Source organism: Cajanus cajan, chromosome 1, assembly GCF_000230855.2.
Source record: "Cajanus cajan strain Asha chromosome 1, NIPB_CcT2T_4, whole genome shotgun sequence".
Taxonomy (NCBI): Eukaryota; Viridiplantae; Streptophyta; class Magnoliopsida; order Fabales; family Fabaceae; genus Cajanus; species Cajanus cajan.
Window position 1 is genome coordinate 79929633 of NC_138517.1, and position 72089 is coordinate 80001721.

At 30.7% G+C, this 72089-nt stretch overlaps 5 protein-coding genes and 2 non-coding genes across 9 annotated transcripts in view; 3 read left to right on the forward strand and 4 right to left on the reverse strand.

The window, feature by feature from the left end:
• Positions 1 to 5552, reverse strand: part of LOC109788938 (uncharacterized) — a 12465-nt gene extending 6913 nt beyond the window's left edge. The window contains exons 1-3 of the mRNA XM_020347802.3: positions 5230 to 5552; positions 1339 to 1530; positions 1 to 126 (exon numbers count right to left, since the gene is read on the reverse strand). The exon at positions 1 to 126 is cut by the window's left edge and continues 40 nt beyond it. Coding sequence (XP_020203391.2) covers positions 1 to 126; positions 1339 to 1530; positions 5230 to 5496 — 585 coding nt within the window. The 5' untranslated portion in view covers positions 5497 to 5552. The remainder of the gene's footprint in view (positions 127 to 1338; positions 1531 to 5229) is intronic.
• A 9816-nt stretch (positions 5553 to 15368) lies between these two features.
• CPSF30 (cleavage and polyadenylation specificity factor 30) lies at positions 15369 to 33208 on the reverse strand. 3 transcript variants are annotated; one of them, XM_020347800.3, is made up of 7 exons: positions 32613 to 33202; positions 31582 to 31968; positions 26424 to 26586; positions 25177 to 25287; positions 19545 to 19613; positions 18552 to 18638; positions 15369 to 16626 (listed from the first exon to the last, which is right to left on the reverse strand). In XM_020347800.3, the coding sequence occupies exons 1-7, from the start codon at positions 32996 to 32998 to the stop codon at positions 15745 to 15747; spliced, it is 2085 nt and encodes a 694-aa protein (XP_020203389.1). In that variant the 5' UTR covers positions 32999 to 33202; the 3' UTR covers positions 15369 to 15744. The 3 variants fall into 3 exon arrangements, 2 of the variants coding, with proteins under 2 accessions (XP_020203389.1, XP_082920040.1); XR_014429761.1 differs by lacking the exon at positions 15369 to 16626 and adding an exon at positions 19007 to 19162 and having other exon boundaries at positions 18562 to 18638; positions 32613 to 33205; XM_083063914.1 differs by lacking the exons at positions 15369 to 16626; positions 18552 to 18638; positions 19545 to 19613; positions 25177 to 25287 and adding an exon at positions 26158 to 26311 and having other exon boundaries at positions 32613 to 33208.
• Positions 33209 to 36349: 3141 nt separating this feature from the next.
• ACD11 (Glycolipid transfer protein (GLTP) family protein) lies at positions 36350 to 39448 on the reverse strand. Its single transcript, XM_020347807.3, has 4 exons — positions 39098 to 39448; positions 38838 to 39010; positions 37241 to 37386; positions 36350 to 36618 (listed from the first exon to the last, which is right to left on the reverse strand). Exons 1-4 carry the CDS (start codon positions 39290 to 39292, stop codon positions 36512 to 36514), a joined length of 621 nt encoding a protein of 206 aa, XP_020203396.1. The 5' UTR covers positions 39293 to 39448; the 3' UTR covers positions 36350 to 36511.
• Positions 39449 to 40380: 932 nt separating this feature from the next.
• Positions 40381 to 40451, forward strand: TRNAG-GCC (transfer RNA glycine (anticodon GCC)). Its single transcript has one exon. It is a non-coding gene; the product is annotated as a tRNA-Gly (tRNA).
• An 11-nt stretch (positions 40452 to 40462) lies between these two features.
• LOC114915132 (small nucleolar RNA snoR114) lies at positions 40463 to 40542 on the forward strand. The gene has a single exon (XR_003803029.1). It is a non-coding gene; the product is annotated as a small nucleolar RNA snoR114 (small nucleolar RNA).
• A 7855-nt stretch (positions 40543 to 48397) lies between these two features.
• Positions 48398 to 50511, reverse strand: LOC109788937 (patatin-like protein 6). The gene is made up of 2 exons (XM_020347801.3): positions 49392 to 50511; positions 48398 to 49155 (listed from the first exon to the last, which is right to left on the reverse strand). The coding sequence occupies exons 1-2, from the start codon at positions 50343 to 50345 to the stop codon at positions 48793 to 48795; spliced, it is 1317 nt and encodes a 438-aa protein (XP_020203390.1). The 5' UTR covers positions 50346 to 50511; the 3' UTR covers positions 48398 to 48792.
• Positions 50512 to 71024: 20513 nt separating this feature from the next.
• Positions 71025 to 71636, forward strand: LOC109788934 (uncharacterized). The gene has a single exon (XM_020347799.1). The coding sequence runs from the start codon at positions 71025 to 71027 to the stop codon at positions 71634 to 71636; it is 612 nt and encodes a 203-aa protein (XP_020203388.1).
• The last annotated feature ends 453 nt before the right edge of the window (positions 71637 to 72089 follow it).

Below are 72089 nucleotides of genomic sequence, written 5' to 3' on the forward strand. Positions count from 1 at the left end.
AGCAAAGTTTTCTATAAGTTCATCCACTGTGGAAGAGGGTGCTGGAAGGTTTAAATTTGCAAGGGTTCTGTTTGCTGTTAAGCTATCTCTTCTTCCTAATAGAACTGACCATGATGGACCTCCACCCTGTAAATAGATAAATTAAACCACTTCAAAAGGATAGCTTATAAAACGCACAAAAAATGGTGGTTATTATAGCTAACAGAATTTTTAAGTTATTTTCCTGGATAAAAACTACAATTGTTGTTTTGGGGATACCATATTGTTGAGTGTACCTGTGGTTTATCGTTTTCTTCAACATTGCACAAATATTTGGCGTATGGGCGCCGTAATTAATTATTTAGCATGTCACCAAAGATATGTCTCTAACATAAAAGTCAAATTGTGGAACTTTTCATTTTGGGTTTATTATCATTTTCAAAGAATACAAGCTATGGAATAAGCATTTTACACGAAACAGGTTGCACATGCAACTACATTTACCCAATATATATACTTCAATAATTGAACATTTTAAATCTTAATGCTGCGATAAATGAGTCATTTTTGCCGACATACCGGAGTTGAACATGAGATAGATGAATTGTCTTCTTTTTATAAGCAATAGATTAGTTTGTTTATAAATGAAACAATACTCAAATATTGAGATAGTTGGGAGGAAAGCTTGTGTAAATACTCAAATGTTGGAGATACTCGCAGCCAACAAATCAGTCAAATGAGTTAAAAACGTAAAAGTTAAAACTAGTAATTTTTATTCAAAAGTGGTAAATTGCATTTAAGAAAAAAAGAACATTACTTAAGGTTTTTTTTTATTTTTAATCTTTTTCGTTTTATATAGTCGGCAGATTTCCACACCGGTTTGCGTTTCTTTATGATCTGATTAATGGTGAGTCATTTACACTGAGATCATCAGGGTACTTATTAAAAATTAAGTCCTTTGTAACCCTGCACACTAATTAGATCAAATCTGAATTACGTCAATTACTTATTATTAGGGTCCAAATATAAAGAATAACATATTCTTACAATTTCGGTGTCTTGGTTTTTTCTTTTGAAATTGGAGAAGTAAGTTAGTCAAATTATACACAACTTGCGCGAACACATGATTACTAATCACAGTAAGAGAAAAACTTCGTGGCTAAGAATTTTTTTATCCATGATTCTATTTTTTTCTCTTTTGAATCCTGATTCCATAGACATTTGAATTTGAATTTTATTTTTTACCACCTGCATGATCCAAAATCTAAAATAAACTGCGGTTTTTCTTTTTGGTCGATCTAATTAGTATTACTAATGACAGTATGAGGAGAGTGAAAATTGGTTGGGGGTAGAACTTACCAGAGCAGAACCTACTTCAGCAGCAATAGCAAGAATATCAGCACATGAAACAGTGGCTGGACAAATATTTTCCAGTGCTGTCTTGATGTTATTGACAACGTCCAAGCCCCTTAGTGAGTTGTTATTTGGAGTTGCATCTTGCTCGCTTTCTATTGTAGCAGTGTTGTTCAGTAAAACTGATGCATCACAACCCTGTATATATATGTGTCACAAATATAACAACTTCGTTAAGACTTTATTTGTATCATTTATATAGTTATATCATAACCTTAAATATCGACTATGTATGGCTTTTAATTGTAATTAACATTACAAGTTTCTCCACCATATATATACAAACATATCTATACGCTGCCGAAGCACCGTCCATTAATTAGACAATGATAGATGTAAATGTTTGTTTGTTTTCTAGGTTATTATACGATAACAATAAAGAAAAAAAAAATTATAGATGATTTCTCTTTTACTTTAAAAAATTTTGAACTAAAAAGTGTCACATGTTTACTAAATTTTCGAAGAATTCGTAGTCCTCATCAATATATTGGGTTGCAATTCAATCGGAGGATTGAAGTGTGTCTAAACCACATGCAACTTGTGTTCACGTGTTATTGATGGATTGGATGTCTTGTGGGCACTTTTTTTAAGAGTTTATGATACTGCTCGATCAGTTGTATTAATAATGCACTGCTATAGTATACGGAGTTTGATGACTGACACGGTCTTGGCTCAACTCAGGGTCCATGCAAGTGCAAGGAGTAACACCGATCACTATCAGCGGCTTTAATGACTGTTGAAAATGACGTTGTTTTTTATAGGCCTGAGCATCGGTCGGCCACGGTCGGTTTCGGACCAAAATTCTTAAAATCATCCGAAACCGATTAACAAAAATCAGGAGCCATTTCCGACCGACGAAGAACTCGGGTTTTAGCGGGTTCAATCCGTGCGGGTTACGGATTCATCGGATGGATTCATCGGTTTGAGAAGCTTCCTCTAGCGTCTCGTGCCGCCATCCTTCGTCACTCTTTGCCGGTCTCTGTTACTGCTTCATTTGGGGGAAATCACGGAGTTTCAGATCTCCACATCACCACCTTCATCAACCAGAACAGGGAGCTTCTCAGTGGCGGTAGCCATGGCAGGAATAAGTTGAAGAAAAGATGATGTTTACGGAGTGAAGAAGAAGAAGAAAGAAGACACTGTAAAGAAGAAGAAAGAAGCAGAAGAAAGAAGACGGAGTGAAGAAGAAGAGGAAAGAAGACGGAGTGAAGAAGAAGAAGAAAGAAGACGAAGTAAAAGAGACGGAGAAAATAAACGGTGAAGACGAACGGTCGGATTCGGGTGCATCGGATGAGAAAATTCTAACACCGAATCCGACCGTTAAAACCCGTTTGAACCCGAAATTTGCTTCAGAAAAAATCCGAAATACCTGAGAATTAATCCGCTTCACCCAATCTGTTCGTCGATTTGGCCGGTTTCGGATCGGCCGGAAGTTTTTGCCCAGGCCTAGTTTTTTAGTCTCTTGCATGCGAGGGTGTTTTTTGGAATTACCTAACGGCTCTATCAAATCTAAATAACTATGGTTTTTTTATTTTTGTTGGCAACTCTTTAACATATCATGTATTAATTAAGTTGGTTTCATTTTTATTAATATAATGAAAATGATTTTATTAATATATTAAAATTATAAAAAAAAATATTTGTGTCAATTTCTCATTAGAAAACAAGTTTGATCTCTTATATACTCGTTTTCATAAAGTTTAGCAATATTATGAAAAATACACGTATAGTATTAATTATGGGGACTTGTTAATATACATTCACTTTTTTATAAGGATTATTGTTAGCATATTAACTACATTATATATTTTTAGCAATTTTCTAAAATTATTTTTTCAAAAAAAAAAAACACACGTATTCATTAGTAAATCCATTTTTCTAAAATACTTTGGTTTAGTCCTAATTAATGTTAATTATAATTTTTTATTAAGCACAATTTAAATGCAATATTGGATAATGAGTGCAATTGTGTGGCATGATTTTTCTGTCAGTCAAGTTTTATATGTATCTTTGATTTCTCTCTTTGATTGTTTATAAAGTAAAATATGTACTAACGACTGAGAGTGCAAAAATGATATTTTGCAATGTCGTTCTATGTCGATTTGTTACATGGTTAAAACGATGATATTTTTTTAAAATTTAAAGTAATAATTGTTTTACATCGATTATAAAATAACAAAAGTTAAAAAAAATTAAAAAAAAAAACTTCATTAATTATATCAATTTCAAAATAACTGATATAAAAAACAAAGTTTGTTTTTACATTTGTTCTAATTTATATTGATTTAATATGTCTTTTAAAATCTTTCTATACTTTATTTTTCCATTTGTGATAAACCTTTGTCGACTTTCCAATCTTAGGAAAACTCACTCCAATTAACCATTGCTATCATGATTTTGACACCAACGACACTCTACCGTGATCGACTTCAACATTGATGTCCCTTTGTCGCGAGTCTAATGCTGATGAGACTCCATCGTTGCATGCTTTAATCCTTACCATCATTTTCACTTCATAACTTTTTGAGGTTTTTCATATTGAGCAACTTGGTAATGAACTTGGGAGCAACTTTGACTTGGATCCACATAAATTAATTTCCCTTCACTTGAGAGAGTGGAGGAAGAAGGCTTCGAGGACAGAGACGACGACATAGTAGATCCGGTTGGACGTACTCGTGGTCCCAAAGCCTCACACGATAAGGAGGGGAGGAGAAATGAGGAACACTGTAGTGAAAGAATGACACCTTGTAGTATAATGACTAGAATGTAAAAGAAATTTTACCTTTCTACTTATGGTAGCAAAACAAGTCAATTCTTCCTCACCGTTGCTCCAATAAAAATAAATTGTATCGGATTGGATTCACTTTCTTAGAAAAAAAAACAAGTTGAGCGTTCTAGTCCGTCCCACCTAAGAGGTGGGTTAATGGATCGGTTTGTAAAAAAAAAATAGGAAAAAAAGTTTATATATTTATTTTAAATTTTTTTAACATATTTTTTTTAATATCTAAAAGATTAAACCAAAATAATAAAATAAATATTAAATTATAACATACTTAATTTGATCAATTCTATAACTAATGTAAAATGTTCATTTTAATTGATTAATGTTTACTTCTCTAATAATGACGTGGGTAAGAAAATATCAGAAATGACTGGAATATTTGAGTCTTTCTTATGTGATTATTGTTAGCTAGGTTTACCAAGTTACCATTATTAGACTATAATTTAACTACATGTAAATATATATAGATATATATCTAATATTTCAAATTTCATATATAAAATGTTAAAAAAGTGTTAGAAATCTTACATTAATTGATATAATCAAAATAATATATATAAGGATAACATATATAGTCCTTAATATATGAGTTAGTTTTTTTTTAATTAATTTTAAACTCAAATTCTAAGACGGATAATAAAAATAAATAAATAAATCCCTCTTCTTTAAAATAGGAGAAAAATAAGCAAAAGAAAAAGATTAAAAAAATGATTAGATCAACTACTTTAATTTTGCTTTCTCTTCGGGAGAATAGGTGAGAGACATGTTTTTTGGTATCTTTCCCGAAAACTCTTGCATCCATTTATATCAAATTATACTGGTAACTAATTATCGATTCAACTCTTTCTCTTCACTCTTTTTTTCATATTTTTATCATTCCTAAAAAAAAATTCATCACTTTCTTCTACTTGATGTCTTTCTATTTTCTTTTCGAAACCCAATTAAACGTAATCTTGTGGGGGCAAAATCATTTTTCTAGTAATTAACATGCACATGGTGTGGTATAAAAAAAGTCAGAAGTTAAACATGAGTATTATGGAAGAAGAAGTACCTACTTGAACAAAGCAATCATGAAAATGAAGCCTGATGAGGCTGGCACCGATGCGGGTATCAGTGAGGGAAGCATCGTAGATGACTCCATACACAGTGTCGTATAGCAGTGGACATGTTTCATTGTAGAACGTAGAACTCAGCTCACCATTAGAGACTGGAAACTCTGCATGCATCACAAATACTGCACACCACACTGCCACTACTACTACACGCATCAAACCCATTTTTGTTGTTCTTGAATCCTCACTTAACTTGTTCTCAGATCTCATTTTGATCCTTTATTTATAGAGATGAAATGGGTGGATTTCTTGTAATCACAATTTCGCACATCTTTGAATTAACTTTTAAAAAAATAATTTCTCAGAAAGTAAAATAAACTGACACAGATTAATATCACGTACGTACGTATGGTTTATGATATGATGGCCATGATGACTACTTATGTATAGATTTATTGTATTATATATGGTAGGGCCGGGAATCATTATGTTCTTGAAATATTATTTCTAAAATCTGTTATAGTCACTAGTAGTAGAATTTTAAAAAAAATGTGAAATTATTATTGTAAAAAATTTATAAATTTTTTTTTTAAAAAAATTATAGAAAAATGATATTTTTCTAGTTGTGAGTGTGGTTGGAGCACTCGAACAACAAATATAAGAAAATGTTGATATTTTGATCACACAAGTGTTGCGATGAAAATTGAAGAACAAAACTCGTGTACTAAGCTCAGGAAATTGAATCCCAATTGAAAGCTGCTTTAATATGGTTGGACCACATCATTCAACAACAAAGAAAATTTTACTATTTTTTAACATTTAAGCAAAAGCTACTGCATGCTAAAATTAGATGTATATATTTTATAGGCAAAAACCTTATTTTTGTCCCTTATATTAATTGTTAGTTTCAATTTAGTCTCACTTTTATTTTTTGTCTCAATTTGGCCCCAAATTAATTCATTGGTTTCAATTTAGTCCCAAATTAATTAATTAGTTTCAATGCGGGACTTCCGTCCAAATTATTTAAACGGAGTTAACTTTTGGCCACGTGAATACCACGTAGATGCATACGTGGATGACAATTTTTTTGAAAACACCTCGACCCAGAACGGACCGTTCTGGTTTCACTTTTGGTGTGTTAATTGTGCAACTGAAACGGGCCGTTCCAGATGCAAAAATTAACACACCACCAGTGCAGCAGAACGTCAGAACGGCCCGTTCCAAAACTGAGAATATAATATTCTTGACTTAATTGTGTTTTTGATCGCTCAAGTATTATAATTATGCAATTTTGATCCCTAAGGTTTTAATTGAGTAATTTCAGTCCTTAAAAGATTACAGTTGTGTAATTTTAGTCTCACAATTTTTAATTGAACAATTTTAATCTCTCAAATATCATAATTGTGCAATTTTAGTCTTTCTCATTAAAAATTTAATAATTTTAAAATTTTAATATATATATATATATAATATTTTAAAACTATATAATTGTTTGCTTATTTAAATTAACGTATATTATAATTTTTTTTAATGTATCAAATGATATATATTTATTATTACTAAATAAATAAAATTTATATATTATTAGTATTTTAATATTATTGATAAATTAATATCAATAATATATTTACTATATTTATAAATAAACTCATAATTTGATAAATATAACTTAATATATATTAATATACTTTTACAAAAATATAAATATATAAGATCAGATATATATTTCTAATTAATATACTTATATTTTTGTAAAAGTATATTAATATATAACAAGTTATATTTATCAAATTATTAGTTTATCTATAAATATATTAATAATATTATTGATATAATATTGAAAATTATAATATACGTTAATTTGAATAGATAAATAATTATTTAATTTTAAAACATTATATATATATATATATATATATATATTAAAATTATTAATTTTTAATGGGAGAAACTAAAATCGTACTATTATGATATTCGAGGGACTAAAACTGTTCAATTAAAAATTGAAGGACCAAAATCGCGCAATTGCAATTCTTTAAGGACTAAAATTACCCAATTATAATCGTGGGGATCAAAACTGCACAATTGTAATACTTGAGGGATAAACAATGCAATTAAACCAATATTATTTATTAATTTTATTAAAAAATATAATAATTTTGAAAAATATTTTTTTATGGTAAAAATTTTAAAATTACTTATTTTTAGAAAATACAATTGTCTTATAAATAGAGTAATAAATTTTTCTTTTTCTCTTTCTGTTTGAAGAAATATTTAAGTATCACTTTATAATTTTTTGCAACTTATTTAAAATTATAGGAATAAAATGATAAAAATTAATAAGATAAACATAATAAAATAAAATATAAAAAAATATTAATATATTTATTTTATTAGATATAACAATATAATTAAAATATAATTAATAATATATATTTTATAAAATTATTAATATTTTATATATAAAAAAAGGATTAAATCGGAACGGCCCGTTCTGAAACCAGAACGGGACGTTCTGGTTGCACTTTTGGTGTGTTAATTTCGCACCTGGAACGGGCCGTTCCAGATGCAAAATTAACGCACCAAAAGTGCAACCAGAACGGCCCGTTTCGATTTCAGAACGGGCCGTTCTGGGTCCTGGTGTTTTACAAAAATTGTCATCCATGTGGCATCCATGTGGCATCCATGTGGCATCCACGTATGCATCTACGTGGCATCCACGTGGCCAAAAGTTAACTTCGTTTAAATAATTTGGACGGAAGTCCCTCATTGAAACCAATTAATTAATTTGGGACTAAATTGAAACCAATTAATTAGTTTAGGACCAAATTAAGATCAAAAATAAAAGTGGAACTAAATTGAAACAAACAATTAATATAAGGGACCAAAATAGGATTTTAGCCTATTTTATTTCTCTTTGTAAAGGTATGTTAAAACTTAGATAAATGTACTTGCTAAGATCTTGTATCAATTTTTGGAACGATGAAATCCTATATTCTTAACAAGCATTAGGCTTCGATCATTTAAATCAAATGTAGCACCAACATTCATTTGCAAAATAATGAGCATTGTTTTGCAATTTGACTGACTGAGTTGAAAAATAAAGTTTAATTTTCATCTGCTATCTTTAATTAGGGTCAATTAATTAATTAAAATTTATATTATTGACTTTTTAGAATAATTATCATAAAAGTATAAAAATATATATATATATATATATATATATATATAACAATATATATGATTGAATGATAATGTATTACATATCAATTAAATTATAAGAAAATAATTATTGTACTAATATGATAGGCCAGTGTAGTTAAAAGTCGACGCTATTCTTTAAATATAGCGTCGGCTTTTCCAACACTAATTTAATTTAAATTTAAAATTAAAATTAAATTAGTGTCGGAAAAGCCGACGCTATATTTAAAATAGTGTCGGCTTTTCCGTCACTATTTGCATTGATTATTAATCGACACTTATTTTTCGCTGCTTATTCACTGTTTTTTTGTAGTGAATCGATACAGTTCAGAAAAACATATATAAATCTAAGAACTTAACCATAAGAGATCAGATTTTCCTTAGTTTGTTTCATATTGTAATAGAAGGTATGAAAAACCTAGAGGTATCGTAGGTTTAGATTGGTGTAAGTTTTGGGTAAAATCAAATCTAAAATATAAATAGATAGATATTTAACTGACTTGATTGAGTTTGAATTTGAAAATCTTTTTTTAACTATATCAAAATAAACTATTTTAAAATATCAAGATGGTTTAACCGGTGGAAGTAAAAGAATTTAATCAAATGTGTTATTCCCGTGTTAATTTAGTTTGAGTGGTTGAGATAATAAAAAATTATGTTTTTTTATATTTTTATCTTCATGAATTTATTAAAAGAAATATTTATACTAATGTAAGTTAAAAATATTTTGCTTTTCAATGATTAGTTACTTATTTTGTTTAATTTTTAATTTTTCTATAATTATCACTTTACATATATCTTATTGATTTTTAATTTTTTTTATAATTATCACTTTAATTTTTCTATAAATATAAAATGTATTTATCTAAAATTTTAAAAATAGTTTATTGAATCATGGGATTGGTTCAATTTAATAAAAAAATCTGAAATAAAATTAATCAAACTCTATGTATTAAACATGAACCACCATCTAGCATAAGAGCATTTAACACCTATATATTAAATTTGGAATATTATGTAGTACGAGAGCATTTTTAAGAATTTTTTTTTTTTCGATAAGAGGAATTTTTAGAAATTCTTTTAATTTCATGTTTAATTCATTTTTTATTTATTATAATTATTTATTAATTAAATTTTAATATTTTTAAAATAAATTATCAATAATAAAAATAATCTTGTGTATTATGATATAAATTATTTATCATAGTTATATGTTTAAAATATCTATTTATATAAAAAAAAATTAAATATAATTTATATATTCAAACATAATATTTTTGTATAATTTATTATAAATTTTAGTTAGGTTAAAACATTCTTTTAGTTTATATACTTTTACTTACTTTACCTTTCAGTCCTTATAATTTAAAATAAATTTTTTAATTTCTTTTTGTAATGTTTATTTTATGTTGACGTGATAGATATTTTCAATATTATGAAGAAGAAAAAAAAGGTGTCTCAATAATGAGATTACAAGTGAAGATACAAAAGAGACATGAAGGTCAAAAGATCTAATTTAGAGTAATTTTAGTAAAATAAATATGACATCAGACATACAAAATTAAATTAATATCTCTATTATATCAATATAAAAGAGATAATATTGCATAATGATAGGAGCTATAAAAATAAAATAACTACAAATATAAAGATTAAAAAAATTATCTTAAATTGTGGAGACTAAAAAAATTAAAAAGATAAATATAAAGACTAAAAAAATATTTTTAAACTAGAAATTATAAGATAAAATAAATAAAATTATAAGAATAAAAAAAATTAACCTTTTTAATTATATATAATATATAAACATGTAACATGTGCACCACTTAAAATACCAATTATAATTAGTTTGACTTTAATTTAAAGTGAAATCAACTAATCATGAAATCAACTAATCAAAACCAATTTATTTTGTAATTTGTGAAGTTCACTTATTGATCCAAACACTCAGTCGTACCTGCAATGCAAGTGGTAGATAAAATGAGGAATAGGATAAGAGAGGTAGGTGAGTGCATTGACAACGAAGAACAGCTGAGGTTAAAACTTTTCATTCACCAAAATTTCAAACAAACACAAGACCCCACAGATACAGTTTCCTTTTCCGGAGAGATTGACATGCATGCATGATTATTCTCTCTTTTTTTAATGTGTTCAACACATTCAATACAATGTTAATTTGTTTGTGTTAGGGGTAAAGGAAAATAGGCAATGAGGTAATAGGGAACATAAACATTATTTATGTTTTATTTATTTTTTTATTTATTTTCATCATATAGGATAAGTTGTTTTCTAAGTTATTTTAAACTATTTGTTGAATATTAAACTTTTGATATTTTTGACAAAATGAAAAAAATCACATATCATTTTATTTTTATAAATAAGATAAGAGTCTGTTTGAATACAAATTATAATTATTTTTGAAAATTTCTTTATTATAAATAAAAAATATTTTTAATAAAAAAATTTCTAAAAATACTTCAAAATTTGTACCAAAATAAAATTAGTATATCCTACTTAATAATAACATCCATGCATGCATAGATTTCTTTTTTAAAGTATATATATATATATATATATATATATATATATATATATATATATATATATATATATATATATTTAACATTAGATTTCTAATGACATTAAAAGTTTTGTTTAGATGAAAGGAAGGAAAAAAAATAGAGAAAAGAAAAAACTTTAAAATTTGAACGGAGAGAAAGTGAAAGGAAAGAAAAATTTTGATTTTTTTTAAAGTTAACTTTTTCTTTTTTTTCTTTTCATTTTTTCTTTAATTAAGCACAAAAAAGACATCGTAACCCGTATTTTTTTTTTTCCTCCACTCAACCAAACCTTTGTATTTGACTATTTCTTCTTAATTATAATTATAATGTAGCCATAGACGCTTAAGTATCCACAAAACCTTTGTATTTGACTATTTCAACATACTTTAACAAAATTTTCATAATGCTTAATGTTATTTTATTACAATTTTGTTAAACTTAACTTATGGTTAGTTTTGAGCATCTAATATTAAAAAAATTAATTTTTATATTTTTAGTGTTATAAAATTTTTAATAAATTTTAAAACATTATATTTACTTAATATATGGCAAAAAGAATGATATATGTTAATATTTTTTAGTATGTTAATTTTCTATAATATACTCTTTTCAATTTTAGTCCTTCAATTTTCTATTATGGAATTTTACTCTTACTATTTTGTAAAATTTATAACTTGGTTCTCATTAAATATTAATTTATTGGTTTTTAAAATTAAAATATTGACCATAACTTAAAATTAAATAAATAATGTGATAATTAGTATTTGATATTATTTAGGTTAAGTTATATCTTTATTTCATATAATACTCAATTCACAATTTCAGTCTCTTATTTTAATTATATACAATTTTAGTCTTCAACAAAATTTGTGATTTAAAATCTGATAAAAAAAATAATTAAAAGGAAATTCAAATCCATCATCTTCCCTTTCTGTTTCACCTTCCCTTTCTAAAACATGTTGATATTATTCTACTATAATATTGTATTATTTAATATATCAAAATATACTATATTATTTATTTTAACATAATATATAAGTGAAGCAATAGAAAGATGTGAAGGGACAACTTAGGCACGAGAGGCAAGCGACTAATGCTGTTTAATCAAATGATCAAAAGTCAAATTTTGACTTATACAAAAAAACATAGTTGAAAAAGGATGTATATCCATTCGATGTTTACATTACAAAAATTTTTTGTAATGACACTATTTATCATTAAAAATTATTTTTACCTAAATTATAGATATAATACATGCGGATATATTGTTAAAAAATGTAAATATAGATTATAGTGATATATAATATATATAGTGGCACTTGTTGTATGACGTCACTATAATTATATATAACATTTCTTGTAATATTGTCAAATATTAAGAGGAGATTAGCCAGTGTTTGATAGAAAATACTTTTTAATAATGAACGAAAAAAAAAAAAGATGAATGGAGAGGAGAAAAGTGATGGTCTCATGTAATATATAATAGGCTTAATTGTGTTTTTGATTCCTCAAGTACTGCATTTGTGCAATTTTAATTCTCAAGATTTTAACTGAATAGTTTTAGTCCTTAAAAGATTGTAATTGTGAAATTTTAGCCCCTCGATTTTTAATTGAATTTTAGTCCTTCAAATATCATAGTTATGTGATTTTAGTCTTTTTCATTAAAAAATTAATAATTTTAATATACATATATATATATATAATGTTCTAAAATTAAACAAACGTTTGCTTATTTAAGTTAACGTATATTATAATTTTTGCTAATGTAGCAAATGATATATATTTATTATTACTAAATAAATAAAATTTATATATTATTAGTATTTTAATATTACTGATAAATTAATATCAATAATATTTTTAGTATATTTATAGATAAACTAATAATTTGATAAATATAACTTAGTATATATTAATATATTTTACAAAAATATAAATATATTAGATAAGATGTGTTTATTTTTAATTAATATACTTATATTTTTCTAAAATTATATTAATATATAATAAGTTATATTTATCAAATTATTAATTTATCTATAAATATATTAATAATATTATTGATATTAATTTAGCAGTAATATAAAAATAATATATAAATTTTATTTATTTAGTAGTAATAAATATATATTATTTAATACATTAACAAAAATTATAATATACGTTAATTTGAATAGACAAATAATTGTATAATTTTAAAACATTATATATATATATATTAAAATTATTAATTTTTAATGAGAAAGACTAAAATTGCACAATAATGATATTTGAAATACTAAAATTGGTCAATTAAAAATATAAGGACCAAAATTGGACAATTGTAGTCCTTTAGGATTTAAAATTATCCGATTAAAATTTTGAAGGTCAAAATTACGCAATTACAATACTTTTTATAGTTAATTATTAAGGGAAAAAAATTCTTACTTTAGTAGGTGAAAAAATAAATTGTTCTTATTTGTTAACAAAATAATATTTTTCATCTCTTTATTTTGAGAATTATTTTTATTTTATTTTACTAAATATAAAAATTTATATCCTAGAAATAATAAAGTATTTCTTATATATCATATATTAATTTACGATAATGGTAGCAAAATATTTATTTATTTTTATTGTTATTATTATTACAGTAAATAAGTAAAGTGACATGTGTTAATAAAATAAATAAAAAGTAGTTTTCTATCATTAGACAATACGCAAATTTTCTACTTCGACAACGGTTCAGATGTTACGTTCTGGGTGTGTTTGAAAAATGGAGACGGAGCAGTCAAAAAAGACAAAACCACATACCTAATTTATGTTAGGATAGTTGTAAAGAAAAACAAAAGGTCCACATAGAATGTAAACAAAAACGCAATTTATATTAGAACACACTATTGATTCATTCGTAATTTACATTTATCTCTCTTTTTCTTTATCACATTTAATCAATTATATCAATCATTTATCTATTATTTCTTTTTATTTCTCTCGATCATTTATCTATTATCTCTTCTTATTCCTCAATGTATAGACATTTTTTGCATTTCCGAAACATTCTTTCCTTATTTTTTAATGGTTAGGATAGGTGAAATTAATGGTATAATTATTTTGCATGAAAATCAGTAGATAATATTATTTTTTTAGTACCATAATATTGATAAGAGTATCTACCAATTTCGTTGAAATTTAGTCCCTTTTAAAATCTTGATTGCATTAAGATTATTTCTTCTAACATTCTCTTCTCAAATTAAATATTTAGACTTGAGACCTTGAAATTTAATGACCAATCATAACATCAATTGAACTAACAAATATTGATAAATTATTGGATCATATAGGAACATCAATCTTGTTTTCGCTCTCATTAATAGCTTTATAAGTTGCTTTAATTATAATAATAACAATATTAAGAGTTACACACAAAAAATATTTTTAATTAATTAATAATATAAAAATAGAAATTAAAAAAAATAATTATACATGTCTAAAACAGTTTCACATTGTCATTTAATCTTAAACTACCATATATGATAAGTAATGATCACCTTAAAAGTTATAATAATAAGTTTTTATTAGAAGTATAAAAAAAATATTTTAACTATATATGATTATTAAATTCAAAAATACTCTCATATTATTAAATTATATATTTTGAGTTTGATCTCCAACTATAACACGGAGTCAGAATCGAAGACACTATTTTACCCTCATTAGAACCAACCCGATGATAGGAGTTATACCTTTTCTTTGAACAAAAAAAAATATCAATAAAAATATAATATCATGTTAACTAATATATTATCCATTAAGCTAAAAAATCTTATTATTAATATAATATAAAAGTTTTATTATATTTTGAAATATATATCACGTTAATTTTATTTTATAAAAATAAAATATCAAATCATTTTAAATTAATATAAAATTATATATATATAATTTAAGAATAAATTTTTTTAATATAAACAGTTAAATTTATATAATTCATATTTTATATAAAATTATTGATTTAATACTTAATAAAAGTTACACCGATATCGTTTGAACCCTTCTATATATATATATATATATATATATATAACAAACTAAACATTATAAATCAATCCTCAAAATACATCATATCTAATTCTAAAATTCAAATCCAGCAAATCAAGTTGAAACGGAATAATAGGTTAAAACAATCACGAACACATCTCAAGTCTCAACACCTATCAAGTTTCGTTCTCTTTTTTACCTCCGATTCCTCTCCTTGGATTTGAGAGAAATTTCCACAGAACTCTGCCATATTTAAAGACTATAAAATGTTAGGTACAGATTAAAGACATAAATCTTATCCAGACACAATTGGATCTTATCCAGTGGCCTGGTGCCATAAACTAAGTGCTTTGTAACCTGTAAGGTATAAATCATCCCACCTTTTTAATTGAGAACTCAAGTGTTACGATCCCTTTACAAATACATAAGTGTACGTTCACCAAGCCTACTAAATTATCATATTCATCCTGATACACTAACATTAAATATCCAATGAACCATATGTAAAAATTATATGATCAATGAACAGAATTTTAAATATTTTCTGAAGCAATCCGGTCCCCAGGTCTCTCTAAAGAGCGGGGAGGAGAAAAGAACTCATACAAACAATCTATCGAGAGAAAAAAAAAAAAAAAAAAAAAAAAAAAAAAAAAAAAAAAAAAACATTGGAAAATGGCATCCTGGTTAGTGAATCATCAGTATGTAGTGCTTGGTGAAAGCATAAGCTAGCTAATGATTATAGTTTTGTGATAACATCTTCTGTGCCTCGCCTTTTCTTTTTCCCCTCCCCATGTCTGGATCGCCTAGGTGCCTCATCCTCACTTTCACTGTCATCATTCTTGAAGTTGTTCGCAGCAGGATGATCATCCTGGTTCCCTTTGTATCCTTGCTGATACTGCATTTCATCATCCGGTGCACCACTTTGACTGAGCATGTCTTGACTCTTACCCTGCTCTGATCCTGAACCATACCTATCATTTCGATCAGTGGCTCTTGGATCTCTTTTGGCAACACGGTTTGCATTCTGAGGTAGGGGTGGAGGTGGTGGAAACATTGGAGGCATATTAACTGGCCTACCACCTCTTGGTGGATTTGCACCTGCAACTCCCATTCCCCCCATGAAGGGACCACGTCCAGGATTCATCATCATCCCAAACCCACCGCCTGGAAACATCCCCGGTTGAGAGGGTCGCCCACGGAACATCATGGCTGCTGGGGGACCTCCAAAGTCACCAGAGAATCTAGGACCATACGGAGCAAAACCACGGGGTCCCACCCCAAAAAGATCTGGCATACCAAAACCATCAGGTGCAACAGGTCCATAGGATAGCCCATCACCCATCATTACAGGGTTAAAGCCCTGCATTCCAGGCATGGGTCGGGCTCCGCGCCCAAGAGGCATATGAGGTGGCCACATCATACCTCTGCCCCTACCTCTGCCTTGACCAGCTGGCCCAACACCATGACCAAAGCTCTCCTCTTCTTCGTCACTTTCTTCCTCTTCCTCTTCTTCATTGTCTTCAAATGGGACAATATCTGGATTTTCTCCTCCATTATCTGGATTCACTCCCTTCGCTTTCTCTTCTTCTCGTTTAGACTCAGCTGCAATCGAGATAGCCTGTAAATACAAGAATAAGAGCCGGGATTAATTCAATTCTTAAAACATTATAGTTCAATACTACAGTTAATGTTTCCCACATCCATCCACTAAAATAGCTAACTATTGATAGATAAATAATTGCTTAGCAAACAAAAAATTATTGCAAAGCCCTGGCAGTTTATTTATACTAGTAAAATGTTAAAAAATGAAATATTAAACATAAGATACCAGAACATTGTTAAACAAGAAGTCTAGTGAAATGCTCTAAAGCAGATGGTATTAATATACATTTGATCTTGTAAAAATGTATAAAATGGGTAAAGGACTACCGTAGTGTGTAAGAAGACTTTAACGGTAACCGATACTTTTAAAGTATTTTAAATAAGACCCTATTTTGAAGCAGGTCCCTGCTAATCATTGTATAATGATTAATGAAGTCAAAAATAACCGTCAGCCAGTGAGGACCTATTTTGAGAAACATTAGAAGTATATGGACTCAGTCAAAATCTTTTAAATTATAAGAACCCATTTTAAAATAAGTAAAACTATGAAAACCTACAAAGAAATTTAACCTTTTAATTATTCAGTCAAATTGGTGTTATTTTAGATTTTACTTTCTTTATCTTTTCCCTTTACCTTGTATCCAGGGGTGTTCTAGTGACGCTATGGGTTGGGTTTCATCAAACCCTTTACCCACTCAATCAAAATAATTTGAGTTAGGTTGGGTTGAATTTGTATAAATTTTCTCTCAAATCTGAACTGAACCAACCAGATCAATAACAGGTTGAGTAGGGTTGGATAATTAGGTACAAAAAATTAAAAATTATTTTAACAAAACACTAACATCCAAACAAATACTGAAAGCACACCCCTGATAATAAATGTATAAGTGAAAACAAAGACCCAATTAATCAATTTTTTTAATCATGTTGTCCATGTTAGAAAATTAAAAACAAATATATGTATGATAATATTAAAGTAAGATTCTTTGGGTTAAAACTTTTCATCATATGAAATACACCTGTTATAGACTCCCAAGTATATAAACTAAATTTCAATTGAGCTTATGTTTAGCAAAAACGAGATGGAATTAAAATTTAAAATTTGTTCATTGGGTTGGGTTTTTAGCACTAAAACCCGATACTTGACTCGAAGAACATCTGGTTTAATTGAATTAGATTGGGTTTTACCCAGACACTCAAAAAACCTGGATCAAATTGTTTGGATTGGATTGGATAGGTTTGGATTCGTGAGTACCCATACCCGTGAACACCCTTATTTCCATTTAATCCCTAAAATTTCAACACCAATTATTATAGAAGTGAATATTTGGTCCTCACGAACTGAGAAAGGAAGCTCTCAACTATGATGTTATGCTACCATATGTTGCCATGACACTTCATTAAGGATATATTTCAACTTTTGAGTGAGAAATTAGCTTACGATTAAGTAGGTTCAGGACAATAACTAGCATACAAAATTAGGCTCCAAGTATTCTTTTTATAAATTTCCATATAAAAGGTTCTCCGTAGATTTATATATTACAAGGTTACACACTCTAACTAAGATACCTAAGAGCATTTATTTATCATTATTATGATAGCCTCCTCCCTCTCACTGTTAAGATTGACAGCTTAGAGAACATAGCATCTTTGAACCAGGCATAATTAGTCATCTAAAGAGAATTAAGTGATGATGTTATCATGTGTCTTTTCAGGGACTTTTAACTACATAAGATTGTTGATATAGACCTATAATCATGTTTAAAAACTAAGCAAGAAAGTTCCATTTTATATCAGGTAAAACAAATATCATACCAATCTAGAATCACTAAATTTCTCACTCTAACATAACAGACCATTTTGCTTTTCTACCATTCGTACATCATGATTATCGCCTATTGGTTTCTATTCACAAAAAATGTTGACTCAAGGAGAATATACCATAAGTTCACTATCCGGCTCAAGATAAAGCAACGATGCCAGCTGCTCTCCAATAGAAGGTTCCAGCTCCTGACAATCTCTACTTATCTGCAATTGCATACATAAAACAGAATATTTTGTACTTGTCACAAACAAACTAGGACCACAAGCTTAAGCTGTTGGGTGAAAGCTCACAAAATGAATTGGAGGTACAATTTGATGAATAAACGTGACAAAGAACAAGAAAAACAACCAATACATATATGGTGCTTAAATAAGTGGGCACACATGGCTCAATGTTTTAAAAATATAAACCATTTTCACAATATGCAACATCTACACAAATAAAACATCAAATAGCCTTGAGCAGCCATACATTTCAAGGCTGTCAAAAATGGTTTGTTCTTGGTCTTGTTACATATCAATACCACTTTCTGTAATACGGCACTGTAAGGATTTAACCTAAAGATTAATACCTAATTTCAGTTTCCCCGATCAGCATGCATCCAGTGCACAGCAAGAATAGACAGTGACTAATCATTAGGAAGCTGGTTGGTGTTGCTGACTGACAGTTATAACCAGGTATAAATCAACCCTCATTTGTTAAATGCCAAGCAGTTAATAATGACATCCTACAGATGGTCAAAAGTGAAATAAGATTGCACCTATTTATATATTATGTTTGGTAGATCTAGGATTCCCTAATAAGTGGTGATGCAGAATGGTTACTAAAATAAACGAAGGTTGAAAAAAAGATATTAAACAAGAAAATAATGTAAAATTCAAAGTATAGAAAAGGGAGAGGCGGACCAACTTAAATTTTCACAAGGATCACATCAACAGCCAGATGGATCCAATCCTTGAAATATTCAAGAAAGAAATGATTTCAAATAACAATTTTTTCTATATAAGAACCACTCAGAAAAAAGTTGCATCGCAAGTCAAGAGTAAAGCAAGAAAAAAAACTCTCAACAAGCTTTAAAAATTAAATCATTGAAATGGGAAAAATAATACCTTCACTGGTAAGTTCTCATTGTATGGATTCCTTAAATGACGTGTTTTGTGGAATGATAGTTCACATAACTGCAAATAAGAAACACAATTAGACAGATTATTTGATGTACAAAAGATGCAGTTTCCAATACTGGTGTGTGAACAAATTTCTCCCAGTAGCTGAAGCTAAGACACAAAACTATTAACAAAGCCAACTCTAGTAAACAATGAAAAAGAAAATCATACTATTATTGGTTAGTTGGACAGCTCACAGCTGCTTAGGTCTTGCGAGTTTTTGACAATGATTTCTTTTTTCCCCCTCTTCTCTTTTGCAACCCAAGAAAAATAAATACAAAAACTGAATTCCTCCAAAATGATAACACCAAACTACTTATTCTTCATTTTGGGTGAAAGGCTGAACCTTATTTCTCCACTGAGCTACAGAGCAATCCTAAAATCTGAAACCAATATCTAATGGATGATCACTAATGATGTTCAATAATGCCCACAGATAAAGGCAGGTAATGGAAAATCAATTTGTGGCTAGAGAATGATTTGGCATTGGATGATGATCGATTGGATAGTGGTTTGAATGCTTAAGATGAATGGAAGAGAAGAAATTTGAAAGCTATTACGAGAATTTAATTGCAGCATCTGGAGAGAATATGAAGATAGTGGGAGCTACAAGTCATACTAAAACAGCTTCTCTATTGGAAGCTTCTTCAAGGCCATGATAGCAATGAGCATCTTTAGAAACTTATTTTGAAATCAATGCTTAAACTATAGTAGCCTAATTCGTGAATGGGAGCATAGTAGAAGATAATTAGTATGACGAAAAAAATATCTTTAAAAATCGGATGCTGTATATCAGTGTCAATAAATCATAAATCAGGTCATAATTCACTGGAGTGACAGTGGGACTACATTGCTTCACATTAAGTCAGTAATTCCAGCAAACTATTAGGTAGGTTAATAAGGAATTTCAAATCTCTTCGCAGATAGAGTCCTACATCCTTTTAGTTTCAATGACCCATATATTTGGGGTTAGAAGTAGGTGTCTCTTTCACCTTGAAACATTTTTAATACTTCAAAGGTTTTGGAAATAAAGGTTATCGATAACACATAACAGTCTATGGTGGTAAGCCAAAAGTCTGTTATAAACATATGGCACACAGCATGGCGGCCTATGGCAAACAAAAAATAATAATAATATACATATAAAAAAAATTGCAAAAAATAAATTACAAACAGCAAAAATTAATTAAAAACAATAAAATATCAACTTAAATAGTTAAATATAAAAATAAAAAACAAAGCAGAATAAAAGATAAGGAACAAAATATAATTTTCAATGTTTGAACAAAATAGAAACTCAAACCAGACCCAATATGAAGGGGATGAAGATCAGATGAAGAAGAGGAATAGAAGAATAAAAGATGAACAACAGGAACTCAAACAAAACAGATGAAGCATCATTGGACAAAAGAGGAAGTAGGAAAAAAAAAAGGAAAGAAAAAACAGAACCTGTTTTGAACCTCACTCCAAGGTTCACTGGAGTGAGGGGTTGTTGTGGTTTAGGTCGCCGGAGTTGAACGAAGGTTCAGAGAACCCTAGGGCAGCAACAACTTTCAGGGCAGAATGTTTTGGATTTTTCTTTAAAATACGTTGGGCTCAGGTTAGAAACTCTAGAATGGGTTGTGCCATATCCACCATGACCTTCATAAACCTTTACAGCACGACGGCCATGGTGGACACCGCCATAAATCACCATATAACAGATGGAAAATGGCGATTTGGTTGGAGACCTATACGCTATTCTGTTATAACAGGGTTATAACAGTTAATTGATAACATAGGAAATAAGGCGTCTTTATTCCTAGCACTCCAAGGGTGCAGCAAGATACACCATAACCACCAAATTCTATCCTCCTTTGCATTGGTTTAGCATAACTTATGAGCATCGGTTAAATTTGGCAGTTTCCACCACTATTACTATGTTGAACCTGGCTATGAAGATAATACTCCTTCTCCTCACCTACTTCAATTAAAGTCAAGTATTGTTATCTCAAAGTAAGCTGGAGAAGACAGAGCTTCTAGACTGCAATCCAATTGACAACCTTGTGAATCAAAATCTGAAGTTCCTCCTAACTCGTGAGTCCTACCTTGAGTCAGGCAAATACCAACAATTAGAGGGAAATTAAATATCTAACCACGACCAAACTTGAAATATCTTTCCCTATCAATGTCGCCAGTCAATTCCTCAACTCTCCTCGTAATAGTCGTTGATATGCAGTTGTTTGAATCCTTTGGTAAAAATCCTAGAAAAGGGTTTGTTTTCAAAGAAAGAGATCACACTAACATCAGATAATAAAATTAAAAAAGGACAAGAGATTGAAGTGATAGACAGTCCACTTCAAGTTATTGGGATTTACGGGTAGATACCCAATCTCATGGAAGAGTAAAATGCAAAATGTTTTTTTGTCAATGCCAGGTAAACTACAAAAGCTAAATATTGTGTTATGGCTGACCCCACATTGAACTCTCGGGGATGAAAAATTTACTTTGGGAGTCACAATTCTCCGAGATCAACCTGTGGAGCAAGGTTGTTAAAATCGAGATTTTATCTGAGATCGGAAAGGAGGTAAAAACTCGTAACTCGAAGATCCTGCACTTCTATTTAAAATACTTATAATACATATAAATAAAAAATAAAATAGATAAAGAAAATAATCAATTAAACATAATATTGAACAAATTTAAACTAAAAGTTCATAATCAGAATTAATAATATACATATAAAAATAAAAACATAACTTAATTTATACATTAAATATTTTCAATAATAAAAATTTATAGTAGTTAAACAAAATAAAAAAATTAAGAAAAAAAATATTTAAGGTCTTATATTAAATTTTTTATTACTTCAAATATTATCTGAATTATAATAATAATTAATAATAAAGAGAAGTTACTTTCCAAAAAAATTTGTTAAGTAAAAACCTCCTTAACCAAATCAAAAGATAAAATAAAACTTGGCCCATTTGGCCCAACTTTTCCAACCCTAATTATTTTTACAGCAAACCCTTCTAATCGTGAGACTCAAGCCGTCGCCACTGCCTTCCCTCTTAGAAGAAGACAGATTTGCAGATGCCGGGCAAGACAGAGCCACCGTTGGAGAAGACAGATCAACGGAGATTCGTCGGAAAAGAAGACAGATCGACGGAGACTCGTTGGAGAAGAAGACAGATCGGCAGAGATCCTCCAGAAAAAGAAGAGAAGATCCGTCACCCACCCGCGATCGCGCCGCCAAGCTCCGTCGCTTTCACGGCCGCTCCAACCGCTCCTTTAAAGCGCTTTGCAACAAACTTTTTCAACATCGTTGGAAATCCGCGATTATACATTTTTGCGAGAAAAATCACGATTTTGCTACGATCCTACCACCCAGCAATCGTATCTCCGATTTAGCACGGAACCCATTCCTTGGGACGTATAATCGTGCGATTTCACGAGTTAAATCACGATTTAAATAACACTGTTGTGGAGCTTATATAAGATAGTCAATCAACCTTGTATCTTCTGTAAAACATTTTTTCATAAGACTAGGCATATGAAATTTTATAATTTTTAAAGATCTTACATTGACTAGTGATATAGCTAAAATAGAGTATTTAAGTGAGGACAATCCCAACCTTATAAGTTGATTTTATAGGAATGAGTTAAGGTCAAACCCACATCTTAAAATAGTATCAAAACCTATCCTAATGATTGTTGTTGAACCTATTAGGTTGTTATTGGACCACTAGTAAATGTTTAGTACTCGTAAGTTTCAGACTCATGATGTCCAATCCTTAGGCATGAAGGAATGTGTTAAAGATTCAATATCAACTCATGATATTACCAAAATGGAATATATAAGTAGGGACAATCCTTACGGTACAAGCCAATTTTGCAAGAATGAATTAGGCTCAAACCCACATCTTAAGAATGATGATTTCTTCAAAGAAAAGATCTTTGATTAGAAAAGGCTTATGATCGTGTGTCAATAGAAGTGTGGAAGACTTTAAAAAAGAAAAGTATTTGAATGGCTTATATTCAGGCTATACAAAAGACATGTATGATAGAATAACTATAGTGTGAGAACTTCAAGAGGTGAGACTAAGGGCTTTCCTATTGGGATAGGACTACATCAAAACTCAACCTTAAGTTCTTGCTTTAATCTAGTATTGGATGTGCTTACCAGGGACAAACAAAATAGTATCCCCAATTGCTTTGCAGATGATATAATTTTGACATAGGAAACAAGAGAAACAGCTAACTTAAATTTGAGCTTTCAAGAAAAACTTTAGAAACAGGATTTTTGTTAGTCAATCGAAGTATATGCATAGCAATTTAGCAAGAGACAAAAGGAATATCATTTAGAAGTAAAAATGAGAGAAGATGTCATACCACAAGTTTCAAGATTTAAATATTTGGGATCAATACTACAAAATGATAGGAAAATTAATGAAGACGTCACATATGGGACACAATCAGGATGGTTACAATGGAGAAATGCATTGGTGGGGGGGGGGGGGTATTTGTGATCAAAAAATACTTACCAATCTCAAAAGCAAGTTTTATCATACTTCTATACATTTGGCTATACTCAATCATAGTGAATGTTAGGCTTTAAAGAGACGAGAAAAAGATGACATTTGTAGAAATGACAATATTAAAATCAATGTGTCGCCACATAATAACATGATACAAAACAATTGTATACAAGGAGATAATAATGTAGCACCAATTAAGGAAAAGATGATTAAAAAAAAGCAGTTAAAGTGATTTGGACACATAAAAGTCACTAGAAACATCCATGAGAAGAATAGATTGTGCGACTTTAAGCCTGTGAAAAGGGAGAGAGGGAGACCAAGAAAGACATTATAGGAAGCTGTGAAGAGGGATTTCATGATAAATAAGATCTCTAAAGATTTGGTCTTGGAATGAGTCAGATGGCATTTTGTGATCCATGTAACCAACCTCACCTAGTACGATAAAGCTTTTGTTGTTATTGTTGTTTTTAGCAAAAAGATCACCTCTGACATCATCAAAACTTCCACTATTTTCTCTAACGATCAGCTAGATAATATCTTAATTAAATCTTTGCATGATTCCAAGATAATAAACAGATGTAACAAGCTGGATGACATGCTTCTCGGCTTGAAAAGGAGCATTAATTATGATTTATCATTCAAATATTGTAAATTTGAAGTATTCTTTATTCTTTCATAGGTTCCTACATCCTAGTTTCCTTAATTTGTTAATTCAAATCCGATTAGGAATTCATTCTGTTATTGATCCCATTCTCTTGTGTGTGTCTGTACATTGTACAAATCATTCATGTTAAATCAATAAAAATATTCAGATTCAGGTATTCAATTAAGTTTTTGAATTTCATTCCAACATAGATGCCATTGCTCCATGATATTTTAAATCTTGAACCCTGAACTTTTTTTAGTCATCAGGAGTTCCAGCACAGCAATTTGTAATTTTAGTTTCCCTTTAGCTATGGTCCTATTTAAGCATACATCCAGGGTGTTTGGTTTCCCCTCTGAGACTAATGCTATCCCTCACATAAATTAACTTGTAGAAGTTGCTGGAAGGGATTTTATACCTTCAACCATTTAACAGAGAAATTTCGCCCATAATGTGCAGTTCCATGAGCATATTTCCAGTTTCCCCCAGCAACAGAACCACCAATTCTGGATGTCATCTTTGCACAACCCTGCCAAAACATTGAAGGTTCAGGTTCAGGTTCAGGCGCTTGGCCACAGCCACAGAAAAGCCATCTAAGGGTTATTCATTTTAAAAATTAAAAATGTTAAGTTTGACATTCAGCACTTGATTAGCTTAGAGAATTCAGGTAACCAATTGGGCAAATATAATGCAGATTTGAAAACTATATGACTATCCCATCCCTTTTGTGAAATTATATTATCTGCAAAAGACCAATTAACAAGCAATCAACAACATAAAATTAGTTGGGTTAACACATTTCTTCATGGTAAAAATATCAAATTTAAACATCACAACAAAATCAAAGAAGCATCGGTTGTCTTTCCATTTCTCCCACTAATTCAGTATCATTAACTTACCTCAGGTATTTAGAAGACAACTTTAGCAAGTTACTTTGGATTTTTATAGGGAACTGTTATGAGAAGTTTCCATTAAAAAATAAGCAATACATTGATAAATAAGAAAAGCCTGCTATGAACATTGATGGTTGATTAAATGTCAAAAGATACTTCTAAAAGCAGAAGAAAAAATTGACAGAGAAAGAGCTGTGATTTTTATTTTTGGTTTGAAAGTTAAAAAAAAAAATACTCATGATTTATATAGAAAATATAAAGGTGATAGCAGCTTCTAAAACCAGTCATTGAGAAAGTCCCCAAAACAAAATAAAAGCAATAGTTTTTATATATTACATGTGATAGAAGCAGAGAACTTGATGTGCCATTGAAAATTTAAGAGATAAAAAGGCCAAAAACAGTGCACAATATGCAATGTTAAACAACCTTTGATTAACATCAGATTTTTGAAGTTTCTAATCATGAAACAGCCATACTAACCTCAACAACACTTTCATGCAAGCACCTTACACTAAGAGGCTGTGTCGAAGATTTAAAATATGGGTGCCAGAAAGGTAGCATGGTTCAATCACCATATTTAATATGAAATCTACTCGCATTATTTTAAAGTAGTTACATCGACAAGGGATGTTTTAGCAAAGAATTGACCCTATAGTAAGCCTGTAAAGCAGAAATTTTTCTTTCCCAGTCAAATGGATAGTAAAAAGATCTTGGCCTAAACCCATAAAATTCAACAAACCTAGCCAACTGGGGGGCTTAATATAAAACATACCTGGAAATGTCTAGTACGGTTGACTGAAAAAATTAATATCACATTTTCCACGGAGTCAAATGCTTCATTTAGTTTGGATTCATTGCTCCTTTGAGTGGCCCATACCCCTTGTTGTACAGATAACTCCAAATTTTCCCGATTGCAACTTTTAACAATAAAATACCTAAGGTTTTGGTGGAGAAGTATTTATTAGAGCAATTCATACATGTGAGAAAATAGTAATTCAACTGAAGCAATACTTCATAGGTTTTAATACTCAATTTGAAAGCAAACCGCTCATGAAAGTTTATCCATCTTTTAACTTCTGGACCAGTACATCATAATGTATTAATCTCATTTTAATAATGGGCACCTGATTAAAATCATGCAGCAGGTAATACTATTCTACACTCTAAAAACAGAGGATCAATACCATAACTTTGTCTGTAATGGAGATAATTCAATAACAAGTTAAAAAACAGAAAACTGACAATTTTTCTTTTTAATATGGCAACCCATTTTACATATACAAAAACTTCCTTCTCACCTTCAATATGGTACAACCAAAAATCTGCACAGTATTCAACTAAAAGGAATACCGAAGCACTTGCGGAACCCCCCATAAAAGTTAATTGTCAAGAGGGGAGAACCAACCACTTAAGTATTCTGATGAGCATCATATACTACTCGATATGGGACTTGGGATCCATAATACCCATGCCCCTACAAGGGACCAACTATGACACTTGGGCTTTCAACATCAAGCTTTAGCTTAAGGGTCAAGGCTATTTCGATCACCTAAACACGAAGGTTGATTCCATCCTGAGTATGATCATTCTTCTTGGAACAAAATTGATCAGTTATTAGTGTTTTAGAACCCATTATTCAACCCTCTTTTAAGCAGATATTTAGTTCTTACAATACTTATGAAGAAGTTTGGGAATAGGCACAAGTTCTTTACACCTAAGATACTCGATGCCTTTATGGGGTTTGCCAGTCCCTTAAGAGTATCATTGGCCCTCACTGCCTTGAAGGTTCTATGGCTTAATATTTGGGCAAAGTTCATGGTTTTCTCCATGACTTCAATGAGCTTTTGCCCCTGCTGCCATCCCATCCAAAAAAACTTGACAACAGAAGACCTTTTTCATGTCAGCCCTATATGGGTTACCTACAAAGTAGTCTTCTATTCGAGACTAGATTTTGGGTTCTCCTAGTGTTCCTACTTTGAATTCTACTAGGTCTACTTTATTGTGATTTGTGAGTGTCACCTACATCTCCCTTTATTGTGGACATTCATTTTACACTAATTGTTTCTTCAGCCTTGGTATCTCAAAGTTCTCATGGTCCATCCCACAAATCAAGCAAACCCCACCCAAGGACGGAGCCAAGGGGGGACCTACGGGTGCCACGGCCCCCCCAACAATTTTAATTTTTTTTTATATTTTTTTTTATATGCTTTTGATACTTTAATTTTCATTTATTATAAATTATATATTATTTATTCTCGGCCCCCCAGTATTGAAATCCTGGCTCCGTCCCGTCCCCACCCTCAATGAAATGTTCCTTCTACACATTGATTATTTAGCCTTCTATCTCAAAGTGGTTCATGTGGTTGATACTACAAATCAAGCAAACCTTGCCATCAATGTGACCATTGCCATATGCCAAGCCACACTATTGATCAATGTTATTCTCTTCACCCTACACCTCAATTAATGTCAAGCAATTGCACCACCTTCTGTTATAGCCTCTTTTAACCACATGACACACGACACTTGTCCTCAAAAACCACCACTTGCATTTTCACTAACTTCCTATGGTGGTATGAGGAACATCAAATCTCCAATTCCACTACTTTTGTTGCACAAACGAGTAAGTCTTTCGCAGTCCCCCATTCTTTGTCTCTTGGTTCGAGCCCTTAACTCTAAGGCTACAAATATATTTCTAGTAACGAATCTCTTTTCTCTAACAATTCTTCTTTTGGTTTTTTATCATTTGTTCTTATGGCTAATGGCCCCCAAACACAATTGTTCACCACCTTCCCTCTCTTTTCCTTGATAATGTCCTTTATGTTCTCAAGTCTACTTTTAATCTCTTGTCCATTAGTCACTTGACTCGATTCCTTGATTTTGAGGTTCCCTTTACTAAAGACTCTATTTTCTTAAAAGATCAAAAAAAAAATTTGGTAAACCAGGGTATTTCCTAGCCAAAAGCTAAGGACTTATCCCTCGAAGTACTAAGATCCATTTAAGAAGTTGATCTCTCCTATCAAATGTTTTTCCAGACACACATTCTAGAGATTGAACTCTTGACCATATGCTTAAGAGACAAGATTATCTACCAACCATGTCATACCTTGTTGATTTAGAAGATCAAATTTTAGGGTATTGGCACTAGAAGTGAGTCCATGGCTTATAAAGACTCAACACTTCTTGCTTGTTGCTCTGATAGTGGATTCCCCTTTTATCATTCATGCCCAATTGTGTCACCGTAGTCTTGCAAAATTTCCACACTTGTTACTTTGGTGGTGGATTCCCGTTGCTCATTCATGCTCAATTGGATTACCCTGGTCTTGGTAAGCTTCAACACTTGTTACTGTGGTAGTGGATTTCCCTTTGCTCATTCATGCTCAATTGGGTCACCCTAGTCTTTTCAAGCTTCAAAACCTAGTAACAAGTCTCTCCAAGTTATCCAATTTATCATGTGAGTTGTGTCAACTAAGAAAACATATTTGTAGTGTTTTCCCTGATCATGTTGAGTTGTCTCCTTTTACTTTAGTTCACTATGATGTTTGGGGTCTTAGTCATAGTGTGTCCACCTTATGCTACCAGTATTTGGTCTCCTCAATTAATGATTACTCTTGATGTACTTGGTTGTTCTTAATGAAAAAAGGTACTAAGTTGTTTTCTATTCTTCAATCTTTTCTATTGAAAAAAATCAATTTGGTGTTCAATCCGCTATTTGTCTAATGATAACGGTAAGCAGAATTTATCTCAACAATTTCAATTCTTTATTCCCTGTAATGGCATTTTGCATCAAACATTTTGTGTGAATACTTCTCAATAAAATGGCCTCACTGAACTAAAAAAATAAACACTTAATTGAAACCACTCACACTCTTTTACCGCATGTTAATATTCTTCATTTTTGCGGTAACGTTCTTACTACTTGTTATATGCCCTCGTTAGCATAGCTGTCAATCCTGAATAGTGGAGCAAAGCAACCGACCCCAAAAGTGGGATACTCAAATTGCAGATAACAGGATGACCACTATTTTAATATTATATTTCTATATTAAATGATTAAACAATTAATAATATATATATAAACTAAAAAACAGAAAAATAACTCTAAATTCATGCATTAATCATTTTTAATAATAAAAGTTCATTGTAAATATAAATAGAATATTACATGTATCTGAAATGCATTGTATATGAAATGCATTATAGCTAAGTGGCTATAATTCATTTGATAATCATGGCTATGGTTTTGATTTTCTGGTTGGGCCATGGTTATGCTGATCACCAAAGAACAAAAACATCCAAATAAAAAAAATGAACAGAAAAAAGGCAAAGAAATGGAATAGAAAAAAGAAGTGAACAGGAAAAAAAAAAGCAAAGAAAAAGGAAGAAAAAAAGATAGAGAAAAAATAGCGAAGGGAGAAAAGGATCGCAAAAAGAGTTCAAGAAGACGAAGTTCAAGAATATGTCCAAACAAAGAAGATGAAGATGAACAAAGACAAAACATAGACATTAGACAAAGAAGATGCACGAAAAGAGAGCCCGAAAAGAGAAATGAGAGAGCATTGGAGAAGACGAGAGTTGAGTCTTAGAGGGACTAGGGCTATACTTGTTGTTTGCTTAAAGAGAGAGTCCAAGAAGAGGGAGAAGGCATTTACAATTTAGAGCAAAGGAGACCCAAATGAAATGTCAAAAATACCCTTAATGAGGTATATTTTGAATTTTTTAAATCACAGATCCTCTTTGATGTGAAAGCCACTCCACCGCATCACATCTGCTCTGGCCGCTGTTTGAAACCACTTCGCTCTAAGGTCAACATAGCGACACAGAGTCACTCTGCTTCATCACACTGCGATAGCAGCTGCTATGACTACTATTGACAACTATGCTCGTTAGTACTTGACAATAAAATACTTCACTTTGATCCTTTCCTTCACCAATCCCTTTACCTTTTACCTCTTTATGTCTTTGAATCTACATGTTTTTTCCATAACCTTAGTCATGATCTTGATGAAATTTTTACTCATTCTCGCAAGTTTGTCTTCTTTGGTTACACTCAGTCTCAAAAAAGTTATAAATAATATTCTCTTCACTTGGTTCTTACCTAGTCTATGTCTCACCAGATACATGAATTCAGTCCATGTCTCTTGCTTTATCTTCTTCTCAACATAGAGCAAAAGAGAAAAATGAAAGGAAAAAAAAAATTAAATAGGAATTGTAAACTCCTCCTTGTGGCCAAGGCTACCTCCACTAGCCCAAAATTCTCAAAGGCTACCCTTGTATTCCAGCTCCTCCTCTATATGATTTTCCTCATCATTACTCTTGTGATTCTCCAACTCTCCTCTTGCCAATTGTCCAATCCATTAGGCATTTCCCTCTGCCAAACAATTTCTCCACTCTTTCATAGACCAACAGGCCTTCACTACTGTTAGGTCCATCTTTCTGTTTCTTTCTTCTCATTTTATATACATAAACAGCCTAACATTTTTTTAGGGTAATCAAAAATAATAGCCTGACAAGTTTTAATTAACATTCAGTAGTGACGAACTTCATGCTTTGCCTGTTTGGTTATCATATATTCATATTACCAAGAAGAACTAGTAACTAGAATGGGGACTTTGTATAGTTCATCCACTTAAGTTTAAATGCTTCAAAGTCAATTAAGGGCAAAAGAAAATAGAAAATGAAAGAAATAAACTAAAACATATGTCTGTAACCAGCCAATATGTTACAGCATGTAATGTATGTGTTGATTGCCGAGTAGATGGCAGTAATTTTAAGACAAACTAACTACATTAGGCAAATAATGGCATAATCTCCCAAACAAAAAAAAAAAATACTTAAATATGTACCTTGCTTATAGTACTTATGTAACAGTAAGCATACTCAACAGATTTTACATAGCTCAATTGAAAAATACAAGACCCTGAACACACCTAGATATTCCTTGAGGTAAGGGGGTTGCAGTTCTATTGGCTTGATTAGGCTGGCCATTAGCAGGATTTTGCATTTGGCTCTGGCTGACTGGCTGCTGAGACTGTTGAACTTGTTGCTGTGGCTGGGCATTTCCCGACTCTGCTGGTAATGGTTTTCCTGTCACCCCTTGGTTTGTAGAATTATTTCCTTGAGGAAGCTGGGATTTTTCAGCTTGTTGATTATAATTAGAACCCCTTTGTTGGAAAAACTTATTAGATGAATTATAATTGTAGGAGTATAAATGTTGGATCTTTTGAAGGACCTCTTCAACAGGAGGTGGAGGTCCAGGAGATTTTGCATGCCTATATCGGCAATCAGGCCCATTAGGACAAAATCCCAACTTGTACCTGCAGATGCAAAAGTTTTAAAAAATTATGAATATACAATTTGACAATCTTATAGAACTAATCAGACATAGAAGATAGAACGAAAACATTTTCTTTGAAAAAAGAATACTATTTATAAAAGAGTGGAGTAAATAACACAAATGAAACAACAGCAATATAGCAAATCCACCCAGACAACACTGAAAAGCAAAATACATGACAGCATACATAATCCAAGCACAACAAACCAATAAATCCTTTTAATCCCTTTGAATATCCATCAAAAAAGGCAGCTCCATGTAAAACTCCATTACCAGCCTACAAGTAATGCTTCATCGATAACAAGTAAGGTAGAAACTTAATCGCAAAATCTCATCCCCCTCCCATTAAAGACAACAACGTCCAAAATATCACAAACACTGTCCACAAACTCCACAAAATCTCACCCATCTTCCTTCTCTCACAACCCTTCAATTCTCAAATGAGTCAACAAGCTCCTCCAACAAAATTTCTAAAACCAAACAACTAAAGACCGCGGAATCCTTTACACCAAAACTCACAACCAAACAAGAAACAGCTCAAACACACAATATTCATTATTCAATAGCACACAATCACAACCTAAATAAGAACATAAACATACAGATATAGATATACACACATACATGTTACACTCCTTGATGTCTTCATTGGTGTGCTTATACACGCAATCCTGTTCTCGGCACTCCCCATAGAGCCTAAAGAACCTGCACACCGGCATCCGCGCCTTGTCGTACTGGTGCAGGAACCCGCACGCGTCGCCCTTCATGCACAGGCTGCGCAGCCAGTGCCGGCACACCGTCTGCCGGAAGCTCCGCCGGCCGGGGACGTTGGCAGCGGAGGGGTCGGCGTTGGAGGGCGCAGCTGCGGCAGGGCCTCCGTTGGATACGGCGGAGGCGGCCGCGGAGGAGTCGTGCTGGACGAGCGGACCGGAGGCTGCGGCGGCGGCGGAGGGCGCGGCGTCGAGGCCGCCCTCGAAATCGAAGCTGAGAACGCCCTCTGAATCCTCCATGGGAAGTGAAGAATTTGAAGTGGGTTAGGGTTTTGAAATTTGATGCATTCGGAGACGAATGAAGATTGAAGAGTGTGTTTCAGTGTGGTGGAAGAAATCAGAAATGAAGAAGAAAGGACTCGCTTGGTTGTTCGGTTATTTTTGAGGAGTCACACTTGTTTTCTTTTTTAGGTTTTAAGTTTTAAACGTGAGAGTTTAATTTGCATACGCACTGTCACACCCAAAGTTTACATACCCACTGAATCTGTGAATTCCTCTTCTTTCTTCTGGTTACTTCTTTTATTTGGTTAAATTATTCTTCTTTTTATTTAATATTTTTTTTCTAAAATGTTCTTTCTTTAATTTTCTGAGAGTGCCAAAGTATAACAATAAATGTATCCAATCCAACTACACTAATACTATTATTTAATGTTGATTTTAAAAAACAAAATTTTCTTATGTATATCTAACTTTTTTATGTATTAGAGGGTTAAATTAAATATTTTAAAAATAAAGGGACCAAACCAAATAATTTAAAGAAACACATCGGTAATTTAACCTTTTATTTTGAAATTTTTTTTTAATAAAAAAAATTAGTTTTCTATATTTTTAAGTATATTTGTCTAAACTATTTTTTAAGAAAAATAATTTTATGCTTTTTTAAAATAATTTTATTTATTTCTGGAAAAATTACTTTTAAAAAAAATTATAATATTTGTTAATTTTAAGCAAATTAAACCTTTATATGTTTTTTTTTAAACAAGAGTTTAATAGTAGTAATTCCCGTTTACTGATCTCATCAATGATCAAATCTAGATTTTACACCCTTTTGATTAGGCATGGCAACAGGGCGGACCGGGGGCGGGTTTTACATTCCCCGCCCCTGCAAATTTAAACCGTCCCACCCCCGCCCCTGATATGGGAGTAAAATTTGGGTTTCCATCCCTGCCCCTGGTGGGGTTCGGGTTTTCCCGCCCCGCCCCTGCCCTGCTTTTTTTTTTCCTTTATTTTTTTAAATAAATATGAACAATTTTAAAAAAATATATAAAAAAAAGTAAAATAATATAAATTTTTACATATAAATATTTCTAATTTTGATTTATATATATATAAATAATTTTTTAATTATATTATTAAGCGAGGCGGGGGCGGGTATGGGGGCGGGGCCGGGACCCTGATTTTATCAATCGGAAAAAACCTGAACCCGAACTCGATAAACACGGGTTTTCCCCTTCCAAATCGGGGTGGGTTCGGGCAGGTACCCACGGAGGCGAGTTAGATTGTCATGCCTACTTTTGATATAAAATCAGGTTTTCAATGTGAGAAGTGACAATAAATATTTTAATATATATTTTTATCATAGATAAAAAGTTATTAGAAATTATAAATTATGGATAAGATTTAATACATAAAAAAAATTATAAAATTGTGAGAAATTTTTAGTAAATTTTAGCTAATAATAAAATGATTTGAAATTAAAACTTTAATAAAAAAATAATCAATTTAAATTAACCAGTTGATAATAATAATAATAAATATATAAATATATTAAAAAAACTAAGAACCACTTGAATTTAGTTTAGTTTTAAGTTTTAAAATAAATTCACTTGAAAATATTTGTCTTACTAAAATTAGTTTAAGATAATATTCATGTGATAATGATAATATTGGTGATAATAGTGACAATAATAATAACAATAACAATCATAACGTTAATATTGGTCGTAGCCATATAAGTAATAGGATAATGATAATGTTATTAGTGATGGTGGTAATGATAATGTTAGACGTGATGGTGATGAAATGTCAATGATAGCTATAATAATAGTGCTATTAGTGGTGATGTCAATGTTGTGTTAATGATTTTAGTGATGTCATTATTAGTATTATACTAATGATTGTATGGTGATAATGATCAAGGTTGTCAAATATAGTAAAATTTTATTTTTAAAAAAAATAATTTATTTTTGTTTTATTTTGAAAATGAATATAAAAATGTTTTGAAAGTAAGTTAAAAGATCATTTCATCTCTATTTTTGTCATTTTGTTTTTAAAATTGTGTTTGAAAAACAAAAATAATAAAACTCGCAACCAACTAAAACAGGCCTAAGTTTGTGTATATTTGTTTTATAAACACCATTGATCAAAATTAATTAGACTTAAACAAAATAAATTATTTAAAACTAATTTAATTTGTATATAATTACTGTTTTTGGTTTAATTCTAATATAAACAAATTGATTAGATTTTTAAATCAAGAATAAGGATCATTCAAAATTCAAATAAAATTTTCGCCTTTACATTTAACCTTGTGTTTAATCTATTATCATAAAAATGTTAATTTAATCTCTATATGTATTTTAAATTTGTTTCGATTATTTATTAAATATTGAGATTAATTTATAATAAGCATAAAGTACAGGGATTAAAGAAAATAGATATTTTTATAACAATTAAAAATATGATTTTTTTTACAATAAAAATGTGGTGTTCGATCTTTATGCATCACACTCAAATTACTGTGGTTTTTTTGTAGAAAAAGAAATATCATAACTTCTTAATTCCTAATAGAGGTGGTACAAGAGAGATAAGGCCATGTTCAAATTAGATAATTCTTCAAGTGGACGTTGGTCTAGAGACATGAGAGATGTAGTAAAGCACAATAAGTAAGATGGTTCTGACAAATGATCTATAAGGTGTTGAGCTCAACTGTGATAAACCCGATCCTATTATTAGTATGTTTGATTTATTGTGAAAAATTCTCAACTGCTTATAACGTGAAAGCAACAAATTCTTGCTTGTCATTTTTCTGCTTTGGAACGTTGCTTCTCATTTTTCTACTTTGGACCCATTTGTCAGTCCAAACGGCAAAACATGTACTATATTTAGCGGTAGTAGTTGGTCAAGATGCCAAGCTTCGACCACTATGACACCCCAAGTTGAATCCATTGGACTGGGTCTATCAAGAGGCCCGGCCCAGTACGGAAAATTCCATTATTTTAACAGAAACCGTAAGCATTTTCATTTACTTTTAATTAACGAAAATGTCATATTACCTATTGAACCCGTCAAAGTTTCCCACATAGAATGCTCCAAATTGATATGAACGGTCAAAATTGTCTTTTAGATCCATCATCTCTTTTGCTCCATGCTGCTTATCACGTTGCATTGTTGTTTCAGGGAATATATGCGGTATAATATGGTAATCGGGCACAATAAAATCACTTGGTTTCAAATGTAACTTTGTAATATACACATTAGACTCAAGTAATTTAAAACACCGAAGGTCTCAGACAGAACCAGAAGTTTCAAGTGGAAGCATAAAATTGACAAATATTTGTCTTAACCCACCATTCAGCAACGCATATCACGTAGCATCTCAAAAGCCTGTAAACTAGTACCAGCATCTATTGCAATATAAACAAATTCTATGACAAATAAATACATAGTGATCATAAATACATGAATTATGTCATATAGTTTTATTAATAGCAAATTACATTACATCGTACAATCTGAAATACAAACCAGGGTTCACCAATCTATTCCCAAGTTTCTAGAAACAAAGAGTTTGTCAATATATTGGATTAGAGTTGCGGATGCCGTGACATAACTTTGCATTTGGACTTTTGCTGACGCCTCTGAAGCAATGACGCCAACAACAAATGAAAAAGAAAAGAAAAATGAACATCAGAATCACCTCAACTTCAATTTACTAGACAAATTTGAAAAAAATAATCTTTGACAATGACCCTCCCTTGTCCTATTCTTCTACACTGTCTTGATTTACCTTTGAGAATAATCGCAAGAAACAATATGATCAAATAAAATAGATTTAATATTCTCTCTCTGGATTTTAACAGTGAGCAAAGGACGCACAGACATAGAATTCATATAATTTCGGTTTTAATGTTTTATGCTTCAACAGGCTGCTAAGGATGTAGATACGTGGCTACAAGGTGAAATTGGGATCTTAAAAAGAAAAGCTATATCATCAAAAGTGGTGGCAGATTAGTATCAGTATATTACTATTTACTATGCCCCAAACGTCAACTAGAGATGCAACTGCTAGCCTAGAAAAGGTAGGAAAATTTGATAAAGTATTCACCATTCCTAATTCATCATAAATAGGTTTCACATAGATCATCTTTCTCCCTACCTGCCTCCGCTGCTCAAGCTCCAGAACCAACTACACTTTTAAGTAATATTTTTTCAGGATTTAGTGTTTAATAAAACTGCAAGCAAACTTAATCCTACACTTACCATCCTCATTGAGTTTCGTCAAAAGTTGTTCCTTTGTAGGAAGGACATACATTCCCGCAGAAACAGCCTTCCTGATCGCCCAACCATGGTGAGGTGCAAACACCTGTTCATAAGCCTTGGAAGCTGGATCCCTAAGGGAATTACCCCTGCCAAAAAGACGTACAGTAACTGAGCTCATTTACTATCAGAGCTAACACCAAGTGTTTCTTACACATAGATGTATTTGCTGTGCTGCTCGTTTAATATAAGAAACAAACATTTGTTAATTTAAACATGTATTAAATAATGTAACCCACCTTGGCACAAAGAGGTATCAAGTCTAAGGAGAGAAACAGAAACCAAAAGGAAAATATCTCTTGTTATCAAGTTCTACTATTTTTCTAGTTCAAACTGGTTTGGCCATGAGACTGATCAGAAGATTGAACCTGAACCAATTGGTTGATGAGAGTACTGGACTATGCTTACTGGTCACTAGTTGCTAGTTATAAAGGTGAGATAATTTGATCAGTCACCAGCCTTAACAGATTGTTCCTATTATTGACAGATTGTTCAACTAGAAACTTTTCTTGAAGTAAAGATACAGATTCCAAAATAACAATAACATGGTACACCAACAAGCTTGTAGCTCAGTTGACACTAACCCCATCCTTTAAGATTGGGTCTGATAAAGTTGAAGGTTCGACACACAACTAGGCTGGCCACCTATTTTCCTCATGAACTAAATAAAACTAAAGTGGCAAATGTTTTAATCCTAATGGTTCCAGTCATAAGAAGCAAAAGCGGAAGACCTCAATTGTCACTCTCCTTCCTCCACACTGACTGCTGAGCACCCATAGATGAAAGCTGAAGCAATCCCTTCAGTTTCATTTCACTCTATTTCCACACTTCAGCCAGGTTTTAAAAACAGCCAGCAACCACAATCTCCAACTTCAAGGTTTTGTGATCTCCCTCACCACATCACCATCGCAATTGCAGCTGCATTTGTTCACAATTTTCCACGCTATCAAGAATTGCAACTAAAATGCGACCACACGACCAGCCTAAAGATAAAGCTACTAAAGCTAAGCTTCAAGTCCACCAACAAAAAATTATTTATTATAAGCTTTCATAAAGCAAGAAAGTAACATAAGCCAGCGAAAAAACCTCAACATATAACTCTCATTTGAAGTAAGAAAAAATCTCTCAAATTTTGCTTCAGGCGTCACTTAAAGTTGGACCTGCATCGTGCGACCACAATTTAAAACCATGTTCACTTGCATCTATTATCTATAACTATATATGAAGACAATTCCATATTTTGGTATACACATTGTTTTTGACAACCTTAGCCCTTTATAAAAATCATATCATAATAATTAATAATGGTCACAAAATTCTTTTTTTGAAGTTAAAACTGTTATTGAATTTCAGTAACAACATACTACACCCACTAACACGTGTGCATCTAAAGGGAGACACCATAGAAGCACGAAGTGCCTTCTTTTCCACAGGTCTTAAACTCTTAATTAAAGTTATTGAAAGCACAATGTAGCATTGTTTAGTTAGAAAAAAAAAAGAAGCAAAAAGCAAATAGCAAATGGGTGAGTGAAGCACATACTGAGTAACTAAAATTTGCTCAAAGAGCACTCTGACCATGTCAAGTCCTCGCTTCACTCTGAGCAGATTCCGCGTATGGCTACCAGCCTTCCTCACAGAGTCACCTTTCACATCCAGATCAACCAGAGACTGCAACGTCTCAATAGACTTGGACGCCTCAGCCAGATCATGAACCTACAAATAACATCAAGTGTTCTCTCTCCGTATATTTGTATCGCTAGGGTTTGAATTATGACGGAATAAACAAAGGTTGATAAGTACCTTGGCGACGTAATCCATTTCGGCGAACTTGAAGGCGACGCCCAAGCAGCCGAAGAGAGGGGAGACGAGGGAGCAGGCACGAGAGAAGGAGGCGACATCGAGGTCTGCGGTGGCCGAATCGGTGACGACGGTGGAAAGGGCCTTGAATGCGTCTGCGATTTTGCGCAGCGTTTTGTCACCATTCGCCTCCGCCATCGGAAACGAAGCTGCGCACTCTTCTTCTTCTCACTTCCTCTACGCTGCTCAATTCTTCTGCTCTGTGCTGAATTGCAGCGATTGCTTCTTGGGTTCTCCTTCTCTACCTCTACAAGACAACAAGGACAACGCTTGAAGCTCAAGCACCTTTCTTTGCAATGTTAAAAATAGAATCACTGCATTTTACAATATTTTTAATTACAATTTTTAGTTCTATTTTATATTTTTTATATAATATATCGGATCAATTTATTTATTTTAAGAATAAATTTATATTCTGTACCCCAATTTAACGATTCGATCATTAAATTAATTTTTTTTAATATATATAGATCAAATATATAAATTTTTAAAAATTTGAACTTTTATAAATTTTATAAAATAATTTTATGATTATTTATCAATTTGAATTAATAAAACAAAATATTAAGTAATTTTTAAATTTATTAAAATTTGTAAATTTAATTTATCTATTAAGAATTTTTTATTTAATAATTTAATTATTAAAATTTAATATAAAATATAAATTATTGAGTAAAATAAGTCTAGATAAACTTACTCATAATATTTTTCATTTTCTGTATATATATTTATTTTTAATTTTTTATCAGTATCTTAAAGTCTTAGATTAATTTAATTCAATTAAAAATAAATAAAGTCTGATTAAAAACTAAAAAATAAAATTTATGAAAATACAAAATTATAAGAATAAATAAATACATATCTATAACACTTTTGGTCAAGAAAACAATGTGTTTTTTTATAGATCAAAACAAGTTTTCCTCCTTTGTTCATGACGTTCTTACATTTTCTTAACACATGGAAGCAATGCATGTTTATTAAATCAATTTGATCATACATATACATATATATATATATAACATAGACAATTAAAATAAATAAATCATTCTATCCAATCCATGGCATCTTTTAGTAAAATTCCATAGCGATATTGAAATCAAATAAGTAAATTAAAATTATATTAGACACTGGCAGTCCCAAATTAATAAATGATACAAGGAAAAGGGATGAACTGAAAATCAAGAGGAATGAAATATATTTAACAAGTATGAAGCTAATAACACCGAGCACCAGTGGTCTAGTGGTAGAATAGTACCCTGCCACGGTACAGACCCGGGTTCGATTCCCGGCTGGTGCAAAACTGTAAAGGAACTGTGATGATATTTACAAGTGATTGTGGGTCAATCACACTCATCTAATAAATAGGATGACATTGCACAACTGAGTTCCTTAGCTTTTTTTTATTTGTTGTCCCATTTGTATCCTTTGCTATTACTTTTGTTTGCTGGGATGACACATGCTTCTTGTTTAGACACATAACATGTTGCATATTTATATTATCTTTACTTTCACAACTTTTTTTACACAATTTTTTAATTGTTTTATCCTTATAATTTATAACTACCTATAACTTACTTATCTACATTTCTTTATCAAAATTTCTCTTCTATATTTTTTAGAACACTTTTTCTCACTTTTCTAACAACCAACTACTCTATTATTTCAATCTTTTTAAGAACAATAGAGGAGCATGGAATACCTCTCCTATGCTAATAAAAAGAGTTTTTCTATCTACAAGTGTAATTTTGGTTTTATCAAAATATTGTCAATTTAATTAATATAAATTTATATTGTATAGGAGTTTATTGGGCTTCACCAATTTTTATAAAAGGTTATAAGATATGGTAATGATTAAAAGGTATGATCTACGTAATTAACTTATGTAATTAATGCAAATAAAGTTTTTATTTATATTTCACTATTTGAATAATCTATTTCTATTATTATATTTATATATATAGATAAATTTATTTTTTTATTTACTTAATATGGTTGGTAAGTGATTAAATATAACTCAAATATTATAAAGAGTATGTTTTGGATAACTCAAACAATAAACCCTAAACCCTAAACTCAAACACTTACAGAATAAGAAAAAAAATTTCTAGAAAATAAAATTAATTTATGCATAATTTAAAAATAAAATTTTCAACAAGTTAATATAGAAATTTTACAAATTAATTTATGTGTAAATTAATTTTAACTTATAAATAAACTGATTTTATTATTTTCTTCTACTTTTTTTCTATCAGAAAAATTTATTTAAGAAAATCCTAAATACGAGTTCTTATTTTTCCGACAACGCCTCTCTCTATATATCTGATTACCAATTACACTTTTCTAATTTTTATTGCAAAAATACCCTTTTATTATAAAAGGTATAAATCCTCTGTTTTTGCCCTTCGTCCTCAAACCAAAAGCATTGAATGTAATACTTAGAACTGAACTAACAATACCTGTTGGGCTTGGCTTGAACAAATCCGTGATCGACAAGAGATTAGTTGGGCTTGTATTATTGAGCCCAATATTTCGTAAATATCGTTCTAATAGCCCATTTTTTATTTTTCACATTTCTTATGTTCGTTAAAAAAACAAATAAAAGAACCAATAGTGCAATAAATTTTAAAGCATTATTTACAAATATAAACATTCAATATCAATTATCATTATAAGTTAACCACAACAAATCTCTCGTTCCTAGTTGAAGAACCAGAAAATGTTACATTTTAAGAAGCACCAGTTGATTAACAAGATAAATACTTTCGGAATGAGGTTTATATATAAAGAAAGAAAAAAAATGAAAAATAGAATGAAAATATATTTGATGAAAAAGTATAGAAGAAATGTGTTTAAATTTTAGTGGAAACTATCTTCTATTTTCAACCTACCGTGTATTCTCTTATGCATCCAAACTCTGCAAATATGGGTTTATATGTTTTAAAGTTAGAGGGAATTAAGTTTGATCAAAAAAAATTGAATTATCGAATATAATTAGATGTGTTTTGAAATTATTTCAGTCATAAATTTAATCATATTTTTTTAACTATATTATTGATATGGAGTTTTATCGATTTCACCCAAAATCTTACTTAAGTGAAAGAGATTGAGACCAGGTCAATGTTTTGTTGGCATAAATTTAATAATTTACATTCAAACTTGCATTTTTTTTTACAGAACATGCAATTTCATTAAAAATATGATAATTGTTTTTCAAAAGTTTAAAATTAAATAAACATGAACCGAGGCATTTGTTACTTTTGTACTGCTTTTCCTGTACCAAATAGTGGTCCTGTTTAGTATGAAGAAAAATCTTTTCTTCATAAATTTTGAGAATTCCTTTTACAAAACGTAATGGTTAGTGACCACTTGGTTTCAAAATACTAAAGGCTTCTTTGGGACATAAGGCCTACACTACACTAACGTCAGTAACGTGTCATGCGCATTTATTCATCGTGCTATACGATATTCATGCCTGCAACTAAAATTGATTCCAATGAGTTAATAATTTAGGTTGAGGTCGGCTTCTAGGTTTGAAGAAACATTTGAAAAATGGTTCATTGGTGGTGGTCCTATAAAATTACCAGCTACAGAAGATGAGATAAGTGCGGTTTTAGTAGGTTAGTTGAATAATTTTTTAACAATTTTCAAAACTGCAAATAAATATGGCAGACCATATTTTTATTACTAAATAAATAAATACTGATGCTGAATTAGTTAGCTGAGTGCACATCAAGAAACAAAATTCAAACTTAATTAATGGTTTGATCGTACAAATTGCTTGCTGAATTAATTAGCAGGACTCAATTCAATGGCTGTAAGGGATTGAAAACCCCAATTTGTTTTTACTAAGAAAGATGATTTTTTTTTTTCTTTCAGTATTTTACTATTTTCTTTTATTTTCATCTCCATGGCATATTGGGAAAGTAAATTTGGAATTGACGCAGTCCTAGGTTTGGTACAGGTTTTAAATTAACATTTTAAACGTTGCTGATTTCCAAGAATATGAAATGTTTAGAATTTAATAGTCGTGCATTATGATTAAACTCATATGTTTATATCTTTTTCACAAGAATGAAAATTATTTTTTACACAACTATTTATTTTCACTTCAATTTTTATTTTCAATTTTTTTAATTAAATTTTCTTTCTAAAATCATTAAATATCAATTGAACAGATTTATAAAAAGAATATTTTCAAACATAATTGTTCTGATGAAATAATAAGTGGAATATGAAGAGAATAATATAAGGTAACATTTGACCATCACTTGTTAATTAGAAGTTTTAAATACTTTTTATTACTCTCACTCAAACATATATTCTTTATTATTTATATTCTTATATTTCATCCTTAAAGGATGTTCAATCTTGGGATAACACTATAAATTTTGAATTTTTACTTATTTTGGTATCAGAGTTCCTTTTGTAAGTATAACTACCAATTTGAACACCGAAGACTAAAGTTTGGTATCAGAGTCACTTTTGTAAGTATAACCACCAATTAAAACACTAAAGACTGAAGATCGAGAACTTTGGATGAGTACTTTTTCTAGTAAGTGCATTTGGCATCCATTAGGGGGCCATAGAAAACATTTCTACAGTCACTTGCATTAAGAATTATTAAGAATGACAAACAACAGGAAATCTCATCCCAATAAACACTCTCAAATGCAAGTTAAAATCAAAGTATAAAATTTTGGTAGAGAAGATCACATATGAATAAACGCTATCAAGTGCAAGTTAAAATCTAAGTACAAAATCTTGGTAGAAAAAAACTTATTTGAGTAAACATTCTTGGATACAAGTTAAAACTCAAGTATAAAATCTTGGTAGAGAAGATCTTGTTTGAGTAAATGCTTTCTAATGAAAGTTAAATCTAATTATAAAATTTTGGTAGACATGTTCTCATTCGAATAAAACCTCTCAAACGAACTTTTCAGGTATAAAATATTGGCCGACAAGTTCTCATTCGATCGACAAGTTCTTATTTGAGAAGTCAACATATTCTCATTTGAGAAGTTGACATGTTCTCATCTTAGTAAAAACACTCAGATGGATTTCTTAAGTACAAAATATTGTTCGACAAGTTCTCATCTATCTAGTCGACAAGTATGTATCCAAGAAGTTGACATGTTCTCATTCAAGTAAAAACTCTTTTCCCAAGTGTAAAATCTTGGCCAACAAGTTCTCATCCGGTTGACAAGTGCTCATCTGAAAAGTTGACATATTCTCACTCGAATAAAAGTCAAATGAATTTTTTCAAGTATAAAATCTTGACCGACAAGTTTGTAACAGCCCAAATTTTCGCGGGGCCGTGGGCCTAATTCGTTGCCTGGAACGGGCTGTTTCGAAAGTGAAACGGGCCGTTCCGGAATAAAGAATTTGCCTAAAAAATGTAGTTGAGAACGGGCCGTTCTGGTTGGAGAACGGGCCGTTCTGGTTGGAGAACGGGTCGTTCTAGTTTGGAGAACGGGCCGTTCTGCTGGGTTTTGGAACGGGCCGTTTCAATTGAGATTTTTGCTTGGTTCTGGAGGGTCCAGAACGGCCGTTCCACTTTTGGAACGGGCCGTTCCGGATTAGCTGAGGCAGATTCCTATAAATAGGAGGCCTTACCTCTCATTTTCTCACATCTCTCATTCTCTCTTCTTATTCTCTTCTGTTCTTTCTTCTTCCCCTCTTCTTCTCTCTAAAGACCATGGGGCACTTAGAGGAGGAGACCAAGAGATCCCTGTTGTAGTTTCAACTGCTGTTTATCCATGTACGGGGGAAAAAGGGAATTATTTATATGTAGAGTTACATGAGGGAATTGGATAGAGGAAGAATCCTTTAGGATTATGAGCAATTTTATAATTATTTCTGTTTGGAGAATTATTGGTCTTATTTGATTCTGTATGAATTTAGGATTATGAATATATGATTTATTTGTAAAAAAGATGCTCTGGGAGAGAGAACGAAATTATAGAAAAGTCCCTGTAGGCTAGGTTTTGGAAAAAATTGAAATATTTCTGTTTTAGGAATTAATGATACCATTAGATTCTGTATGTGTTGAGGATTAGAAATATATATTTAATTTGTAAGAATGATGATCTGAGAGGGAGAACGAAACTGTAGAAAAGTGTCTGTGAGTTAGGTTTTGAAAGAATTGGGGGTTTTATTGTTTATGTTAAAGTTATATGAAATTTGATAATTTTATTGTTTATAATATTAATTTATGAATGTTATTATTGTATTGATTGATAAGAATGAACGATCTTGATGTGAATTACTTGAGGGGTGTGTAAAGCCTTATTTTGTTGGGCTTATCTGTTGTGTATGTGAGGTGGAATTGTGTACGTGATGTGAATTTGAATTATGAGATGAGATGTTGTATGAATGTGATTATGATTGTGATTGTGGTGCCTCACATCAGTGACTAGGGATGGCACGGCCCCTAGGTAAGTGGTGCTACAGGGAGGGCGTGACCCTAGCATGGTGTGGGATGAGTAAGACAGTTAACACACACCACTTATGTCGATTATGGCAGCCCTGACATAGGGTTAATTGCAAGAGACTGTATGGATTGTAATTTGATTGTGGTTCCTCACACTAAAGGATCAAGGATGATATGAACCCTGGTAGTTGATGCTTAAGGGACGAGCGTACTCCTGGATGATCAGGGATGATACGAACCCTGGGTAGTTGATGTTTCAAGGACGAGCGTACTCCCATATGATCAGGGATGATACGAACCCTGGGTAGGTGATGCTTCAGGGACGAGCGTACTCCTTAATGACTAGGGATGGCACGGCCCCTGGGTAAGTGATGCTACAGGGAGGGCGTGACCCTGGTTTGGTGTGGGAGGCAATTAACCTATATCACTTGTGTCAGATATGGCGAGATCTTGGCATAGTGTTAATTGTAAGATTGGTGTGAATTATGGACGTGGAAATGATATTGTTAATTTGTAAGATTGGTGTGAATTATGGATGTGGAAATGATATTGTTAATTGTAAGATTGGTGTGAATTATGGATGTGGAAATGATATTGTTAATTGTAAGATTGACATGAATTATGGATATGGAAATGATGTTGTAAATTGTATAATTGGTGTGGATTATGATGGATTGAGATATGTATGTGAAATGAGATATGTTAAATATGAATTGAGATGTGAAGATGATGAATGATTGATATATATATATATATATATATATATATATATATATATTATTAAATAATGAATTATGATGAGATTATATTGTGATGTGTTTGTATGTACTTTGCATATAAATATTTTCTTTTCTCACCGTATAAACTGTGGATATTTTAGGTGAAGAAGATCCAGCTACGAGTGACATCTAGAATGACAACAGTTAAATTATGGGAATGCTCTGATAGTGTGACATCGGGGCAGAGGATTTCTATGACAGAATATTTATATGGATTTGGTATTGTAATAAATGATTTTAAAATTGTAAACTCTTAAATTTTACCTTTCAAGTTTTATTTTTCAGTCATTTTCTTATATTGAAGAAAGAACAGTTTTGAAGTTTTATGTGAACCTTTTTACGAACCCTTTGAAAGTTTATTCTTCTTAATTAAATTATATTATATATGTGTTGGGGTAGTAAGGGTGTCACAAAGTTCTTATCCGAAAAGTCGACATGTTCTAATTTGAGAAAAAACTCTTGAATGTATTTCACAAGTATATGATCTTGGTCGACAAGTTGTCACCCGAGAAATCGACATGTTCTTGTTCAAGTAAAAACACTTGGGTAAATTTCCTAAGTATAAACACTTGGGTAAATTTCCTAAGTTCTCATCCAGTTGACAAGTGCTCATCTGAAAAGTTGACATATTCTCACTCGAATAAAAGTCAAATAAATTTTTTCAAGTATAAAATCTTGACCGACAAGTTCTTATCCGAAAAGTCGACATGTTCTAATTTGAGAAAAAACTCCCGAATGTATTTCTCAAGTATATGATCTTGGTCGACAAGTTGTCACCCGAGAAATCGACATGTTCTTGTTCAAGTAAAAACACTTGGGTAAATTTCCTAAGTATAAACACTTGGGTAAATTTCCTAAGTTCTCATCCGGTTGACAAGTGCTCATCTGAAAAGTTGACATATTCTGAATTTTTTCAAGTATAAAATCTTGACTGACAAGTTCTTATCTAAAAAGTAGACATGTTCTAATTTGAGAAAAAACTCTCAAATGTATTTCTCAAGTATAAGATCTTGGTCGACAAGTTGTCACCCGAGAAATCGACATGTTCTTGTTCAAGTAAAAACACTTGGGTAAATTTCCTAAGTATAAAATCCAATTATAAAATCTTAATTGTATTGACCGGATACAACTTCCAATCAATAAATTTTAGTTAACTATTTTTAACAATTCACTCCAATTAGAAAGTTCCACTTGAGAAGGTGGCTACTACTTATATGTTTTAAACAATTAAACCTCTTTTTTCATAGACTCAAGGCTTGGGGATATGACCAAATAATAAATGGAATATGAGAAGAAAGACATGATATAATGTCCGACCATTATTTATTAACTAAATTTTTAAATTTTTTATTACTTTCATACAAATGGTAATGTATCATCTATTACTTATATTTTGTACACTTCAAATATTTGTTTTCTTTGACATCAAAATTTCTTTTGCAGGTAGAATCATAACCACCAATTTGAATGTTGAAGACTTTTTTTTAGGTGGAATCACCAATTTGAACACTAAAGACCATTGTCTTTAAATGAATAGCTTCAATAAGTACAATAATATTTTTTCAAAATGTGATTCTTACAATTTAATATTATACCTCAAAACAAATAATTAAATTGATGAAATTATAATTTAACTCAATAATTTTATAATTTAACTCAATAATTTGTAAGGGTTAAAAAGTTGCATCAAGTTGAGTTTATAAGAGACTAATTTCTCATAAAATAGTGAATAAAGTAGTTGCTTTGAGAGATGAGTAATGGTACCCAAATTTAATCTTTAGGGAGAGTCCTTTGGTCCTCTTAAAAACTAAGCCAACACCTTGAATGAGTTAGTTTTACAGACCAAGGATTATGATTTGGGTAAAATTTACCAGTTACTTCCTCACAATGTAATTGATTGTATTCGAGCCATGGTGCCTCCATCTTCTTCACAATGCAGTTGATTGTATTGGAGAGATACCACTAATCATAATAGTAAGAGTGAGGTTAACTATTCTTTGTTCCCGTTGGAAACAATTCAAAGGAGAATAGGAATTGAAAACACCTCTGAAATGTATTAATTTCCAGAATTAGTGTTCTGCATTCAGTCACAATACTACTACTATTACTACTATGAGACGTTCTGAGCGAACAGTACAATTCTCTCTCACAAATCAAGCACAACTCTAACCTTAACCAAAATTCATCCTTTGACAACAGCCATATACACAAATCACTATCATTAAATACATGTAATATATACCAAAAACTAAAAAATAAATATAATGTAGGTAGTAGTAGTAGCAAGGATTCGGCTCTGCACAGCTCAGCTCAGGCTCACTTTGCCTTGATTGGCCCCAAGCGGCAGCTAACCCAAAACCACAAACTTAAAAACTCACATCAAATATCAATCCCACAATCAAATCTAACTTTGGATTTTGTTTCTCCTTTTAGCAGCTGGAAGACAAAGTGGATAAAGTAGTGGCAGAGGAGGTTCTGCTGGGTGAGGGCGAGGCATTCTTGAAAACCACTGTTGGTAGAATGCTGTTTTTTCTTCTCTCTTGTTCCTTAATTAACTCTCCCGCGAACAACTCTATCTTGTCCAAGTTGGTGTTCTCCACCACCTTCTTCCCCTTAAACAACACAGACTCCATATTCTTCTGGGCCAACATCTCCTCCGAAACGGCCAACAAATCCGACGCCGTATTGCAGGACTTCACCTTGTTCGCGTTTGCCATGATCCCGTTTGACTGAACACGCACATAATTGCTCATCCGACACTCACCAAATGCCATCGACACGGCTTGATCAACCTGCATTATTTTATTTTCACTCCCATTAGAATACATATCTAAACCAATCATTAAAGTAAACCAACTCATACAACTTTTTTATATCCTATGTGTTTGTTCGCTAGTTAACTACCAATCCCATTTACAATTATAATAATTAAGTATTTTACCACTTTATATAAACTACAATTATTAATAAACTCTTTTAAAAATAAGAATTCACATGAAATATAATAACTAAATTCGGTAATTCTTACCGTATCGGAAGCTCCTTCGCCAGCGATCCTTACGAAGCCAGAGGGTGACTTAACGGCGTTAAAGTCAGACTCTCCGTTACCGAGGGAGAGAACGAGAAGGTCGGAGACGGCGTTACAGAACGGAAACTCGTGTTTGTTATTGAGCACGTGCGTGATGGCAGCAGCCGTAGGATTGTTCATCGCAACGCCTCCATCGACGGCCAGGATCCTGGTCCTGCCGTCGACCGACCGCATCTCGGTGGGGCCCGCGAGGGAGGGGTCCGCTGACGTGGCAGCGCACACGTCGCGCATCATGAAATCGTAGCCGTCCATTTCCAGCGCGTCGGCGCGCGAGAAAACGAACGGCGCGCGCGTCACGAGGTCGTAGCACGGGATCAGCACCGGCTTCACCGTGTCCTTCAGCGTGCACTCTCCGAACGTCTTCCGGAAGAGCCTCTCCGCCTTCGCCGCCGGACGGAGCACTCGCCGGAGGAATCCCGGCCGCCGCGAGATCCTGCGCCGGTTGTCGGTCAGGAACCGGAGCGCCTCCTCGGCCGTGAACAGCGGCTGCCCGTCCTTCCCGCGCGTGAAGAGCAGAGCGGCGAGCACGCCGCCCACGCCGGACCCCGCGGCGGCGTCGAAGAAGCCGGCGACGCGCGCGTTCGCGTCGCCGGACTTGCGGCGGAGGCAGGCCTCGAGGTGCGCGAGGGACTTGGCGGCGAGGATGCCGTCGGTGGCGCCGGCGCCGTCAATGCAGAGGATCCGGACCTTTCCGGCGGCGTTCTTCGGCGGTTTCGCGTCCTTGGGCGGAAAATTGACCGAGTTGGGAAGCGAATTGGTTCGATTCTCTGCGTCGTTGTAGCCGAATAGGAAATTGTTCTCGAGAATGGAGAAGATTTCGTAGGTTAGCTTGTCGACTTGGAAATTAGAGTCAATCATGTTGAGGCTCATTGGAGATGTGGACATTGCCGCCATTTCTGCGATTGGAGTGAAGCTTTTTGATTTTGTTATGAGAGAGAAAGAAAAAGATTTCGAAGAAGCAAAAGCTTTGTTTGCGTTTGTGTCTGTGTTTGTGTTGGTTCAAGATTTGTGATGACCACGAAAGCAGTGGAAGGTGGGTTTTTATAGTGAGCAATCAGAGTGAGTGAATGTTACGATCCAAGAACATTCCCAAGGTGGGCGATTAATCGCCACGCCAATTCTACTTTTTTTTTAATTCTCAATTTAATATTCAATAAAATTTTACCTTTTTTTTTAATTTATAAAATACAAATTTTGTTAATTAAAGTGAAATCACTTCTTTACTATTTGATATTTAATTTCTTTAATTAAAGATATCTTGGGATAATTAATAATTAAATATGCTTTGAAAGTGAAACTCCATTGTAATGGGGGAATTGGATTAAATTATGTTAAAAACTGCATTTATACTTTGTGGTTTAACATTGGAGGGAATTGTATTTGAGATGGGTGAAACGGATGGGTAAAATAAAATGAAAAAGAAAAGTGGTGCGTTGAAAAGAAAGAAAAATTAGAAGAGCAGAAACAAAGTTGCAATTCAACGACTTTATGCTACAACGATGGTGTGTATGAATTTAAAATTTCGTGGGTGGGTACAGTCTTTGGTTGGTCTCTTCTTCTTTTTGTGTTGCACCTTTTCTTCCCTCCTGTTGCTTTATTCCGGTTGCTTTCGTTTCAGATTATAAATTTTAAACCTTAGTTGGGGGGAATGTCATGCTGTTACGGAAGTCTCTTCCTCTTAGTCTTTTTTTTTTTTTTTTTTTTTTGGTTCCTGGAGTATCCACCGATAGGTGTAATGAATCTCCTCGCTACGAGGGAGGCACCTCAAAGGGTGGGATAGCTGGTCCCAAGATTTAACACGGCTGCATACACAAGGCAAGATTCGAACCCCTGACCTTACTTAAGCGTGGATCAACCCCTACCACTGAACCACGTTTCTTCCTCTTATTCTAATACTACCATTTCATCAATATTATATCATTTTGTGTTTACCATTCTTTAATTAAGTGTTTACTATTTGTTAGATAATATCTAATTCCTCTCAATTTAATTAAGTGTTTACTATTTGTTAGATAATATCTAATTCCTCTCAATTTAATTAAGTGTTTACTATTTGTTAGATAATATCTAATTCCTCTCGATAAGGATTTAATTAAATTCTTACAAAACCATAATCATACTTCTTTCTTTTAGAAGTGTTTATAAGAAAATTTATCCAAACAAATTCTTTCTCAATAAAATTTGATCAAGATGACAAATTTATTAAATTAGAAATGTTTTTTTACTATTTAATAATTGCGATATATTTTCGCTAAATTATGAAGATGTGTCTCAATAACATAACTTCTTAATAAGGTCACTCATAAAGTTCATCAAGATAAATATGTTTTATTTGAAGAATAGTTCTAAATTATAGAGAGAATATCATAGATGAAAAAGAACATATTCTTATATCAATTGTTTAAAATTCCTTTATTTTGTGAAACGTATCAATCTCTATTAAGTCTGACTGATTGGGGTAGCGGGAAACAAGTTTAAAAATAATGTTAAGGTAAAAATATATATATGAGTTTTTTAATAAAGAAACACAAAATATCGTCCTAAGTCGAAAGAATTGATTCACATAAGCAGAAATTATTTTAGAAAAAATTATTTTTTCCTCCACTTAAATATTTTTTAAAATAAAATTATCTTATCATTAAGATTTCTTTCTGTACTTGTTTTTATTTCTAATAATTTATTCTTAATTTATCAAAGATTTGGAAAAATAAGATAACATCCTTTTTGAAATGGTATTATAACATCATTTTGAAAATAGTATTTGTTTTTGAAAATAAAGTTATATCTTTTGAAAATTAAGAAATTATCTTATCAATAGGAATTCTTTATGTATCTGTTTTTATTTCTAATAATTTATTCCTTAATTCATTAATGTTTTGTAAAAATAAGATAATATGATATTTTTAAATAAGATCTATTTTTAAAACAAAAGTTTAAATCTTGCTAGAGATTTATGATTGATTTCAACTCTTTTCATATCTTAAAATTTTGGTACAAAATTTATTTAATACCTTTCTATATCTAAATCATATATATAGGGATTTTGTTTCGAAGTGGATTATTCTTTTATATATATATAAAATAATTTCTAAAATTAATTTCTATATATTAAATACGAATAATTATTGAAATGATTTATAATTTTTTTTTAATTTTTAATCCAATTTAATTTTTATTTATTATAAATATTTATAAATTAAATATTAATATTTTAAAATAAATTATCAATAAAAATAGTTCTTTTGTTATAATATAAATTACTTGGATTTTAATCTATATAATATACATGTTAAATATTTCTTATATATCGTTAAAAATTAAAATATAAATAAATATTATGTTTAAATATATAAATTATATTTAAAATTTGAATAAATAGATAATTTAAATATATAAATTATATTTAAGATTTATATATTATAATATAATATTATTTTATTTATTGATAATTTATTTTTAAAATATTAAAATATAATTCATAAATAATTATTATAAATAAGATTTAAATTAAGTATAAAGTTAAAATAATTCTTAAAAATATTTTCAGAAAAAAAAATCATTTAAATTCATTCTCGTTTCAAGATAGTTGTTTATATTTTATATATAAGGTTGATTTATCACAAATTCAAAATATAATTTTATGCTTAAAAATATCTATTTATACATATTTTAAATATAAACATGACATTTATTTATAATATAATTTATTATAAATTTTATTTAAACATAATAAATATGTATTTGTATTATATATGTTAAAATATTAGTTTTATGTAAATAAGAGATCTTTTTTGCAAAAAAAATATTATTTTAATTGAACTGATGCTTGGAAAGGAATGTTATTAAATGTGAATTTTGTAAATTCAACCGTTAGATTGAAAATTCATATCATTTTATATATGTATATCAAATTTTGTTAAAATTGAACAACAACTTTTGAGGGTAATTAAAGTGTTCATATTTTAGTATATTTTGAAATAAATATATTACGTCAATTTTGTTTTATAAGAATGAAGTATCAAATCATCTTGGATTAATTTAAAATTTTGTATATATGATCTAAGAGTAAAAAACTTTCAATCTAACGGTTGGATTTACAAAATTCACATTTAATATAAAGTTATTGAGCGATGGTGTCGTTTGAACCCTCCTATATATATATATATATATGAAGGGTTATAATAACACTGATATAACTTTTACTAAGTATTACACCGCTTAATAATTTTATATTAAATGTGAAAGTTCTTTACTCTTAGATCGTATATACAAAATTTTATATTAATTCAAGATGATTTGATACTTCATACTTATAAAATAAAGTTGACGTAATATATACATTTCAAAATATACTAAAATATGAACATTTTGATTACCTTCAAGTTGTTGTTCAATTTTAACAAAATAAAATATAAACATATAAAGTGGTATGGATGTTCAATTTAACGGTAAGATTTACAAAATTCACATTTAATATAAAGTTATTGAGCGGTGTAATGTTTGGCAAAAGTTACACCGATGTTATTATAATCCTTCTCTCTTTTTTTTTCTCTCTCTCTTTATATATATATATATATATATATAATTCATCAACTGAAAACATAAAAACATAAGCCCCTCAATGGGACTACAAACTATACATATACATATACAATCCATACTAAAAACATAAATGTAGAGTCAAACAATTACTATAAAGCAACTACATTATAGAGTAGTCCAACAACCCCACCATCTTCCTACATGGCTCTCAAAACACACATCTTCCAGTTATTTCTATGTTGTTCCTATAACAATTATGATCCTTGCAATCCAACCACAAGAAAGATGCAAAGGTAAGCTTTGATTCAAAAGAAACAACATAGTATAGAAGTATTAAACAAACTGTACAACAACTTCAATAACTCAACATTCCACAATTACCTAAGGCTCAACTTAACAACACAAATCAACATACCAATATATATAATTTTGAAACTTAGCAACATGACAATAATTCAACTTATAACACAACCATACAACTTATCAACATATTCACTTAGCATATAAACAACATAACTTATCAAACACGACATATGCACAACATAACAACTATATGCATAATCACATTTTAACTAAGAAATCTTTTACAACATAAATGATCAATTTAAGTGACTTAATCTTATCGAACCAACTTAATAATACGACCTTTTTGGGCTTGCTAAATCAATAAAAAAAATTGGATATCAATCCACAATCACAACATGCTCTCTCGCATTTCGCCACTTAAACTAGAAAAGTCGAATATTCCTATCAGGAATAGAACAACTTGGTGTGAGCTTACTATGGTCTTAGCATACATAACTAAGCCTATATGAAATTAGTCCACCAACTACCCTTCAAATAATGCACCATTTCCAATATTTAGTTAGGGATTTTAACCCCAATCTTGTATCATACTCGATTGGTCACTTCATACATGTATAACTCGATCTTATCCCTATACAATTCTACGTTGATCACTTTTAATTAGTATGGCTCATCTTGTATCATACTCGATTGGTCACTTCATACATGTATAACTCGATCTTATCCCTATACAATTCTACATTGATCACTTTTAATTAGTATGGCTCATCTTGTCTCCCATACTAGATTAACTAAGGATTTAGAAGAACTCAACACTCTACTTCATAAGACAATTATACTGATTAATTTCCTTACATTAATAATATATTAGTTTATATAGTTTAACTAAATGACTCATTAATTCCATTATGAATTCACGAACTAATTAGTTTAAAAACAACATTTAATAACTAGTGTAAAAGATCCTTTGATTACATTCACTCGAAAATAAATAATGTAATAAAATTTAAATAATACCATCACATATTTTTTTATATCAATTCATGTAAATACCTATTTTAAAATGTAATTTTTCTGCCTATACCTATTTAGATTCAACTTGCTGTACATCATTTAATTTCTTAGAATTAATTATGAGAGATTTGAGTGAAAAAGAAAATAAAAATTTATTAATGTGAGGAATAAGTAGTCATCTTTGTCAACAAGTCCTGGCAACACGTGTGTATGGAGACATATTTTGGAGACTCTAGCCACCATGTCCCTTGCGGCTACTATAGCCCAAGGTTGTACCACTACAATTCCTTGCCTCATCGTTCCTACCTTTTCCTCTCTTGGACTCTTTCAAACTTTCAATTTTCTACCTCCTCCTATCATTGCCATTCACAAAGAGGAAAACAAGGTCAATTGTGCTTTAAATGCTGCTATCCAAGTGCAATCAATCAAATCCATGTTACTATATGCATGTGATTTTACAAAAATATTAATAACATTTTTATTTTTAGTCAAAATTCATTTTATAGACTTTACTTCTTAGTTAATCAGTCTCATTCATAATTTTTTATATTTTTTTAATAAATTTTAATTATTAATAAAAATATATATTAAAATAAATGTGTTATGAACACTCACTCCAAACCATTCAAAAGTGAAATATTGGTCCCAAAATTTTTCAAGCTGCTTAGGACGTCGAGATTTTAATGCATTCAGTTATTCGCTACCAAACATGGACGTACAAAAACCAATTGTTGGTTATGAAATAATGGGAGAAATGCCAAAGACATGAAAAGTGTGCTTAGTCTGTATTTGTAAAATTTATTGTGAATACTTTTAGTTTTATAAAATTACTTTGATTAAAAATGAGTATTTAAATAGATAAAAAGATTATTTGGATGCAAGTTAGAAAAATTATTAAAAGTTTTCTTTTGAAAGAATAATATTTTTTAATAAAAATTTCTTAAAAATGTATTTAAATTTGTATTCAAATAAACTCCTAATAATATGGTACATAAATATTTGTTAAAATATCTTTTAATTTATAAATAAGATTACAAAGATACTATTATATTTAATTGTGAAGATATTTTTACATAGATTATTTGTAATCAGTTATTTAAATAAAATGTTGGTTGAGAAATTAGTAAATTAAAATACTTTATTTAATTAATAAATCATGATAAAAATATTTTTCATTAAAATTTTGTATTTTTGATTTTTTTAATCAATATTCCTTCTTCCCCCTCGGTTTGGTGAAGAAACTCAAAAGAATTTTTTTTGGGATCATTTCTCAATTGTTTTTTCAGAGATAATAATTACCTAATACTAAAGATAATCTTATATGAATAATTATAAAAAATATTTTCTAAGACAATTTTTTTTCATCAAATATTTAATATTATTGTATATTCAAGACTCTAACACGAGACTTGTAATTAAATTAAAATAATTTTGTATCAACTGATTTGTGGACTTTGTAGTATTTTTTTTTAATAATTTTTCTAATCAATGTTGGAGGAATACTAATTAATATTTTCAGTTTTATTAATACTAAACGTGCAACTTAGTGTTTTTTCCGCCCTTAAAAAATAACAAAATGTTATTGAAAAATGATTAAATTAAATCGGTTTAGTGTTAGTATAGATGTATATATAAGGATGCAAATTCAATCTTCATTGTTGTTTTTCTGCTATGAAAACAAACACTCAGCATATATAGAATTGACTTACATAGATTGTCGACACATGATTTCACAAAATGGGTCAAAGGCTCAAAGCACATTTTCACCTTAATTTGCATGAACTTGTGGTGACGCAAACGTTTTGGCAAATTAAACAAGCACTTACGCCTTCCACTTGTTCCCTTTTTCTTCGATATTGAGCTTTCTCAGAGTATCTCCTGTGTCACATCACTGCCACATCAGTTCTGGTTTACTTAAATTTTAATAAAGTTGTTTCTACAAATAACTTTGCTAAAATTTAAGCAACTTATAAAATGGGTCAGAACTAATGTGACAGTGATGTGACAGAGAGGATTGCTTATAGATGTTCTCATGTGAATTTGAGATGGCACAGTCACCAAGGCCATTGAAAATTTTTGACTTCCCAACGTTAGAGACCAAAGTAAAACTACATGATAGGAATTTTGACTCCTCATATTTTGTTTTCCAAATATTTAAATCAAACAAGTTATTTATAAATAATAATAAAAAATTCCCTCCCTCTTTAATTTCTTTCTAGTAAAATCTTTTGCCTTTGTGAGTGAGAGTCACATTTTTTTTTTTCATCTTGATTAATCCTTTCTCCCAAATTAATTTGAACTAAATAAACTTTAAGACATTTGAAGAAAAAAAAAAACGACAAGCATTAATGGAAGAACGTGGAGTTCCAAGTTGCAAGAGGAATTATGATCGTGCGCCATGGCCATATACTAGTACTAGAAATAAATTAATGCAGTGAATATTGTAACATTAAAATCTGTTATCCGCTCTACAAAATTTGTACTTTCTATACAATGAATGTATACTAGGAAAGCTGTCAAGATATATTACACAGTGGTGGCTAATTATATTGTGATTCTCAAGAGTAAGAAGGCAACATTATTTGATGCAAAACCTGGAGTAATGTTACCTTACATTCTTTTCTTACTCTTCGTTGGTTATCCTTCTTTTCCTACGTACAATTCTAATAATTTGCTTCCTTCCATTAAAATCCACCGGCTAACACCAAACACAAAAGGTTTCTACGTCAATTTTGCTTCATATTTTTTTTTTTTTTTTTTGGAGATCAACATCAGTTATATGAATAAAATAAAATAAACAAGTCTTACAAAAGTGAATTTCAGAAACACTTCCGGTAGTTTGCTTGTGTAATTTTTTTTCCCAAAAATAATTGTAGGAGAGTAAAATAGGAAAAGAATAAAATATTTTTTTTCATAACTTATGTATAAATTATTTTGTAGAATTTTTTCTAATTAATCCTTCTAAAATATTATTTTTTAACTGTTGCATCAATTATTTTTAATTTATTGAGAATTTTTTTTTATTTTTTTATTTTTCTCTCTTAGAATTGTTTATGGAGAAGCTTATTCAAATACGTCTAAGGAAAGAATTATTCTCTATTTATCTATCTATGGAAAGAGGGGATAAGAGGAACTCACTTACTTTAAGAGTAAGTCTATCTATAATTACTTCATATTCAATAATTCATATTTTATATTAAATTTCAACGATTCAATCGTTAAATTAAAATTTTTTAACGTATATATCAAGTTTTTAAATTTTTTATAAAATTTATAAATTATTTGATATTTTTTTCATTAATTCAAATCAATATATAGAATATTTTTATAATTATCTGTCAATTTTAGTTAGTGAAATAGAGTATGAAATAATTTTAAATTTTTAAAAAAAATTTACAAACTTGATTTATGCATTAAGAAATTTTAATTCAACAATTGAATTATTAAATTTTGATGTACGATATGAATTATTGAGTAGAGTAAGCTTAGATAGACTTACTCTTGAGGTAAAAATTTAAAAATCATTTAGTATTTTGTTATATAGATTCAAATTAATGTATAAAATAATTTTATGATTATTCCTCAATTTGAATTAATGAAACAAAGTATTCAATAGTTTTCATTTTTTTAATTTTACAATTTAATTTATACATTAAGAACTTTTAATTTAATAATTTAATCATTAAAATTTGATATTGAACATGAGTTATTAAGTGTAATAAGCCTACCAAAATTTACTCTTGGAGTAAGTGAATCCCTTCTCTCTTTCTCTCTCTCTCTCTCTCTCTCTCTCTATATATATATATATATATATATATATATATATGTGGGTGTGTACATACATACAAACATATTATTTTTGTCATATTACTAGTTGATATGGTATGAGTTCTTTATGTTAAGGATAAACATTTCAAGCATAAAGCTTGCATGATTGAATATTTATAGATGGTCTGGTAAACCTAATAATAACTGCTAGAATAAATGATATCATCTTGAGAAATTAAATTTTAGTCTAACTTAATTTTATAAAATTGACTTGTAATGCAAGAATTTCTCTGCACTTAATTATATAATCTATTTTAGTGATATCATTAATTAATGTGAGATCTCTAATAATAAGTTATAACAATTTTCATCATATAAGTTGTGTAGAGTCAAATTAAGCTAATATTCACATATTAATATTGGTTGACACAAGTAATAATGACTTGTAAGCCTTAACTAAATTTAGGATTTATATCCCAATGTGAGATATTGAATAGTTTATGTTGAGAGAAAAAAAAATCACTTTATTTACATTTATAATTCTCACCGAAAGTTAATCATTATTTTAGATAATGAATATTTCGTACCAATAACATAATTATTAAAAAAGACTAAAATTTACATTTTTAAAATCAAATCATAGTTTATTCTGACGCTTTGTTGTTAGATGTATTAAATCATACTTTATCAACTTATTATTAGATTACCTTTAAATGTTTAAAATTTGAAACTTGATGATCGAAATGTATGTTAAAAATTTGTTATGTATTGGTGGTATAAATAAAAAAAAGAGAATATTAAAAATGATTTGTTAAATTTAAGTGTGAGAGAGATATTTGGGACATTAATGTTGCGGATGAGATTCGGTATCACGTCTTGCTCAAGGGCATTGGCACAGTGTGAGGTGAGAGGGAAAATCTTGGTAGGGTCTCTCACAAAGATGTGGTCTGAGTCTCAGATCTTACCAATAACTATGTAACTAGCTTTTCCCTATACAGCCTGTTGTCTTCTTCTCCCTACCCATCTCCCGAAAAGGTTATTCATCTTGCATGCATGTACGGTCGTACCGACATTCAGCTGCGGCCAAATATTTTCTTTTTTTCACTTTTTCCCTACACTACTGCTTGTCTGCTTTTCTTTTCCACCTTCCTTCTATTTCTCTCCTTAATCACCTGTAAACCTCTAATCTACCAAGATTCTTGGCTACCCATTCTGTCACCAAATTAAATTAATCATATTCTTCTATGTCTAATTTGTTTTAGAATAGTTTTTCATTTTGAAACATAAGTCCTATTTTATTTCATCTTCAGAAGCTTAAAATATAGTAAGTGTTTTGCTTTCTCTTAAAATTATTCTTCTTTAATTATGGGTCTTATTAATTATTCATCAATAAAACAAGAGCATTAACTTTTTACTTTCAAATTAAATTATTAGCATAATCTAATAATTAAGTATTTTAGGGGTTGGAGGTGGTGGTGACTTAAACAAACATGTTTTCATAAAATGAAGTTGAAATGATTTTAATCTAAACGTAAAATAGTTTTATATTCATTTTTAAAACCAATACTTAAAAAAGTATTTGTCAATTAATTAATTTTTTTTCATAAAAGAATCACATTCTCTTTAAATAACTATTTGTGTCATAGTTATTATCTTTATTGACATTGACTATTATACAACTAGCATAACTATGAGCACTAGTTACACTATCACTACTTTCACATTGTTATTGTTATATTTATTGACATTATCATTATCATCACTATAGTACGAATGTTGTTATCATTATTAATACTGTCATTATCACAATCAACATTGTCATTATACAAACAAATCCTTAAATTAATTTTAAAAGGATATAAATTTTTTAAAAATAAATTAAAAATTAAAACTTATAACTAAAAACTACTTCATACGGGCCTTAATAAGTGATAACATATTTTTTAGTTGTCAAATCCAATTATAATTTTGTAAACTAGTGATTATGTATCATTATACGTGTGAATATATGAAAATTAGTCACTCATTCTAAAGGAATAAGTTTTGATTTTTATCTGGAGATGTTTCTAAGGAAACTGTATGATCGAATGAGTCTTCTCTTAATAGTTGACTAGAATGATGGTAACAATGATAATAAAGATGATGGTGACAGAGTCGATGATTGTGGTGGTGTGAGTAGTAATAATGTGGAAGAAGTGTGGTAGAGGTGGAGATGAGGAAGTTAACAATAATATAAAAAAAAAACTACGACAATAATGATACCTGATAGTTTTTTTAATATATTTTTTAATTTAAATCGTCTATTTTAATATAATAATTGTTATTAGTTATTCTCATATTATCATATTACTAAATATTTTTAGTTGAGTTGTTATATATATATATATATATATAATACTTAACTTTTGTACTAAATTCATGGTTATTATTTTAATTTTTTTTGTCACATTACAAAATAGTTTTGTCATCTCAAGGTTTAACTATCTATTTTTAAATTAGTAATTATTAGTTTTTTCTTCCAATGCTAAGTTACTTTATGGATAAAAAAAAACTAAGTTACTTTGATTTTTGTTTAGTTATTCGAAGTAATTATGAATTTTTTATAATTTCAAATATTTTATTTAAAAATTTTACTTAATTAAAATTTCATTTAATGTATTAGATATATACTTGAAATTTAAGATGGGATTAGCAATTTATTAACGAGTAATTTTCCTATTAGTTGTGGGTAGACTTCATAGGGTTAGGTTTTAATTAGGAAAAAAAAACTTACACTAATTAACTGAGTTCAAGTCAATTAATTAGATTAAGGGCCAGATTGTTACAGAGCATTTGTTTAAATAATGAGGTAAAGTTGCGGTCTTCAGATTTAATTGGATGTTGTGATCTGATATAGAGTGATTTGACACCTAATTCAATAATGATTAAGTAGCACTCTAATTCCAGCCAATAAGGTCATATCTGAATTAACTCATGTTTTTGAGTTATATCATTCGCACAACATAATATTTTATATCTCTTCGTCACATCAAACATCACATCTTACAAATTTTCTAATTTTCCCTTTATTCTGATTCAATTTTTCATTTCTTTGATGTGAATGAGGTCGAATTCATCAGGTTTATGCTAATACCTGTGATCACACCTAATTGTTCTCGTATAATTTATTATGATGTTCTTGTCTTTAAGGCAAAAAAATGAAAACAAACAATAGACCAAGATTACCCAAATACAAATTCAGCCATACCTACATGTCCCACTGTGGATGATCGTATACGTACAAAACAAAGAATTGAAAATTCATACAGCTCAATCATAAAGTGTTGATCATCTAACCCCATCTTCCTCTCGAATTTTCTATTAAATTTTCTATCTTTTATTCTGAAAACGATATAACTATTTTGAGTATTAATAGTTGACCCCCCTCTAAAGTTTCAGTGACTCGCAAACCGTACCATGAGTCCATGAACGTGTACTCGTGTACCAACTGCCAAGTGCTTAGCTGTGGTGAACAGACTCATGCTCTGCCACGACCCCAAAGCCCACATATATCATCTTAAATTGGTATAATAGATGGGGAAAAAATCAAGGAAAATGAAAGAGACTGAAATCACACATAATTTTGTTGGTACACTAGCATTTAAGATTTGGTTGGTGCTGGAATTGATATTTGATGGACTTGGATACTTTTGAGATGGAAATTGTGGATGCGTACTTGTTAGGGAGAATGACAAGTAGTCAAATACTTACATATGGGTCAATTGAAGGACCAAGGTCACCATTTAAGAGCTGTATGAGCCAGCCATGGTGATAAATTACTTATCAAGGGAATGAAATTGTGGTTTAACTGTTCTCACTCTGTCGGCGGCACATGAATTTGTGCAGTACCATTACTTTTTTGTATATTTATATACAGTAAGGTATTAAATATTTGAATGTTATAGGAAAGAATACATAGTTCAGTTTATTCTGTATTTGTTCATTAGTCCCAAGCCACCATAGGGGTTACTACTTACTAGTTCATTTTATTCTGTGTCTCTTTCCCAATGCTCTGGAGCTACGTGGGTGCGTTCAAATTAGTGGAACCAATGTATACATGTTAAGCATGTTGTTCTGTTGGTCCTAAATCATAAAGAAACAAGATCACTTCAAGAAACACAGAATAACCGGAATACTTAATTAAAACGTAAAACATAATTATGCAGAAAAATGTAACAGCAAAATCAAAATACGAGATGAAGATCTTACAATAGATCAACTTTTAGCATATCTATAATTCCTTCATCTTTTTAATAGGTTTCCTTTTTATCTCTATTTATGATTTATCTCTTCATGTCTTGTTAGAACTCCTATATTGACTAATGGTATAACTAAATTAGTGAAATAGTAATTTTTATCTAATAAGTTACTTTTTATAAAATTAAATTAAGTTAAAAATTACTTTTTAAAGATGATAACAAAATTTACTCTAATAATTTCTGATATTGCATATCCAATTCTCAACGTGAGAAGGGTCTTGAATATTTCATATTGACTAGTGATATAACTAAATTAATTTATATAAGTTAGAAAGTAACTCTTATCTTACAAATCGATTTTACAAAGTTGAATTAAATATCAAACCACTTTCTTAATATGAATCAATATATAAAGCATATAAATAATATACTAGATTTGAGTTACAAATGCACGATACATATAAACAACACTTTGTTTAGAAAAAATAAAATTCATGTATTTCAATAACCTCTACACTTCGGAATAAATGAATCTCTGACTAACAATAAAGGGATATTTTGATTCATATTAAAAACAAAGGAAAATGCTACATCTTTCGAATTATCTTCCGAATCAGCTAATGACTTACATGTGTCAATCATTTTAGATAAAATATTTTTTTAATTCTAATATTTTGAAATTTTAAACTTTCAAAAAAAAGTTTGGATGTTAAGTGTCGGAGGAACAATCATTTTTCTAAAAAAAAAGTAAAAATCATGTGTGATGTAAATCATATTTTGGGTCTCTTGTATATATTGGAAGGAACTAATGGCAAAAAATAAAATAAAATTTATGGTTGACTTTTAAATGTCAAAGAGCCAAAAGGTAAGAGTTGACTCATGCTCTGTCATCCAAAAGTCGCATCTTCCATCATTCTTCCCTTAATTTGGTGAGATTATTTAACATGGTAGCTGCACATGTTTGGAGTTTGAACCAATATATCGATAGAGCTTGCGGGTTCCAACCAATTACTAAATATATACTTTGTTCTTCGGGTTTTAAGTGTAATTTAAAATTGAACAACCTAATAAAAATAAAAAACGATGAGCACGTCACTGTCTCTGGGCATGTAAGTTTCGGTGTGGTTGGAGTTGGAGCCCAAGGTGAAACCTCCTTCATCCATTCACTTAAACATGTTAAATCATTGTGATCACAAAATTAAGTTGAATAACAGCATCCATCGTTTTCAAGTTGTCGTCACACAATTACTGCCGGAATTAACACAGATTCCCGGGAGTGATTGAACCAAACGAACTCAATGGGTCCTCCAATGTGACAGCAAAATCATAATCCTAATCTCACAAGAAACTCAAAAGAGAAACATAGTGAAATGTTTAACTTTTCATCGTTCCTTAGATAGCGGGTCAAAAAACCACAATACTATTATTATTATTATTATTATCCGGGTATATATAGTTTAATTACATTACAAGAGTGTATGGGTCCATGACATGTTTGATGAGATTGAAATTTATAAAAGCGGTTATTTCGTAAGGATTTCCTCGTACAATCACCGACGCCCAAGTGCAATGTTCATGGAAATAAAAAAAAAAGTAAAAGAATTAATAAATAAAAGAGAGTTAGGAAGGAGAAGGGAATGAAGATATGTGAATCTTGGCCAATGGCCATGTATGTGGGTAGGGACACCGCCAAAGGAAGCAAGCGTTAGGTGAGAATAGAATTTGCTATGCATGTCAAACTTAATTAGAAGCTAACATTGTCGCCACCAAGAGTTGTCGGGGCCACAATCATCCATAATCCAATTAATTAGTATCACGCTTCTTTCTCACCGGACAAATGGGTTTGTTTAAGGCTCCTTGATGATGGGCTTAGACCTTTAATCATTGAGGTTTGTTAGACTAATATATAATATATCTCACCCTGAATAAAGTGTGTTATACAGTGCAAAAATATTTGGCCTTGCCCACACGCTTGTATGTACACATTCCATGGGGACCATGCTTTTTCTTGTCCCTCCAAATATCCAAATCTTTGACTCGCCACAACATGCAAAATTGTATTTCTCATCTTTCTATTAATGGTATCTACTGTTTACTTTTTTTTTTAAATATAAAAAATTATAAAAATAATCATTAAGGATTAAACCTAGGTTCTCATGCTTCTAATTAAGTAACTTATATAACAAAATTTATATGTCAAATTTTTTAGTTTAATAAGTAATTTTGAGTTGAAATTAAGAATTTTGTTGTCCATACTTTCATAAGACCCATTTTCATGTGTATGAAAGTCAACATCCTTTGTTTGCCTCTTTGAAAGTGTTAGGGACACTTTTATATATAAAGTATGATATATATATATATGCAACACCTACTGGAATTTTTTTTGTCTATAATGTATATTCTTACTCATTTGAGAATATAGTCATTGTAATTCTTATAGAAAATTATTTTACACGTGAAGTTCATTTCTTTAATCCTAACTTATCTTTTAAAAAAAAATTTCTTCCATCTAAGAAAACATATTTAAAGTCATATTGAATAGTCAATACACTCATTTTAAAATAGGCTAATAAAATTTACATCTTTATGCAATTTAAACAATGAACACAGACTTTTAAATAAAGATCCACTACAAGTATCACTTTTGGAATTTTGAATTTATAATGTGTTATTTTAAATTATTTACAACTATATATAGTACAATCATTGAAAATCTTAAGTTCATTATAAACAAAATTCCACTTTTAAAATCTTGATGCATTTATTTCAACCTTTGATAACGTACATGTGTAAAATGGATTTGGCTCCACTAAAAGTGAGAAATGGTGCTTTAGAAATTAAAGTATAATAATATTAATTATTAACTAAGAAATTAACTATTAATGTTATGATTATTTTTAAATTTTGTTATATATAAATTTGATTTCAACATATTCTCTATCTTTTAATTTTTTAATTAACAATTGTGGGACACTTATCTTCTAAATAGACTCTGAATGCACCCCTTATTTTAAAGAAGCTAATTCCTTATAAAATGAATAGTACGTCTAAAGTAGAAAACAATTGCAGACTGTACCATTTACTTCTAGTACATAATGCTTAATTATAGCCAGCCCAAGACTTAGTACTTACGTGTTGTTTTTTTTTTACTAGGTGATCATCAACATTTTTGTAGGACAATCAATCTTTTGACATCCATATTTCTTTCAATGGGCCTTCTAACTACTGCCTCTTTTAGAATTTCACTGATGTCACACACTGAAAATTAGAGTGACATTTTTTAGTTACTATTTCATTTAAAAAAGAAAACCTTAGACACTGCTATCAATTCAACAAGAACTATTTCATTATGATTGTTACTTCAATACCGTGTGATCAGTCAAACATTAATGTCATTATCCTTGCCGTTTAATGGTAGGCAGTTGCTATCATCTTGTAACTGTCTCTATGATATTCAGCATTATGCAGCAACATTTGTTTCCTGTTGGTGTTATTTTCACTACTATGTATTTAATTTTATATAAAGCAGTAGTGGTGATAGAAAAAAAAATATCTATACATAAATATATATATATATATAAAATAAAAATAGACAATACCAAAATATGTAACTATTTTTTGTTTTCATTTTTTAGTGGATACTTCTCAAATGTGAAGAAAAAAAACAACTTTTTCCATTCTCTTTAAATAATTATCTACAACTATCTATTTTATTATTTTATATTTTATTTTTAATTAAAAAAAATAAAGAGATATGAAGTACCTTTTTTTCTCACCAATATTGCATTACAGAAGAGACAAATGTATTTTATTTTATTTTGTTGTTCAGCTATTGCTTTTCAAGCGACGTAGCATGTATAGTATTATTAGTATATTTTACCGAAAAACTTCCACATGTTAGATGATTAAAGAAATAAAAAATATAGTTGAATGGAGAATACTAGACAAATTAGAATTAGTCTCCTGCCAGAAATTTTGTTATTTGTGACGTTGTTATTTACGTACCCACCTCTAAGATAAGTAAGTGAACCCAATTAAGTTTTTTTTCCTCTCTAATATGCCAAAGAAATATTATAAGGGATCGATACTCCAAATCTCAAATTACATATTAAATCAAAGCTTTATTCCGTATCATTCAAATATTCAATAGTAACGATAATCAATTATATATCTGGATAAATTTTTTAAAAACATTTAAAAAAGTTAAGAAAGAAAAATGAAATAAGCTTTTACATTTATTAGTTTATGCATAATTTAATTTATAAAAAAAATTTCTATTAGCTTCTCTAGACCCTAAACACTAAACACTAAACCCTAAACACTAAAAAAAATTATGAAATTTATTTCAATTCTCTTTCTTACTTTTTTTCCCCCCTAAAATTGTTTCTGGAATTGTTTATCCAAACACACATTCCTTAGCCATTTCTTCAAGGCATGCTATTAACCTTTGTTTAATCAACATTTGTCATATACCTTCTTCAAGGGCTACATTTTACGTCACCACAAATATCATATTCCAATATTTTATATCTAGTCACCATGCTATATGAATAACATATATAACATATTGTCTATAATGTAATTATATATTAATTAGGAAACGCAGTGGCTGTAACTCAATTGATAACATACACTCGGTTCGTGGGAGAAGAAATGAGATTTCCACAACTTCAAGTGTAATTAAGTTAGAATTAATCCCATAACGAGCCCAAAGGACTGAAACTTTGTGGGAATATATCTCATAATCCTATATGTTGAGGACTTAAAGCTCTAATTATATATGATGATTAATTATTAATCAGGAAGTATATAACGAAATGTTTTTTTTTGTAAGCATTTACATTTAAAATCAAAATTAAAAACAAGTAGTCTTTCTTCTTTTTTAAGTTGTTTTGGTCCTTCATATCCTCAATATATATAGCTAATCTACTTATGCCAAGTCTTTTTTTAATTCAAGTCGCCATCTTTTGGTGACTACTTTTCTAACCTAACGTCTAAACATGCATAATCATGATAGAAAGCCACTAAAGCAAATACCTTCCTTTGAAGAGAGTACGCGATCATTGAATTTAAAAAATTATCAATCCCAAAGTGTTGTATACGTGTATATATAAATAAGCCGAATAAATTAGCGATCAATTATTTTGCTTCAAAATTTAGTTCTAGAGGAACACTCAACCCACGCTAGTGGATGTTATGCATCAGACAAGATTCACAATATATAAACAAAAATGTGTGTTTAATGCGTGATAAAAAGCCAGGTTAAATATGGTTTAAAAAGTCACACATGTCGGATGGTTCAGCACAAGAAGCAAATATGGGAATAATATATACAATTCATCATATGGTATTATTGCTTGGCTTCTTATCCTACACATATCTTATACGGAACACAAAGTGTTGAATAATATTAAATGGCATTGTACACACAAATATCTTTTAAATATGAATACAAAAGACTACACGTGTGAGGGAGAGAAAGGCAAAAAGGGCATGATTCCGAGAAAGAACAAAATAGGGAAGGTGACATTCTTGGACTGAAGATTGAAGAAACTTTCAGAAAACACGCATACATAAAATATGAAAAGGGGTCATTTATAATTTTATATTTATGTTGTTGTTGTTGTTGTCATTTTCTATTGCTCTGTAGTTTGGTTGGGCCAACAAAACATAAGGCTAAGATGCATGTACCGCAGGTTTAGGTTATAGAATGCGGGCCACCAGAAAGACAAGGGTATGGTGGGGAGATTCCTTACCGACACTTTCAATATGGGAGAGGGAGATACCGTGGTAATTCAAACTTTGCTAACTATGTGAATCTTGGTGCAGATTACGTTGCATTGAAGGGGAAACTTCAACGAAATCTGATAGTGAATTTTAAAAGGGAAAGAACTAGGATCTGTTTGTTTCATCATCTTTTTCTCTCGAGTAGACAGAATAATTTGGGATGTGTTGTCTGCTAAACAGTGGATAATGTTTTCATAATTAGTACTGTGCATGTCAAGGGTTGCCATTATATATACAAAATGAGTCATAACTCATCATAAAAGCATATGTTGTTTTTGACTTATAAGATCATATGTATATATGTGATTTATCAAGAGTTATTTTTTATTTTATTTTATCTTAACATCAATCTTAGACCTCCTTATTTGTTGATTGTGTAGAATTTAATTTGTAGATAATTTTTTTTAATATTTTGGGAAAGGATCATTGATAGTTAATTTAAAATTCGCTTCAATACAAGTTATTAAGAGTATTTTTGATAATTTCTCTATTTAAAATAAAGAGTTAGTTTAAATAAAGAAATTTTTTAAAATACTTCTAAATTGATGTCCAAATAGACTTATAATATCTTTCAGAATACAAAAAATTGTCTTAAAAGCATATTTGATTGAGAAAAATAATAACGTATTTGTAACTTTCAGCCATAACTTTTTTCCCCTCACATTTTATCATTTATAGCTAGTAACCTTGAACCATTTTCTTTATTGGTCCCCCTCCCCCAAAATTAAGTTCCACTCACGCGTACTAAAAAATGAAAATATCTATGTCCAAATTAGTTTTTCTATTATAGTTCATCACAAACCCTTTAATAGAAGCAAACCAAATTCAAATAAAAAGCTGCTACATTTAACCTCACAACTTGTTTAAAAATAAAATTCAAGTAAGATGCCAAGTCAGAAAACACAATGTCAATTACACATCTAAGTACTGGTCAGTGATATGGATTAAGAGTTAGAGTCATTCTGATTCAGTTGCTTTGTTTTCTAGGATTTGGGGTGCGTTAACTTTTCCAACTTTGATTAATTAGTCATATAATTGAGGTTTGGATCTATTTTTGGGGTGAGAACTATGCCCATGATTCAGCATTTGACATGGATCGTAATTCTCCACTAGCTTTGGATTGAAGTGGGTATATGTACTGTGATTTTCGCATTGCCATTCAAGACTAGCATGAGTCCAGGCCCTATTATATCTAACTCAATTAAATTTGGGCTTTCTAGCCCAAATTGGCTGAGCAGCAAAAGTTTAACGGGGTTTGTTTCCGAGAGTTAAAGATGATTGATGATTATATTTTTTACACCATCTTACTTGGTGTATATTTAGTGTTTGGTCAAGACTTTTTGTTAATTATTTAATTTCTACTTATTAAAATATTTATCGTATTATGAAAATTAACCAATTATTAATAAATAACAATTTACAAAGAGAAATAAAAAATATAATTGTTTAGTCGATTTCTTTTTAGATAACTTATATGTTTTTTTTTCCATATTTTTTAGTTTTTATTTTTTATTTTTTTTTATCTTGGTATGTTGTGGGTCGGTCTATTTAATTATGATCTATGCGGGACAGATGTGGATCAAGAAAATAGAGTTCGTTTTCACCGTAGAAAAGTCTAACTAAACCCATTAAATTAGTGGACCAATCAAGGCTGAGTTGACCCTTGAAATTTGCGGGTTGTGAACAATGCATTAGACTAAAATTGGTAGAAAACAAGTGTAGGAAAGAAGGAAAGCGTGTTACGTAGCACCAAAAAAAGAAGGCAGAGCGTAAAATGAGCGGTTTCATGCAGAAGGGGTGACACTTGAAATACCCCCAAGTCCCTTCATTCCAACCAGCGTCTCTCTCTATCTTCCTCTTCCTCTTCCTCTCCTAACTTCCCTTCCGTCGCTTAGGAGAAGGAACCAACGACACAACAATGGCTTTCACGAGAACCCTTTCGATGATCATTGTCTTCGTATCCCTCCTGCAGGCCCAAGCGGCCCGCACCCCGGAGGCCCGAGTGTGGGCCCTCTGCAAGCCCGCGACGAACCCCCTGGCGTGCTACAAGACGATCCTGCCGCACGCGGTCTCCGCCAAGCGCTTCAACATGTACAACGCCCTGGAGACAGAGATCCTGGCGACGCAGCAACAAGTGCAGACAACCTCGGAACGCATAAGCTGGCTCCTGGGGAACCCCGCCACCGACAAGAGCACCAAGGACTCGCTGGCCACGTGTCAGGAGCAGTACTCGAGCATCGTCGACTCCATCCACGAGGCCATCGCCCTGGTCGCTAAGCGCAACGTGGGGGAGGCGCGCTTCCAGTTCAGCGCCGTCATATCGTTCCAGTCCTCATGCGACGACGAGTTCGAGGGCGAGACCTCGCCCATCGCCAAGGAGTCCCAGGCTGTGTTCGACCTCGCTGGGAACTGCTTGGACATCATGAAAGCCATTGAAGATAGAGAGAGTCGCCACCACGGAGGGACCACCGGTGCGGTTCCAACTAACGCCACCGGCCCATGCCACAACACTATTGGCACCTGCGCTTAACCCGGCCCAGGCCCAATATCCCCCTGGCCCAGGCCCTGCCCACTCCTTCTAATTGTAACCGTCACCGTCCTTTCCACCTGGGTGCGTGGGTCATGCTTTGTACTCTATCTCATTCTAATATTCCCCATGGAGGAGATCAAGGAAACGAAGACTTTTTTTTTCTTCATTTTTCTTATTCCCACTTTTCCTCTTTCTTTTTATCTCAAATCAAATCAACCCTCATACAAAAATATAACTATACCGGATACAAAAATTAAGTAACAATATATAATTATTTTACTCTCTTACTATTAAATATTTTACAATATTTATTTTCACTATTTTTTTTATTTTTATTTTTTTTTTTACAGTTGCTTGCATTACTATTTTTATTTTATTTTATTTTGACGATTAAAGGTTTATAGCTATAGTCTATCTTAGTAAATTATATAAATTATTTGGATTCATCGAGAT

Coding starts and splice junctions, on each gene's coding strand:
- LOC109788937 (XM_020347801.3), bottom strand. CDS start 50,345: ATGGCGGCAATGTCCACATCTCCAATGAGCCTCAACATGATTGACTCT. Junction 49,156..49,391: donor GCGAAGGAGCTTCCGATACG/GTAAGAATTACC, acceptor AAAATAATGCAG/GTTGATCAAGCCGTGTCGAT.
- CPSF30 (XM_020347800.3), bottom strand. CDS start 32,998: ATGGAGGATTCAGAGGGCGTTCTCAGCTTCGATTTCGAGGGCGGCCTC. Junction 26,587..31,581: donor TTACCTCAAGGAATATCTAG/GTGTGTTCAGGG, acceptor CCAAAACCTTAG/GTATTTTATTGTTAAAAGTT. Junction 18,639..19,544: donor ATGAGAACTTACCAGTGAAG/GTATTATTTTTC, acceptor ATGCAATTGCAG/ATAAGTAGAGATTGTCAGGA.
- LOC109788934 (XM_020347799.1), top strand. CDS start 71,025: ATGGCTTTCACGAGAACCCTTTCGATGATCATTGTCTTCGTATCCCTC.
- ACD11 (XM_020347807.3), bottom strand. CDS start 39,292: ATGGCGGAGGCGAATGGTGACAAAACGCTGCGCAAAATCGCAGACGCA. Junction 39,011..39,097: donor AAATGGATTACGTCGCCAAG/GTACTTATCAAC, acceptor TGTTATTTGTAG/GTTCATGATCTGGCTGAGGC. Junction 37,387..38,837: donor GAGCAAATTTTAGTTACTCA/GTATGTGCTTCA, acceptor TCTTTTTGGCAG/GGGTAATTCCCTTAGGGATC.